At 38.4% G+C, this 72089-nt stretch overlaps 2 protein-coding genes and 1 long non-coding RNA gene across 3 annotated transcripts; 1 reads left to right on the plus strand and 2 right to left on the minus strand.

The window, feature by feature from the left end:
• The first annotated feature begins 17568 nt into the window (after positions 1-17568).
• Positions 17569-21317, plus strand: LOC131953833 (uncharacterized). The gene is made up of 4 exons (XM_059317207.1): positions 17569-17836; positions 18711-18819; positions 20695-20804; positions 21169-21317. Exons 1-4 carry the CDS (start codon positions 17610-17612, stop codon positions 21227-21229), a joined length of 507 nt encoding a protein of 168 aa, XP_059173190.1. The 5' UTR covers positions 17569-17609; the 3' UTR covers positions 21230-21317.
• A 2758-nt stretch (positions 21318-24075) lies between these two features.
• Positions 24076-37806, minus strand: LOC131953850 (high-affinity choline transporter 1-like). Its single transcript, XM_059317251.1, has 10 exons — positions 37760-37806; positions 32494-32710; positions 32185-32292; positions 31604-31759; positions 30268-30416; positions 29370-29495; positions 27960-28113; positions 27121-27228; positions 25893-25999; positions 24076-24974 (listed from the first exon to the last, which is right to left on the minus strand). Exons 2-10 carry the CDS (start codon positions 32678-32680, stop codon positions 24339-24341), a joined length of 1731 nt encoding a protein of 576 aa, XP_059173234.1. The 5' UTR covers positions 32681-32710; positions 37760-37806; the 3' UTR covers positions 24076-24338.
• A 24679-nt stretch (positions 37807-62485) lies between these two features.
• LOC131953848 (uncharacterized) lies at positions 62486-64950 on the minus strand. The gene is made up of 4 exons (XR_009388696.1): positions 64557-64950; positions 63879-63991; positions 63539-63591; positions 62486-63300 (listed from the first exon to the last, which is right to left on the minus strand). It is a non-coding gene; the product is annotated as an uncharacterized LOC131953848 (long non-coding RNA).
• Positions 64951-72089: the final 7139 nt, after the last annotated feature.

The following is a 72089-nucleotide window of genomic DNA, read 5'->3' on the forward strand; positions in this document are numbered from 1 at the left end:
GTGGTAAATTGTCACTTTTGGCTCTTCCGCCTCAAAAGGTTGCCGACCCCTGTCCTAAACGGTTACCCGTATTTAAATTTTTTTTAAGGCGTCCCATTATTTTAGGGATCCAAAATTAAACAGTTAAGGATTGATCAATTCATAAAGTTTTTCGCATGTCATCATTATTGACTAGAAGTATGTTATAATAAAGCTACTGTTTATGCTTTCAAACAACCTACAGTTAAGTAGTCAATTGGTAAAATATATTGTTTCGATAGGCTACACAATTAAAGCAAAAAAAGTTGGGTATAATGATTAGGTAATCAAATTTAAAGAGTTTTAATTGTGTTTTTCAAGCATGTCTTAGTTACATTTGGTTAATTAAGCTATTCTTGTGAAAGTTATTTCCCTTGAATAAATTTTGATCTTTGCATTTTCAAATGGGAGATAATTCGTTGCTTAACTCAACATTCATTTCAAATTCCTCACCTTAGGTTGACCACTTACTTATAAATACAACTTTAAGTTATTATTTGCTTTTGTAAAAATTATATAGGGCAGACGTTCTAAACAAAATAGTTTGGTAGGTGTTTTTAGCATTATCAAGTTGAAAAACAAATACATTAGTAGCCGTTGTAGATTGCAATACTTAATGTTAGTAGACATACAGTATGAGATAGTGCAACAAATGCGTCTAAAATTGTCTTAGTCGCAAATTAATAATCTAATTAATTAAGTGTCTTTTTCATATTTTCACCCTCTTCTAAAAAAAATCATATAAAACAAAGGTAGGCTAGAAGCTATAACATTTGTAAACTTCCATTTTTCAAAAACAAAAAATCATTACATAATCACACAAAATTTAGACATTTTACAATTATAACTGAAGACGTTCAAGCTTAAAACAGGTAAGTTCCAACACGACAAGAACTTTGTTTTTTTTTTCAGTGTTTATTTTTTTCCAGACTTTTTTCTCCCTGGAAAGGGGAAAGTGGGAGGGGGGGGGGGGGACTTTAAATTTTTGGGTGCGGGGGATTGGGGGGGGGGGGGGGCTATGTAGTAAAGTAGACTCTTGGACTTGGCAACAATTTCAATAGAATGTGATTACGCTTCAACACTGGAATTGAAGGAATTAGTACTGTAACGTTAACCTATCTATCAGCCAAATAGAAGGAGAACGTCCCCGGATTCTTTTTTCGGGGTCATATGCAAATGCCTTACGGCCTAAGTGGATGAACACTTAACACAACGACACACTAGGGCTCGAAATTAATGTCTAGGGAAGCTAGTGATACTATTGTAATTAACACTCATCCAATCTACATACGACCTTTTAATCAGCGAACTCAGAAGTGGCAGAACACAAAGATGAACTAGATAAAATATTTAATGTATAGAATATCAAAAACCCAACTTACACAATGTAGGAAAAAACACTATCACAGATTTCTACACTGTCTAAAGAACAGCTACAGGCCACACAACACTACTGTAGCTTCAAGACTTACTTAGCGACAAGTAATATTAAACTAGAAGACTAAATCAACTGAAGAAAGCAAGGCGCACACAGGTCTTAAGTACTCTCACGTTCAAATGGTCAGAGTCTATAGCCGGACAATATGGACGGCTGCCTGATAAAGGTAAAACAGCCTCGTAGACTGCCAGGTCAAGATAAACTGCCTCGTGTTGCGAGTGTGCAGGGCAATTAAAGACTTCTGTGACAGGGGAGGTTATCCTCAACTCATGTCGCCATTGGTTGGGATAATCATCTGATCAGAATCATTCAATCAGATTTTAATGGAAATTTTCTATGTCTCAAACACCTTAATAAGTCAGTGGAAAAACCCCAGGTGTTACACCATCATTCCATATAAGGAATTATACAATGTCAAAATAAAAATGACTCGACCTAAGTAGGTCACATCCCCTCCCTTTTTGGAAGTTGACAGATAGGTTCCACACAAACATACATAGGGAACCAATCTGGCAATGAAATAACAAAAATGTTTTACAAATGTAGGCAATCAAAATCATAATACCAGATGAAAATATCCCTGAACATAAAAGGGAAGTAACTCCAACTTTTACAATTGGTGAAAGGGGAGTAACCCTTCAAAAAGTAATTATACATCAAAATCCCTCAAAAAATGGTATTACAATATTTCCATGAGAATATTAAAAGTGGTAAACCCGCCAGGGTAAGACCTTTATTTCAATGACTAGCTACAATATCAATTGAGTCATATGAGACATATTATTATAAAAGATTACATATAATCAAAAACCACCTTTAATTAAGGTTCACCTGAAAATAAACAAAATTCAACAGGATTGGAATTTTGAAAAAAATTCAAAACTCACCCCACTCATTTTCATATGAGTGACACTCAAACAAAACCTGTTTATGGTCCTAATGAACCACAAAGCATGTCACATGATCAATGTGTGTAACAAGATTTTACATCCTTGACAAACAATCAGCCACAACATTATCACTACCCTTAATGTGTGAAATTTCCAGATTAAAATTTTGGAAATATAAGCACCATCTCAATATTCTTTGATTTGTCTGTCCTAACTTAGAGGTAAATTTCAGGGGATCATGGTCAGAAAACACTCTGACTGGATTGGTTGAAGAAGAGACATAGACTTCAAAATGTTGTAATGATAAAACCAAAGCTAAAGCTTCTTTTTCAATAGTAGAATAATTCTTTTGGTTCTCATTTAACTTCCTGGAAAAAAAGGCAATGGGATGGTCAATTCCCATGTTGTCTTCTTGAAATAGGACTGAGCCAATGGCTAAGTTGCTAGCATCAATGGCAAGTTTAAAGGGCTTGCTAAAATTTGGTGCAGCCATAACATGAGCATTTGATAAAAATGACTTAATGGTTAAAAAAGCTTCTTGACATTTATCTGACCATTCAAACTCAACACCCTTTTTCAATAATGCAGTAAGAGGTTCAGCAATAGCTGAAAAGTTTTGACAGAACCGCCTATAGTAACCAGCCATCCCGAGGAACTTTTTGATCTCTTTACAATTTTTGGGAGGTGGCAACTTTACAATAGCATCTACTTTAGCTTCAATGGGCCGAACTTGGTTCGTTCCCACTTGATAACCCAAATAGGTAATTGAAGCTTTACAGAAATCACTTTTATGTAAGCTTACAGTAAAATTCACTTCAGACAATTTTCTAAAAAGGTTAGTCAATTGAACAATATGTTCTTCAAAAGTATTAGAAAATACAACTATATCATCTATGTAGGCCTCACATTGGTCTATGTCAGCAATGACAGAGTTAATGACCCTCTGGAAAGTTTGACCAGCATTTCGCATACCAAAGGGCATGCGTTTGTATCTATAAAAACCATTAGGGGTTACAAAAGCAGATATTTCTTTTGCATGGTCAGATAATGGGATTTGCCAGTATCCTGAAAGTAAATCAATTTTGGAAATTATCTTAGCTTGACCAACTTTATCAATAACGTCCTCTATCCGAGGTAATGGATAGGAATCAGCTTTGGTGAGCGCATTCACCTTCCTAAAGTCGGTCACAAACCTGAAAGATCCACCGTCTTTCGGGACTAGGAGACATGGGGAACTCCAGTTGCTGAAACTGGGCTCAATGATATCATTCTTGAGCATATAATCAATTTCATCTTTTATCAAAGCAGCTTTTTCCGGGTTAACTCTATAGGGGTGTTGTTTAATGGGTTTTGCGTCACCTACGTCTACATCATGAGGTGGAACTTTCGCTTCTTTGGGGACATTCCCAAAGATAGAGGGAAAGGTCTCGAATAACTGAGACAATCTATGGCTTTCCTCTGTGGACAAATGCATAAGGTGGACATTCAAATTATCTAAAAAGGAAGAGTTTACCAATTTCGGGGGTTTCAATTTATCATGTATCACATCATCAGAAACATTTGAACATACAGGTAAAGTAATTTTAGCTGTGGAATGAAAATTGTTACAATTATCATAATATTTTTTCAGTGAGTTAACATGATACACTGTCTGTTTCTTTCTTCTGTCGGGCGTATTGACAACATAGTTCAAATCACTTAATTTTGAATGCACAGTAAAGGGTCCACAATATCTCAAGGATAACGCATTGTTCAGATTAGGCACTAACACAAGAACTTTGTCGCCTGGATTGAATGTTCGTTTACAAGAACTCTTATCATACAGTCCTTTCATTCTCACTTGGGCCTTTCTTAAGTTCTTGTGAGCCATTTCGCACACGGCTTTCAGTCGAACGTGAAAATCGTCGAAGTTTTCCACAGGATGATTACTGGTACCTGTCCAACGTTCGTGTATCAGCTTCAGGGGACCTCGGACAGAATGTCCAAACACAAGTTGAAAAGGCGAGTAGCCTAAAGAGTCCTGGACACAGTCCCTCGCGGCGAAAATAATCCAAGGAACAGACTCATCCCATTGGGTGTTACTGTTAGCGAATGTCCTTAGCATGGTTTTGAGGGTTTGGTGGAACCTCTCAAGTACGCCTTGAGACTGAGGGTGGTAGGCTGAGCTGGTGATGTGGGTAACGCCTAGCTTGGCTAGCGCTTCCTGAAAATGGTGACTGGTGAAGTTGCTGCCTTGATCTGTTTGCACGATTCTAGGTAATCCAAAGGTAGTGAAGAACCGGGTCATGGCTCTGACTACAGTCTTTGCCTTAATGTTCCGTAAGGGAATCGCCTCGGGAAAACGGGTACTTGAACACATAAAGGTAAGTAGGTACTCGTTGCCCGCCTTGGTTTTAGGCAAGGGACCTACACAGTCCATGACGATTTTTGAAAAGGGTTCTTCTAATACAGGAATCGGACTCAAAGGGGCCTTAGGAATTGTCTGGTTTGGCTTTCCGGCCAACTGACAGTTCGTGCAACTTCTACAGTAACGCGACACATCTTTTCTCATTTTGGGCCAAAAGAACAGTTCTTTGATCTTTGCCGTCGTTTTAGTGACACCTGGGTGCGCTGACATTGGATGGTCATGTGCCAGCTTAAGTATTTCATGCCGATAAGGTGGAGGGACCCACAGCTGGTTTTTACCCAACCATGGTTCGGCTGGTGAGGCAATCACTGGTATAGCGCGACGAAAGAAGAGGCCGTTCTCGGCGAAATATTCTCCATCGTCAGATGAGAGAGATTTTTCGACCGCTGCTTTGAGTTCCGCGTCGACTTGTTGAGCTTTAATGATGTCTTCCTGAGATATCCTCAGGGGTAAGCCCAGACTTGTGTTTTCTGGAAGCATAGACTCCAGTTTGGGAGTCGAATTTCTTGACGATGACGGCGGGTGTGGTTCAGACGTTGTGTCAGCCAATTGTTTGGTCTGGCTTCTTGTCACCGCACATGCAGGATACAGTTCATAATCATTATCTGGAACTGTTGACAAAGGGTCTGAAACCGTACAGGGGTATACTTTGCTTCCCGCAAGGTCATTCCCTAGAAGTAGGTGTACACCTGGGACTGGAATACTATCTATCACACCTAAAATGACCTCACCTTCGACGAGATGATGTTTCAGGGCAAACTTGTGTAGAGGGACGACAGTAGATTTTGTCCCCACTCCCTGGATAATGGAAATCCTTCCGGTGTTCGTCTCAGGTGTAATGTCCATTGAACTTTTCAAAAGGAGTGATTGTGACGCTCCTGTGTCTCTTAGGACGGTGATATTCTTCTGAGACAACGGGTCACCTGGTTTGCTAATGATGGCTTCGGCAATAAAAGATGAAAAGTCAACTTTTCTCGATCCCTCGAGATCGGTAGACTCGGAAGAAACTGGATGGTGGCGAGAACAGTCAAAATGTGACTGCACATAATGTGTGGAGACTTGACTACCTTCTTGCGGACACTTAGGGTTAGAGTCCTTTAGAATTCTAGAGTTCATAGTTGAACTGGCTGCTCGAGGGGATAGAGCATAGTGCGCGGAAGTACGCACCACCTCTCTGTTATATTGACGACGTTTGTAACAGTCCTTGACAAGATGACCAGGCCTTTTGCAGAACTGGCATACTGCTCGACGATTGAGAGTTGATCTTGGTTTCTCTCTGGACTGTGATGCCTTCAAATGTTGGCCAACAGAATGATTGCTGCCAAAAAGGGGAAGCACGGGGTTGAGGCGGTTTCCTGACACTGGTGGTTTCTTATGCACCAACATATATGTGTCAGCCGACTCAGCAGCCTTCTGGATGTCAGTTATCTTGTTATCCAGTATGTGTAGTCGTATCTCTTCAGGCAGGGACGATAGGAATTCTTCCCTTAGGATAAGTGACCTGAGTTTCTCAAACTCAGAAACTTCCTCAGAGTGTAGCCACCTTGAGAATATTTTCTCCTTTTCAAAGAGAAATTCCACATATGATTGTGTGGGTAACTTGCGGAGTGTTCGGAATTTTGTCCGATAGGCCTCGGGCGTCAGTGCGTAGGCCTTTAAAATGGCAGTCTTGACCAAACTATAGTTATTTTGAACGTCGTGAGAGAGTGCCTGGTATGTTTTTGCAGCTTTCCCAGTAAGGACAGAGCTCAATAAAGCAGTAATGGAAGTTTCGGGCCATTCACATGTCTTCGCTAAACTCTCAAACGAGTTAAAGAAAACGACCAAATCTGTTTCATCAAATTTAGGAACTAATTTCCCAAATTTGGCAATCACTTGCCCTACCGACAACTTTTTTGGATCTACCGGAGAAGTGACATCACTAACTTGACCAAACTCTAATTCCAACCTCCTCTTATCTAAAGCAATTTTGGCCTCTCACTCCTGTTTCTCTAGAGCACTTTTAGTTTCAAACTCCTTTTCTTTTAAAGCCTTCTCTAAAGCAACTTTCTCCTTCTCTAAAGCAATTCTAGCTTCTAATTCTACCTTCTCTAGAGTTTTCTCCTCGCGGAGCAACACCCCAGCCAACAAACTTTCATCAAATACTCCTTCATTAATGAAATGAACAACAATTTTATCTCTCAACACCTCTGACTTCTGCGTAACAGAATAATCCAATTTCAATTCCTTAACAAGACTAATCAACACTTTTCTACTCAACTTTTCTACACCTTCAAAAGTAGGATTAGCCAAAAAAGACTCCATAACCCTAACGTGAAAATCACAACAAGCCTAGATCCTTTAAATTAACACACCGTGTTGGGCCGTGTACTTGACCTCTAAATGTAGGACGACACGTCTGCTTATTTGACCTAGATAACTCTAGCCTGAGCGCGCGTTGTAAGACCACGGCGCTACACTGGATATAAAAACAACTAGACCCAACTAAACTTAGGGCTTAACTGATATAACCAACAACTGGAACGACAGATTAAATCCCGGACGAGCCCCCACTTTGTAACGTTAACCTATCTATCAGCCAAATAGAAGGAGAACGTCCCCGGATTCTTTTTTCGGGGTCATATGCAAATGCCTTACGGCCTAAGTGGATGAACACTTAACACAACGACACACTAGGGCTCGAAATTAATGTCTAGGGAAGCTAGTGATACTATTGTAATTAACACTCATCCAATCTACATACGACCTTTTAATCAGCGAACTCAGAAGTGGCAGAACACAAAGATGAACTAGATAAAATATTTAATGTATAGAATATCAAAAACCCAACTTACACAATGTAGGAAAAAACACTATCACAGATTTCTACACTGTCTAAAGAACAGCTACAGGCCACACAACACTACTGTAGCTTCAAGACTTACTTAGCGACAAGTAATATTAAACTAGAAGACTAAATCAACTGAAGAAAGCAAGGCGCACACAGGTCTTAAGTACTCTCACGTTCAAATGGTCAGAGTCTATAGCCGGACAATATGGACGGCTGCCTGATAAAGGTAAAACAGCCTCGTAGACTGCCAGGTCAAGATAAACTGCCTCGTGTTGCGAGTGTGCAGGGCAATTAAAGACTTCTGTGACAGGGGAGGTTATCCTCAACTCATGTCGCCATTGGTTGGGATAATCATCTGATCAGAATCATTCAATCAGATTTTAATGGAAATTTTCTATGTCTCAAACACCTTAATAAGTCAGTGGAAAAACCCCAGGTGTTACACCATCATTCCATATAAGGAATTATACAATGTCAAAATAAAAATGACTCGACCTAAGTAGGTCACATCCCCTCCCTTTTTGGAAGTTGACAGATAGGTTCCACACAAACATACATAGGGAACCAATCTGGCAATGAAATAACAAAAATGTTTTACAAATGTAGGCAATCAAAATCATAATACCAGATGAAAATATCCCTGAACATAAAAGGGAAGTAACTCCAACTTTTACAATTGGTGAAAGGGGAGTAACCCTTCAAAAAGTAATTATACATCAAAATCCCTCAAAAAATGGTATTACAATATTTCCATGAGAATATTAAAAGTGGTAAACCCGCCAGGGTAAGACCTTTATTTCAATGACTAGCTACAATATCAATTGAGTCATATGAGACATATTATTATAAAAGATTACATATAATCAAAAACCACCTTTAATTAAGGTTCACCTGAAAATAAACAAAATTCAACAGGATTGGAATTTTGAAAAAAATTCAAAACTCACCCCACTCATTTTCATATGAGTGACACTCAAACAAAACCTGTTTATGGTCCTAATGAACCACAAAGCATGTCACATGATCAATGTGTGTAACAAGATTTTACATCCTTGACAAACAATCAGCCACAACATTATCACTACCCTTAATGTGTGAAATTTCCAGATTAAAATTTTGGAAATATAAGCACCATCTCAATATTCTTTGATTTGTCTGTCCTAACTTAGAGGTAAATTTCAGGGGATCATGGTCAGAAAACACTCTGACTGGATTGGTTGAAGAAGAGACATAGACTTCAAAATGTTGTAATGATAAAACCAAAGCTAAAGCTTCTTTTTCAATAGTAGAATAATTCTTTTGGTTCTCATTTAACTTCCTGGAAAAAAAGGCAATGGGATGGTCAATTCCCATGTTGTCTTCTTGAAATAGGACTGAGCCAATGGCTAAGTTGCTAGCATCAATGGCAAGTTTAAAGGGCTTGCTAAAATTTGGTGCAGCCATAACATGAGCATTTGATAAAAATGACTTAATGGTTAAAAAAGCTTCTTGACATTTATCTGACCATTCAAACTCAACACCCTTTTTCAATAATGCAGTAAGAGGTTCAGCAATAGCTGAAAAGTTTTGACAGAACCGCCTATAGTAACCAGCCATCCCGAGGAACTTTTTGATCTCTTTACAATTTTTGGGAGGTGGCAACTTTACAATAGCATCTACTTTAGCTTCAATGGGCCGAACTTGGTTCGTTCCCACTTGATAACCCAAATAGGTAATTGAAGCTTTACAGAAATCACTTTTATGTAAGCTTACAGTAAAATTCACTTCAGACAATTTTCTAAAAAGGTTAGTCAATTGAACAATATGTTCTTCAAAAGTATTAGAAAATACAACTATATCATCTATGTAGGCCTCACATTGGTCTATGTCAGCAATGACAGAGTTAATGACCCTCTGGAAAGTTTGACCAGCATTTCGCATACCAAAGGGCATGCGTTTGTATCTATAAAAACCATTAGGGGTTACAAAAGCAGATATTTCTTTTGCATGGTCAGATAATGGGATTTGCCAGTATCCTGAAAGTAAATCAATTTTGGAAATTATCTTAGCTTGACCAACTTTATCAATAACGTCCTCTATCCGAGGTAATGGATAGGAATCAGCTTTGGTGAGCGCATTCACCTTCCTAAAGTCGGTCACAAACCTGAAAGATCCACCGTCTTTCGGGACTAGGAGACATGGGGAACTCCAGTTGCTGAAACTGGGCTCAATGATATCATTCTTGAGCATATAATCAATTTCATCTTTTATCAAAGCAGCTTTTTCCGGGTTAACTCTATAGGGGTGTTGTTTAATGGGTTTTGCGTCACCTACGTCTACATCATGAGGTGGAACTTTCGCTTCTTTGGGGACATTCCCAAAGATAGAGGGAAAGGTCTCGAATAACTGAGACAATCTATGGCTTTCCTCTGTGGACAAATGCATAAGGTGGACATTCAAATTATCTAAAAAGGAAGAGTTTACCAATTTCGGGGGTTTCAATTTATCATGTATCACATCATCAGAAACATTTGAACATACAGGTAAAGTAATTTTAGCTGTGGAATGAAAATTGTTACAATTATCATAATATTTTTTCAGTGAGTTAACATGATACACTGTCTGTTTCTTTCTTCTGTCGGGCGTATTGACAACATAGTTCAAATCACTTAATTTTGAATGCACAGTAAAGGGTCCACAATATCTCAAGGATAACGCATTGTTCAGATTAGGCACTAACACAAGAACTTTGTCGCCTGGATTGAATGTTCGTTTACAAGAACTCTTATCATACAGTCCTTTCATTCTCACTTGGGCCTTTCTTAAGTTCTTGTGAGCCATTTCGCACACGGCTTTCAGTCGAACGTGAAAATCGTCGAAGTTTTCCACAGGATGATTACTGGTACCTGTCCAACGTTCGTGTATCAGCTTCAGGGGACCTCGGACAGAATGTCCAAACACAAGTTGAAAAGGCGAGTAGCCTAAAGAGTCCTGGACACAGTCCCTCGCGGCGAAAATAATCCAAGGAACAGACTCATCCCATTGGGTGTTACTGTTAGCGAATGTCCTTAGCATGGTTTTGAGGGTTTGGTGGAACCTCTCAAGTACGCCTTGAGACTGAGGGTGGTAGGCTGAGCTGGTGATGTGGGTAACGCCTAGCTTGGCTAGCGCTTCCTGAAAATGGTGACTGGTGAAGTTGCTGCCTTGATCTGTTTGCACGATTCTAGGTAATCCAAAGGTAGTGAAGAACCGGGTCATGGCTCTGACTACAGTCTTTGCCTTAATGTTCCGTAAGGGAATCGCCTCGGGAAAACGGGTACTTGAACACATAAAGGTAAGTAGGTACTCGTTGCCCGCCTTGGTTTTAGGCAAGGGACCTACACAGTCCATGACGATTTTTGAAAAGGGTTCTTCTAATACAGGAATCGGACTCAAAGGGGCCTTAGGAATTGTCTGGTTTGGCTTTCCGGCCAACTGACAGTTCGTGCAACTTCTACAGTAACGCGACACATCTTTTCTCATTTTGGGCCAAAAGAACAGTTCTTTGATCTTTGCCGTCGTTTTAGTGACACCTGGGTGCGCTGACATTGGATGGTCATGTGCCAGCTTAAGTATTTCATGCCGATAAGGTGGAGGGACCCACAGCTGGTTTTTACCCAACCATGGTTCGGCTGGTGAGGCAATCACTGGTATAGCGCGACGAAAGAAGAGGCCGTTCTCGGCGAAATATTCTCCATCGTCAGATGATAGAGATTTTTCGACCGCTGCTTTGAGTTCCGCGTCGACTTGTTGAGCTTTAATGATGTCTTCCTGAGATATCCTCAGGGGTAAGCCCAGACTTGTGTTTTCTGGAAGCATAGACTCCAGTTTGGGAGTCGAATTTCTTGACGATGACGGCGGGTGTGGTTCAGACGTTGTGTCAGCCAATTGTTTGGTCTGGCTTCTTGTCACCGCACATGCAGGATACAGTTCATAATCATTATCTGGAACTGTTGACAAAGGGTCTGAAACCGTACAGGGGTATACTTTGCTTCCCGCAAGGTCATTCCCTAGAAGTAGGTGTACACCTGGGACTGGAATACTATCTATCACACCTAAAATGACCTCACCTTCGACGAGATGATGTTTCAGGGCAAACTTGTGTAGAGGGACGACAGTAGATTTTGTCCCCACTCCCTGGATAATGGAAATCCTTCCGGTGTTCGTCTCAGGTGTAATGTCCATTGAACTTTTCAAAAGGAGTGATTGTGACGCTCCTGTGTCTCTTAGGACGGTGATATTCTTCTGAGACAACGGGTCACCTGGTTTGCTAATGATGGCTTCGGCAATAAAAGATGAAAAGTCAACTTTTCTCGATCCCTCGAGATCGGTAGACTCGGAAGAAACTGGATGGTGGCGAGAACAGTCAAAATGTGACTGCACATAATGTGTGGAGACTTGACTACCTTCTTGCGGACACTTAGGGTTAGAGTCCTTTAGAATTCTAGAGTTCATAGTTGAACTGGCTGCTCGAGGGGATAGAGCATAGTGCGCGGAAGTACGCACCACCTCTCTGTTATATTGACGACGTTTGTAACAGTCCTTGACAAGATGACCAGGCCTTTTGCAGAACTGGCATACTGCTCGACGATTGAGAGTTGATCTTGGTTTCTCTCTGGACTGTGATGCCTTCAAATGTTGGCCAACAGAATGATTGCTGCCAAAAAGGGGAAGCACGGGGTTGAGGCGGTTTCCTGACACTGGTGGTTTCTTATGCACCAACATATATGTGTCAGCCGACTCAGCAGCCTTCTGGATGTCAGTTATCTTGTTATCCAGTATGTGTAGTCGTATCTCTTCAGGCAGGGACGATAGGAATTCTTCCCTTAGGATAAGTGACCTGAGTTTCTCAAACTCAGAAACTTCCTCAGAGTGTAGCCACCTTGAGAATATTTTCTCCTTTTCAAAGAGAAATTCCACATATGATTGTGTGGGTAACTTGCGGAGTGTTCGGAATTTTGTCCGATAGGCCTCGGGCGTCAGTGCGTAGGCCTTTAAAATGGCAGTCTTGACCAAACTATAGTTATTTTGAACGTCGTGAGAGAGTGCCTGGTATGTTTTTGCAGCTTTCCCAGTAAGGACAGAGCTCAATAAAGCAGTAATGGAAGTTTCGGGCCATTCACATGTCTTCGCTAAACTCTCAAACGAGTTAAAGAAAACGACCAAATCTGTTTCATCAAATTTAGGAACTAATTTCCCAAATTTGGCAATCACTTGCCCTACCGACAACTTTTTTGGATCTACCGGAGAAGTGACATCACTAACTTGACCAAACTCTAATTCCAACCTCCTCTTATCTAAAGCAATTTTGGCCTCTCACTCCTGTTTCTCTAGAGCACTTTTAGTTTCAAACTCCTTTTCTTTTAAAGCCTTCTCTAAAGCAACTTTCTCCTTCTCTAAAGCAATTCTAGCTTCTAATTCTACCTTCTCTAGAGTTTTCTCCTCGCGGAGCAACACCCCAGCCAACAAACTTTCATCAAATACTCCTTCATTAATGAAATGAACAACAATTTTATCTCTCAACACCTCTGACTTCTGCGTAACAGAATAATCCAATTTCAATTCCTTAACAAGACTAATCAACACTTTTCTACTCAACTTTTCTACACCTTCAAAAGTAGGATTAGCCAAAAAAGACTCCATAACCCTAACGTGAAAATCACAACAAGCCTAGATCCTTTAAATTAACACACCGTGTTGGGCCGTGTACTTGACCTCTAAATGTAGGACGACACGTCTGCTTATTTGACCTAGATAACTCTAGCCTGAGCGCGCGTTGTAAGACCACGGCGCTACACTGGATATAAAAACAACTAGACCCAACTAAACTTAGGGCTTAACTGATATAACCAACAACTGGAACGACAGATTAAATCCCGGACGAGCCCCCACTTTGTAACGTTAACCTATCTATCAGCCAAATAGAAGGAGAACGTCCCCGGATTCTTTTTTCGGGGTCATATGCAAATGCCTTACGGCCTAAGTGGATGAACACTTAACACAACGACACACTAGGGCTCGAAATTAATGTCTAGGGAAGCTAGTGATACTATTGTAATTAACACTCATCCAATCTACATACGACCTTTTAATCAGCGAACTCAGAAGTGGCAGAACACAAAGATGAACTAGATAAAATATTTAATGTATAGAATATCAAAAACCCAACTTACACAATGTAGGAAAAAACACTATCACAGATTTCTACACTGTCTAAAGAACAGCTACAGGCCACACAACACTACTGTAGCTTCAAGACTTACTTAGCGACAAGTAATATTAAACTAGAAGACTAAATCAACTGAAGAAAGCAAGGCGCACACAGGTCTTAAGTACTCTCACGTTCAAATGGTCAGAGTCTATAGCCGGACAATATGGACGGCTGCCTGATAAAGGTAAAACAGCCTCGTAGACTGCCAGGTCAAGATAAACTGCCTCGTGTTGCGAGTGTGCAGGGCAATTAAAGACTTCTGTGACAGGGGAGGTTATCCTCAACTCATGTCGCCATTGGTTGGGATAATCATCTGATCAGAATCATTCAATCAGATTTTAATGGAAATTTTCTATGTCTCAAACACCTTAATAAGTCAGTGGAAAAACCCCAGGTGTTACACCATCATTCCATATAAGGAATTATACAATGTCAAAATAAAAATGACTCGACCTAAGTAGGTCACAGTACAAACAGTTTTACGACTAAAGATGCAAGTAAAAATTTATTTTGATGTCTACATATACCGTATATGCAATTCATAATAAATTAATATGCCATTTTTAATTACTTGTTTTCTTATACATATGTTTTATTAACTAATTTGTATAAAGGTGCGTTTAAATAAGTTTTGCCTAGGGCGCTAAGTAACCAGGCGCCGGCACTGTGGTCAGCCCTATGTCCAGCCGCTTTTACTTTCCCTAACGTGAGTACTCAGGTACCCATCAGAGTTGGGTGGAGTCAGGGACGGTCCACTTAAACCCGGTTTTGTGAATTCAAGACTTTCGGGTTAGCCGGGTGGGGGTGTATAAACAGGCAAAGCTATTGGCAAAGAAAAAGCGCAAATGAAGATTAATAAAACGCGCAAATGTAACAAATAGCATCGGCAGACAGGTATTAGACTTGATTGTAGGTAGACCGCAAACATACTTGCGAAAGATCAGCTGTAAATGAAGCAGACGCAGCCGGAATGTCGTGGGCCAAACTTTGAAGAATCCTCCAACCCCCGAGTACAGTGTATGTGTCTGATAACCGACTCTAATAAATTATACACAGTGTTTCTTTCAGACATTTTTCTCCACTGAGGGTGTGTGTGTGTGTGTGGTGGGGGGGGGGCTGGTTAAAGTAGTCTGTATATTTTCTAGATAAAATATTTTTTAAATCTTTTGTGTTCGGAGGGGGAGAGAGTGGGAGTGGGGGGGGGGTGCCTGAAAGAAACCAATTATAAAACTTCAAAGTCCTAGTACATGAAAACTACACGTAAATCTGTCTACTTAGTAAACCTAGGTACTACAGTAAGTAAAAAAAATGTTTTGATAGTTGAACCCACTGTTCGGATTCCTTTTAGAATTGTCTGATTAGAATTGTAATATATTGTCTATCTGTAACATTAGCTAGGCACGATTTTTGCACACGGCCCTAACGTATGACCACTGGACTTATTTTGCACACGGCAACAGACCGAATTTATTTATTTTTTAACTGTGTCTGTTTGAAAATTAAATGTTATTAAAAGATCCTTATTCGTGATGGTTCTTTGTGGGTTTTTTTTTTGTTAATAGCAATGCTAACTATTTATATACAGGATAATTTAGAGTCTCTGAGCAAAGATCTAAAAATATTTTTCTGTCATTTAGAAATTCTTCCTTGCGTCAAATTGTCTTTGTCAACAAAAGTTGTCTCTGGTGATGGCGTTTACGTCTGGCATGGCTGACAATATATTGCTAACTGTATATTATAGCTATATAATATGGCTAATAGTAGTATACCATGGCTACCAGTATACATGGCCAATAGTATACCTTGGCTAACAGTATATTATAGCTATAATATGGCTAATAGTATAACATGGCTAAGAGTATAATGTGACTAATAGTATAATAAGGCTAATAGCATACCATTGCTAACAGTATATTATAGCTATATAATATGGTAACAGTATACAAGGGTAACAGTATATTATAGTTATATAGTATGGCAAATAGTATACCATGGATAACAGTATATTATAGCTATATAATAAGGCTAAAAGTATACAAGGCTAACAGTATACCTTGGCTAACATGGTATTATGGCTATAAAACATGTGTAATAGTATAATATATAACTAACATTATAACATGACTAACAGTATAATATCACTAGCAACATAATATGACTAATAGTATACCATGGCCTTCAGTAAAATATAGCTAACAGTATAACATGGTTAACAGTATAATATGGCTAAAAGTATAACGTAACTAACAGTATATACCAACAAAAATATAACATCATAGTCACTGACTAGAGCAGCACCACCGACTAATTCAACATCATGGATTAAATCATCACCACTGAATACATCAACGTCACTGACTACATCAATATCACTGACTAAATCAACAACACTGAATAAATCAACACCACTGACTAAATCAACAACACTGAATAAATCAACATCACTGACTACATCAACATCACTGACTACATCAATATCACTGACTAAATCAACAACACTGAATAAATCAACACCACTGACTAAATCAACAACACTGAATAAATCAACATCACTGACTACATCAACATCACTGACTACATCAATATCACTGACTAAATCAACAACACTGAATAAATCAACATCACTGACTACATCAACATCACTGACTACATCAATATCACTGACTAAATCAACATCACTGACTAATTCAATATCACTGACAAAACCAACATCACTGACTACATCAACATCACTGACTACATCAACATCACTGACTAAATGGACATCACTGACGTGGATTAACATCCTAAGACTAAACCTCCAACAGCCGATTCTTATCTCTTCCACCCAGCAGATTTTATTTTGCCGGTTTTCATCAGTTGGCTTATACTTACAGATCAGTGCAACAGACGGCGTTTTGGTATGGGGAAGGGGGGGGGGGGGTGTAAAACAATTGTCATGCTGAACCCCCCTCCCCCCCACACACATACACCCAACAACCTTCCATACGCCACTGACACGGAGAAATCATGCCTTGTGGTGCTAGAGTACACCGGCCTAGGTCAAGGTTACGGAGATAACAAATTCGTCTTTAAATCATAATTTTTTTTAGTAATTTGTTTTGTTCCGGAAATCTCGACCGGCATTTTCTTTTTTTTTTTCCCCAGCTACTTTTACCATATGCAGGTTTTTTTTTATTAGGGACAAGATCTAAACGCTCAGCTGAACTAAATTAGACTTCTGTTAAACTTTTACTTTGTTCTCAAAGTCTGCCTGCCTTTCTCTCTGTCTGCTTGTCTGTCCACTTGTCTGCCTGCCTGCCTGTCTGTCCCTACGTCTGTCTGTCTATACAGTTCTTCTACCATCGATCCAACTTAAATCAACGAATAAACCTGACTACGGAAAGCATTTGGTGTTCAATCTTTAGAATAGGTGAAGATTTGTTACTTGCTTACCCCCTTCCCTTTCGCCCCCTCCCCCCCCCCCTTCCATTTCAACATTTTAAAAAATGAAAGAAAAAGAAGTGCCCAAAACCCAGCCGTCAGTTATCAGAACTTTACATTAGTTCACAAACCGCCAATGAAAATAAAATGCAGTACTCATATAATATGAATTGTTTCAAAACACGACTTGTGTTCTTTGGCAATTTAGCAGGTTTACAATAAAATAAAGTAGATCAAAATTCTAAATAAAGATTTAAAAAGTTAAATTTTTTAAAATGTAAAAAAAAAGTATTTTGGCCTTGATTTTGCTATAAATTGAAGCCACAAAAAAAACTGGCTACTTTGATCGCAAACGTCAGCTTGAGGTAATCAAAATGAACAAGATCATCCTCGTTGCTGCTTCCCTTACGGCTGTTTTGGCTGTTGCCTACGGAGCAGCCTGTCCGGCCAGCAGTGTTACCTTGGCCTGTGGCCTCTTGGCCAAGCACAATGCCGGCATCCTTCATTTGGCCACCAGGCACCCATCTGGCGTGGTCGACTCGGCCTTTGCCTACAACAACATCAAGGACATGTGTGATGGTTTGGCCGCTCACAGATCACAGTAAGTTTTCCCCTATTGCCAGATGGCACGGTACGTTCTTTGTAAATAAAATTTGGCTTGCGAAAAAAAAATATTTGTAAACAAAAATTCGGCTTGCGAAGAAAAATAATTTTAAATAAAATTTGGCTTGCAGGAAAACTTCAAACGCCATGTTGCCAGATTATTTTGGCGTCGGCGACTAAATAAAATCGGTACAGAGAAATTATAAATGTGCTGATGAAAGAATTTTATATTTTTTTCCGTTATGGGTTAATGTGCGGAAACACACACACACACACACACACACACACACGCGCGCGCACACACACACAAATGTTATCTATATGAAGGTTAACCTTTGATACCACCACAAGTTACTAAAATATTAAACCGCTAATTAATGATAAGCACACCTTGACCAAATGGAAAATGTACTTCATAATTAAGTCTTCTGAATTACTAGAACATTTAATTAATATGGTTCTATTTTTTTAAACAGTATATTTATACATCTAACCTGATTATCTATCTACTAGCCCTCAGTACCCTTTACACGTGAATTTTAGGCCTATATATTTTAATGTTATACTTGTTTGAGAAAAATATTCTATAAAAAAGTAATTGGTCAAAACGCAATGTGCTTTACTACACGTTGAACGATATTAGTGACAAAGCAAAGCAATAACTAAATAGCTAAAAAATCCGACAACTCTAAAATAACATAACTACAAATACCTATTAGAAAAATTAAAACCAAATTGTATACATTATTAGTCAACACAACACCTGCCTCATAGACCATCAGGTTTTAAAGGGAACTTTACTTAACTCCTTGTATCCATAAGTATCCACATGTATCCACATGTTCTTAATGCCTTGTATCCACGATCCACAGCTACACCTGCTCTGAGTGCCCGTCCCCAGGCGCTCCAGGAGGCACCGTCTGCCTCACCCACAACCTGCTCAACTACCTGACCCACTTGGTCGCCAGGGGTCAGGTTATTGTAAGTAGCCTTTGGTAGGGATCCAGGGGTCAGTCACTGTAACTTTTGGTAGGGATCCAGGGGTCAGTCATTGTTTGTTTGGGATCCAGGGGTCAGTCACTGTAACTTTGGTAGGGATCCAGGGGTCAGTCATTGTTTGGTTGGGATCCAGGGGTCAGTCATTGTGAGTAACCGTTGGTTTCGATCCAGGGGTCAGTCATTGTTTGGTCGAGATCCAGGGGTCAGTCATTGTTTGGTTGGGATACAGGGGTCAGTCATTGTTTGGTTGGGATCCAGGGGTCAGTCATTGTTTGGTTGGGATCCCGGGGTCAGTCATTGTTTGGTTGGGATCCAGGGGTCAGTCTTTTAAGTAACCTTTGGTAGGGATCCAAGTGTCAGTCATTGTTTGGTTGGGATCCAGGGGTCAGTCATTGTTTGGTTGGGATCCAGGGGTCAGTCATTGTTTGGTTGGGATACAGGGGTCAGTCATTGTTTGGTTGGGATCCAGGGGTCAGTCATTGTAAGTAGCCTTTGGGATCCAGGGGTCAGTCACTGTAACTTTGGTAGGGATCCAGGGGTCAGTCATTGTTTGGTTGGGATCCAGGGGTCAGTCATTGTTTGGTTGGGATACAGGGGTCAGTCATTGTTTGGTTGGGATCCAGGGGTCAGTCATTGTAAGTAGCCTTTGGGATCCAGGGGTCAGTCACTGTAACTTTGGTAGGGATCCAGGGGTCAGTCATTGTTTGGTTGGGATCCAGGGGTCAGTCATTGTTTGGTTGGGATACAGGGGTCAGTCATTGTTTGGTTGGGATCCAGGGGTCAGTCATTGTTTGGTTGGGATCCAGGGGTCAGTCATTGTTTGGTTGGGATCCAGGGGTCAGTCATTTAAGTAACCTTTGGTAGGGATCCAGGGGTCAGTCATTGTTTGGTTGGGATCCAGGGGTCAGTCATTGTAAGTAGCCTTTGGGATCCAGGGGTCAGTCACTGTAACTTTGGTAGGGATCCAGGGGTCAGTCATTGTTTGGTTGGGATCCAGGGGTCAGTCATTGTAAGTAACATTTGGTTGGGATTTAGGGGTCAGTCATTGTTTGGTTGGGATCTAGGGGTCAGTCATTGTTTGGTTGGGATACAAGGGTCAGTCATTGTTTGGTTGGGATCCAGGGGTCAGTCATTGTAAGTAACATTTGGTTGGGATCTAGGGGTCAGTCATTGTTTGGTTGGGATCCAGGGGTCAGTCATTGTTTGGTTGGGATACAGGGGTCAGTCATTGTTTGGTTGGGATCCAGGGGTCAGTCATTGTAAGTAACATTTGGTTGGGATCTAGGGGTCAGTCATTGTTTGGTTGGGATCCAGGGGTCAGTCATTGTAAGTAACATTTGGTTGGGATCTAGGGGTCAGTCATTGTTTGGTTGGGATCCAGGGGTCAGTCATTGTAAGTAACATTTGGTTGGGATCCATATAGTTTGGAGAGCACATCTAACGCCCCCCCCCCCCGTTAACCAGTGTCGAAAGACTCCCCCCCCCCCCCCCCGCCCGATTCACGGACGCAATTAAAAAAAAAAAAACAACTAACCATTCAGTTTATGATATTATGTTCCCACTACCCCATACAACTTACTAGTAAAATACCGACATAGACTTGATGTTTTATGTCCCCACTACCACATACAACTTTCTAGTAAAATACCGACATAGACCTGATGTTTTATGTCCCCACTACCACATACAACTTACTAGTAAAATACCGACATAGACCTGATGTTTTATGTCCCACTACCACATACAACTTACTAGTAAAATACCGACATAGACCCGATGTTTTCTGTCCCCACTACCACATACAACTTACTAGTAAAATACCGACATAGACCTGATATTTTCCACCTTCCTCTTAAGGTCAACGAACTGGCCGGTGCCTGCCACACCTGTGGTTCCAGACATTACAACGGTCAAGCTGTTGACCTCCACAACGACGGCAGAAGTGCCGAGTACCTCAGCACATGCACGTGAGTGAAATCTATCTTTAGATCTTATTTTGCTTTGTCACGTTCACTGCGCTGGGAGAAACGAGCCAGTATTTCGTTCAAAGGGAGGTAATCGAGTTAATACTGTCATCAAAGGGCAATAACTGGTTAATTCGCGGTGTAATTTTTTTTTAAAAAAGGGTAAAAGAATTAAGAATTTTAAAGATGGGAGTGGGAGTAATATATATATATATATATATTTATTTATTTGTTTTACATATATATATATATATATATATATATATATATATATATATATATATATATATATATATATATATATATATATACATACATATAATTGTTTTTCTATTTATACATTTTTTCCTTATTTTTTTTTTGGCAGGTCTATGGGAGGATGGGGACAAAATGAAGGCAACCATATCCACTGTCAGTTCTACGACTAAGATCTGCCTACTGTGTCTTTGTACATACTTAAATGCCTGTCTGATAAATACAACACTGGCCAGGCTAATAGCCGGTCAGTGGGTTGATAGAATGTTATTGTTTTTTCTTTTTCTTAATTGTAATTTGTTTGTATAGGATTATCTTCCTTTAAGCCAAAGTCCTTGGAGTAAGCTATGGGTTATTGGCCTTTACTTGGATAATATTAATAACACAAAAAAATACCCAAAAAAAAAAACAAGCAATTATTTGAGTGTTGAAATAATTATTTATTAAAATACCAGCAATAGAAATATCAGGGTACTTATACTCATTGAGACAGACTCAATAATTTACAAAACACATATAAAACACAAGCCTGTGGGTAGCAGAGTTGAGGCTGATGATGTTTGTTCCAATGCAATGGTTCTCAAATTTTCTAATGCTGGGACCAGAGCCTGGTTCTCTTACCAAGGTTTGTATGTAAGATGTAATAACACGACAACCTTTGTAGACAAGACCTTTTTATGCCTACAGACAAGTCTAGAACCACTGCAGCCACCTCTACAAGACACTTTTCTGACAGGTCTATTCACTGAATTGTTTAAAATACATGTTTTGTTTACAAACAATTTCTTATATAAATACAAAAAAAAAATTTCGATTATTGTACATAACATGTTTTGTTTACAAAAGATTTCTTATATAAATTAAGAAAAAATAATTTTTATTCTCAATGACTGTACACATGTTTAAAAAATAATTTATGCATTATTCCATTAACACAGAATTATTCTAATAAATTAACAAGTAAACTAATAAAAATTAAAAACAAATAAAAGAGTAAATACACATAACACAAAAATGGAATTTCTAAAACATTCCTGATGTAGTGTAGTGATCTGTTCAAGTTTGAGATTCTAATGAAGATGTTCATGTTCTAATACACACATCAGTAACTGAACAAAATCCTTTGCTATAATAAAAAAAAAACATCTGCTGGTCTGGTCAAATAAAAGAAAAATTCTTGTAAAATAAAACTCAAGCTGTATAAAAATATGTTCTAAAATATTATAAATCACACAAAACTGAGAAAAAACCAAAGACATAAAATTAAAATAAGTTAATGTACTAAATTAAGAAAAGATAATAAAATTTCTTTCTAAGGGAGACAACCTTACTATTACTCATCACCCCCTTCCTCTTTTTAAATTCTGCTACAAGTTCAAATAGTAACAGTAAAAGAAAGATAGTTGCTTTTATTAAATCAATTTGCTGTTTGTATTTAAACTGCTTTAGAGCACATTAGATATGGGAGATAATGCTGATTGTTTTATTCTTTATGGAACGTTTCAACAACAAAATGTACCTAAATTAAGGGAGGTAACTTTTGAAAAGTCTTGTATAAAAATTGTTCACAAATCTTAAGTTCTTTTTAGTTTTAACATGAAATATCTTTCTACATAAAACAATTTTCTAACAATAATTTGTATATTACAATACTGACTGTAATAGATAGCATACAAGTAATTATAAAAGGTCAAGGTCTAAAATAATGACCCCTATTGGCAGCGTTGAATAAGTGGACAATGAGCCCTCCCCCATATAACTAGTCCAGCTGGACATATCAAGTCCAGTCATTGTGTTGATAGCTAAGTACAAAAGCAAATTTAACAACAATGTAAACAAATTGATATGTTACTTGATATGCAATCATTACTGCTGTATGTACCATACCAGCGTACAATAATACCACCATAATGGAATCTTCATAAAAAAGGGGTGTTAGGTTGGTAGTAAACATAGCTTGCTAAAGATCAATGCTAACCCTATCCTTAACCCAAACCTAATTCTAATCTGACCATTGCTCTAACCCTAACAGTAAACGTGATATTACTTTACTACACACAACCTAACACACCTATTTTTGGAACAGTCCATTGTCAGACATTGGCAGCAAGAAGACCAAATATAATTTTTTATCACAACAGGGCCCTTAAAAACATGAATTATTAAAAATCTCATTTTATATTACCAAAAACATGATACAATCGAATGCCATTTTAATGTTTTTTGATAACATCCCATTCTAATTTGGCTAACAGATAAATTAAAAATTCATAACAAACTTCTAAGACAAGAATAGGATAATAAATGTGTCAAACGTGAACAAGCTTACAAAAACGGCAACAGCAAAAATATTTTTAAAATTATTTCTACAGTAAGAAATAAAAATGAACATTCTAATTACCGGGCACCAAAAGTTTACAATAACAGCAACATAGTTACTCTCTTTAACTTGAGGTAAGTTTGATGATGGCACTTTATCAATTTACATACACACAATAGTTGCTTAGCAACTCAACTTGCCGGTTTACATTCAACAGTAATGGTATCAAGCAACCTGAACGCACTTTACTTTTCAGGAATTACAACGTTTTTTTTTTTTGCTCTAAAATTTGTTGATTGACTATTTTACCTAAAAAAAATTTATACGGACTCAATGTATCTTAAATTATGAAAAGCTAAAGCTAACTTTAAAAAAAAAATAAGCTTAAACAATTAAATCTTTGTTTCTAGTCTTCACAAAGTTAGGAAATTAAATAGCGATTTTTTAGTGATGCATTAAAACAAATTATCCAAATGATAAGCACCAAAATATATACTGGAAAGGATATAGCACATAAATAATGGTCTTCTCGATTCAAAAGTTTGTATTTCACAACTAATTTAGCCATGAATGTGAAGGATAATAAAAGTGCTTTTAATTAGTAAAAAAAAGAATTAAGCATTAGAGTAAAAAAAAATTATATCAATTTATCTGTTCTTGTAAATTAGATTAAAAGTATTTTGAAATTTTACTATACAAGAATTTTAATGCTTAAATTTACAATAGTTTTTAAAATTATGAAAAATGATGAAAAATATAAGAAAAGTTTGTCTCCTATGTCAACAATATTGCTAAGTCCCTCTATGCTTGATACCATTAAAACTCATTGTTTTGAATTATAAGTTCACACTGAATACATCAATAGGCTCGGAATGTTCGATAGCCAAATGGCACAAATAAAGTAACTGGCGTGAGGTTACCCTGTTTGTTCTAGTTTTCTGAAATGTTACCAGTACCAGTACTTAAATGACCCTGTCGTCCAGTTTCCTGAAATGACCATTAGACATAACATCAGATTTAAAATCAGTTCTTGAACTGGCAGTGAGAGTGTATTCACTGGGGCTTAATGCCTGATGTTTGGACAACTGGTCAGGATAATCCTGATCAACAGCAGTGTTCTCCCTTTCAAGGTGACCACTTGTGTCTTTCATTAGCTGCCCCATTTGTTCCTCGTTGCACAATTCCTGCTCGCACCTTTTAAAAATGTGCTTGAAATATTTTAACCTCGTCACAAAGGTGACGGCAAAAATTGTTACGAAAGATGTGATCATTGCAAAGCTTCTAAACGGGAAAAGTTGGCCTTTTGTTGAATGATAAAATGGAAAAAAAATCCAAACTGGCATGTTGATCACAGATTCGCCAGCACCCACTCTCAAAAGCAGGCCAAAGAAAAATCCAGCGATAGAGCCAACAGTGTTTGTATATTTAGGAAAGTATAAGAGGGCAGTCAGCTGGGGGAAGATGATGACAAAGACGAAGTCCGCGGCCAGGATAAACATTCCATAAATGACGCTGGACGATAATGCGATCAGCATGCACATGCAGCCAAAAAATATTACTGCGCTGATATGCATGATCTTGAGTTCTTTCTTGGAAGCCTGGGAAAAGAAAATGGTTGAGACAGTTTTAACAAAACACTAAAATTAAAATAAAAAACATCATTAAAGCGGACTACACCAATACTTTAATTTATTAACAGCATTCAGCTTTAGGTTAAGGTTTTTTAAGTTATTTTTTTTAATGCTGACTGTTTACTTGCAAAACACAATGAATATGTAAAAAATTAAAAAAACTTTTTAAAAAACCACGTTTTTCTTGAGGACTAAAAAGTAGAAAATAAATTTTCATACATTTGATGACAAAAAACGTGGGTACGTTCACCATCAAATTTCCCGACCCATCTGCCCGACCCACGTATTTTGTCATCAAATGTATGAAAATTTATTTTCTACGTTTTAGTCCACAAGAAAAACGTGGTTTTTTAAAAAGTTTTTTTAAGTATTTTATTTTCTCCTTTTTAGTCCGTTACTACACATGAAAAACGTGGTTTTTAAAAAAGTTTTTTATATAGTTTATTTTCTACTATATCTAATGACTTGATTAAGTATGACTTGACTAAGTGTTTATAAATACACGGACTAAAAATCTTGAGCGACCAGGATTCGAACCTGGGTTGTCGCGGCCACAACGCGAATTACTAACCACTATACGATCACGGCCAGCGCGCTCACATCGATTGGGGCCGAAGTAACTGTGTCAATAGGCCTCCAGTCTTGTCGGTATCTTTAGAAATCATGTCCTCAATTTTATGGTCCTTGGGGCGTAATTAAATTAAGCTAATTACGGTCTCTAATTGCTAGTTTTTATGATTGCATCTGAAATTGTTAGGCGAAAGTAGCCTACATGCCAAATTTCAGATCTATTGAGCAATCAGAAGTGGGCTAATTTTCGATGTCAATTTTAACAACAAACACACGCGAAGCTGAGTTAATAAAAACGTGTTAAAAATGTCTGACCTTAGGCCTAAACATGACTTCATAGATGTTGTGTGTAAACATTGAACTGGTGCCCAATACAGCGCTGTCCATAGATGACATCACAGCGGCAGAGATGGCACCAAGGCCTGGGAAATAACAGAGTAAATATAAATATATAAACATAAAGGTTTTTTTTAACCGAAGCTGGTGGTAATTTAATCAGTTGAAAACAAGCAAACAGACAAAACTAACACAAATACTAACTGACAGAACACTAACACAAACACCACTGACCAGACAGACAACTGATACACCAAAGACAGACACAGATACACCACTGACCAAAAGACAGACACAAATTAGACACTGCTGACCAAAGACAGACACAAATGATACACCACTAATCAAAGACAGACACAACACAAACACCACTGACCAAAGAAAGACACGACACAAACACCACTGACCAAAGACAGAACAACAGATACACCACTGACCAAAGATAGACATAACAGATACACCACTGACCAAAGACAGACACAAATTAGACACTGCTGACTAAAGACAGACAACAGATACACCACTGACCAAAGATAGACATAACAGATACACCACTGACCAAAGACAGACACAACAGATACACCACTGACCAAAGACAGAACAACAGATACACCACTGACCAAAGACAGACAACAGATACACCACTGACCAAAGACAGACAACAGATACACCACTGACCAAAGACAGACAACAGATACACCACTGACCAAAGATAGACATAACAGATACACCACTGACCAAAGACAGACAACAGATACACCACTGACCAAAGACAGACAACAGATACACCACTGACCAAAGACAGACAACAGATACACCACTGACCAAAGACAGACAACAGATACACCACTGACCAAAGACAGACAACAGATACACCACTGACCAAAGACAGACAACAGATACACCACTGACCAAAGACAGAACAACAGATACACCACTGACCAAAGACAGACAACAGATACACCACTGACCAAAGACAGACAACAGATACACCACTGACCAAAGACAGACAACAGATACACCACTGACCAAAGACAGACAACAGAAACACCACTGACCAAAGACAGACAACAGATACACCACTGACCAAAGACAGAACAACAGATACACCACTGACCAAAGACAGACATGACACAAACACCACTGATCAAAGACAGACAACAGATACACCACTGACCAAAGACAGACAAAATGATACACCACTGACCAAAGACAGACACGACTGAAGGTGTGAACTCATTGATCACTAGAGGCAAGATTAGACTGGACTTGTTGGTTCCTATAGGAGATGATCCCAGGGTCGTGTTAGCCCAGTCTGGAGGGAGAAATGGAAAACTTCATTAGGACAAATTTTAAAATCCCACCACCACGTGATTTTTCTGATTTATTTTTTTCATGTTGAAGTAAGGTTTCATAATAAAGGTTGTATATTTTTAAAAAATGTGTGAGAAAAATTATATTATTAATACAGCAGATATATCTATCTAAAAAGACTGGCTTAGAAAACATGTGCTTAGATCATAATCGCAATGAGAAGCAAGTGTAAGGTTAGGGCGTTTAAGTTTAAATTGAAAAAATTGGATTCCTGACAAAAACCCAATTTTTTTAATTTGAGATATAAATTTAGTGATTTCTTTTTATTAGCTGCCACATGTTAATTGTGCATTATTGCAGTACTGAAAAGGAGAAAAATTGTATTAATCACACTATTAATGGTACTCATATATATGAGACTCATTGAACATTTTTGACTAGGAAGGGTAGCCATCCTTTAAGATCATGTAAAACTATTGGGCAGATGAAGTCTGGGGACCAAACTTGAAATAAGAGGTTAGCAGCAACGTTCTCATTAAGGGGATAAAATTAGTGTGAGCAGTGTTCTTAACGTCTAATACAAAGATATATGTATTTTACAAAATGAGGGTGTGGCAGGATCAAAACTACTGCATTGCAACTCAACTGTGCAGCTAAGGGGGAAGATAGATTAGCAGTTGTGTACTTCACCATACCACCTTGCCTTTCACCCAAACCAAAATCTTAACTGACCTGCGCTGGCTCCAGCCATACCGATCATGACTGAGGGAATGACCAGGACGACGGCACCAAAAGCACCAATGAAGGACAAAACCTGGGCTTGTCTGGCACTCCTCACAGACAGCACACGCTGGAAGTACGACTGCCATGGGATGGTGCCTAAAGTCTGGGTAAACAGTGGGGTCAAATGGTTCAGTCTCCTTAGAGAGTAAGTTAGTTCAGTCTCCTTAGAGAGTAAGTTAGTTCAGTCTTCTCAGAGAGTAAGTTAGTTCAGTCTCCTTAGAGAGTAAGTTAGTTCAGTCTCCTTAGAGAGTAAGTTAGTTCAGTCTCCTTAGAGAGTACATTAGTTCAGTCTCCTTAGAGAGTAAGTTAGTTCAGTCTCCTTAGAGAGTAAGTTAGTTCAGTCTCCTTAGAGAGTAAGTTAGTTCAGTCTCCTTAGAGAGTAAGTTAGTTCAGTCTCCTTAGAGAGTAAGTTAGATCAGTCTCCTTAGAGAGTAAGTTAGTTCAGTCTCCTTAGAGAGTAAGTTAGATCAGTCTCCTTAGAGAGTAAGTTAGTTCAGTCTCCTTAGAGAGTAAGTTAGACTGCAGCTTAACCATGTAAACAATGTAACAGCCCTAAGACAAAAATCATAACAAGTGTCCTCCTTACCTGGGCTGCCTACCACTGAGCTAACTTCCACACTAATGAGCTTCTGTTTTCAACTATTGAAAGATTAATCTGTTCACACATCTCAATTTTGTGCATAATCTATTGTAAACTACCACCAGGCCACCAGTGTAATGGAGATAGCATGCCATATAATGGATGCCTCAGTTTATGAGAAGTCGACATATTGTTTTTAGGCAGTTAGAAAGCTTCATCAAATTAAAAAACAGGATACTTTATGTATAGATAATCCTATAACCAGCCACCCTTGCATAGTTACTTTGTTGTTACTGCCTGCTACCACTGATTAGTTTTGCAAAAAATAATTTTAATGAAGAAATAACTTAGGGGGTGGGAAATGTTAAGGGAAACATACATGAAAGTACCTGACAGTAGGGCTGAAATTTGAACCAGCTCGAAGGAGGCCAGGAATGTAAATAACCACATAAGAAACTACTAATTAAAGTTGATCAACATTTTTTATCTTTACCGATGACAAACTAAAAACTTTCAATCTGAGAGTCAAAATCAGAAAAAGCTTACTAGTAGGCAGCCCAGCAAATAGTAAACCTTACCTTACAATAAGCAGGTCCCCTACACCACAACATATGAGGAATGTAATACCAATACTATAACAAACAATAAATCATACCAAGTCTCCCCACACCATAACATAGGAGGAATACAACAACAATACTATAACAAACAGCCTCCCCCCCCCCCCCCCAAACACACCCCACACTATAATATGGGAGGAATGTAACAGTAAACCTTACCATAGCAACAAGCAGATCTCCCCATACACCCCACATATCCGTGTCAACCTGACCTAGCCAGACATCTTTACTGTCCATTAAGTCACCAATGCTGTCATTGGTAAAAATAAATGGGAGACTTAGCACCTGCAAATAGAAATAAATGGAAGACTTAGCACCTGCAAATAGAAATAAATGGGAGACTTAGCACCTGTAAATAGAAATAAATGGGAGACTTAGCACCTGCAAATAGAAATAAATGGGAGACTTAGCACCTGCAAATAGAAATAAATGGGAGACTTAGCACCTGCAAATAGAAATAAATGGGAGACTTAGCACCTGTAAATAGAAATAAATGGGAGACTTAGCACCTGCAAATAGAAATAAATGGGAGACTTAGCACCTGCAAATAGAAATAAATGGGAGACTTAGCACCTGCAAATAGAAATAAATGGGAGACTTAGCACCTGCAAATAGAAATAAATGGGAGACTTAGCACATGCAAATAGAAATAAATGGGAGACTTAGCACATGCAAATAGAAATAAATGGGAGACTTAGCACCTGCAAATAGAAATAAAAATGTTAAATACACACACAAACTGAAAGCATAAAATTGTTTTGAATTTGACTTGAAAATAAATCACTTAACTTTTGATTTTAGTTATTTATCAACAAACTAGTAAAAACAAAATAAAAAAATTTGTTTAAAAAGTAGGTATTAAAAAACTGAGTTAATATTACCAATACTACATTAAAACAACAGAACCAAATCTTACCAGTCCTAGATTAAAACAACAAAAACAAACCTTACCAGTCCTAGATTAAAAAAGCAAAAACAAATCTAACAAGTGCTATATTAAAAACAACAGAAGCCAATCTTACCACTCCTACAATAAAACAACAGAAGCCAATCTTACCAGTCCTACAACAATTAAAACCAGCTGAGCCACATCTGTGTAGGCCACAGATATCATGCTGCCAATGGTGGTGTAGATGATGGTCACTGAGCCCGACATTATCACAGCCGTGGACAGCTCAAAGCCAGCGATGACACTCAGTGTTGTACCTGCAGTCACAGAGACAATATGTTAATAGTCATAAAGATTAACCAACAATACTATTTTTTACTAACCATGGTAAAACACAGCAACAGCAAGTGGTAACCATGGTAAACCACAGCAAAAGCAAGTGGTAACCATGGTAAATGGTAAATAACATCAAGTGGTAATCATGGTGAAACACAGCAACAGCAAAAAGTAACCATGATAAAACAATGAACAACATCTAAAACTGAATTATGGGTCCATCTAATTTTTATAAAGCTAAATAATCTAATAATAGGCATACATGTTCCATTAAGTTAAGAAAATATTTTTTTTTGCAATTTAAGCCTTTTTCCGATTAACATCTGCAGTAGTACCATACATGTGATTCAAATTTTATCAAGAAAAGAGAAAGTTAATATTTTAAAATGTGTACTACTTGAATACAAAGGACTAAGAGAAACACATTGCTTGCTGACTTCCTTTAAACTCTTCTGATTTCCCTACCCTTACTCAGAACATGCAACAATAACCTCTATTACATAATTCCTCAGCTAAGGAAATGTAACAATGACCTCCATTACATAAGACCTGCCTGAAGAAATGTAACAATGACCTCCATTGCATAAGACCTGACCTAAAGAAATGTAACAATGACCTCCATTGCATAAGACCTGACCTGAAGAAATGTAACAATGACCTCCATTACATATGACCTGACCTAAAGAAATGTAACAATAACCTCCATTACATAAGACCTGACCTAAAGAAATGTAACAATGACCTCCATTACATAAGACCTGACCTGAAGAAATGTAACAATGACCTCCATTACAGTCCTGACCTGAAGAAATGTAACAATGACCTCCATTACATATGACCTGACCTAAAGAAATGTAACAATGACCTCCATTACATAAGACCTGACCTGAAGAAATGTAACAATGACCTCCATTACATAAGACCTGACCTGAAGAAATGTAACAATGACCTCCATTGCATAAGACCTGACCTGAAGAAATGTAACAATGACCTCCATTACATAAGACCTGACCTGAAGAAATGTTACAATGACCTCCATTACATAAGATCTGACCTGAAGAAATGTAACAATGACCTCCATTGCATAAGACCTGACCTGAAGAAATGTTACAATGACCTCCATTACATAAGACCTGACCTGAAGAAATGTAACAGCATAGGACCTCACCTAATGCATTAAGTATAGAGGCACTCCACAGCAGGTCACCCATTAGGCTGGCAAAGTAAACAAGAATGGTGACCACATTCCCATAATGCTTTTGGAAGGGGTCCAGCATGGTCAAGTATTCCTGCTCTCTCATCCTCTTAGCAAACAGTGCTCCACCTCAATAATCAGGAAATAAAATTCATGAGAAGTCTCACAAGTAAAACAAAAACTGGTGATTAAAAGCTTCAATTCTTTACAACATAGTGCAACTACACATGATGTTTGAAAAATTTATTTTGACTATTTACCATAACTAGACTAATAAAATCTATTGTTACTTAAGTGTAACCTATATAATATAGTGATTTTAAAAAAGTGTGCCCAATTTGTACTCTTTTACCATATTGGATTTCAGCTTGTAACTCATTAGTAATAATGAGCTTACACATATTAACCAATTAAAACACATATTGTAATTGTTAGCTAACTTATATTAACCAATTAAAGCACATACTATATGCTCACCTATGGTAACAAATTAAAACATGTATTGTAATCGTTAGCCTTTTTATATTAATCAATTAAAGCATACATTAGCCTACCCATATTAAGTCCAATAAAAATGCCCAAGGGTGCCAGTGTCCAAATGATTCCATCTCGTGCTATGGACTCAGCTGTTCCGTTAATATAACCCCCTCCCACTGTTGTAGCTGAAAGTAAAGAAAGAGGTGCACGTTGAACAAGAGTAGACTGAGATTTCTGGTCTACAGCTACTATACTTGTGGCTGAGTTCGGTTAGAAATGTTTCTAATTTATATTTCTTAAAATCTGACTTATGATACACTTTTACACCTATCATGTAAAGTTCAGGCTAAAAATAAACTCAAAGAATGGGTAACAAATGTGCTGACCTATCATTGTAAATATTCCTACAATGGTCTTTAAGTCTCGACCAGCAACCAATGAAGTCTCCAGGCCACCAGTCACGCCAGTTTCTTTGCTTTTGACCTTCACCTTCCATGCCGCCACCACGCCCACAACCAATATGGCCAGGTAGAAAATGACAAGGACAATTATAGCAACTACGTTGACTGCCATTATTGCATGCTGCCTCCTTCAATGGGATCTCTGTTTAAAAAAAAGGTTTTTTTATTGTTAGAACATCCCTGAGTCCACCCAACATATTGCAGAAAGTAACCCTGCTGGGCATAGTGATAACTATAGCTACAATATCCCTCCATATGCAGAGGTCAAGAAACAAACCCAACTTCATCTAGGCCTAATAATAATTATTAATAGGCCTAATACCTAGGCCTATTTACTAGTATTTCTCGCTAACTTTGAGGCGTGGTCGGTTGCTAACAACAATATGGCGTCCGGACCGGACGCATGACTTCCGGCGATTTTTTGGCCAAATTTCAGAGACCTTCTACTAATTAAATTTTAAATGTTTACCACGCGCAAAATGGCGGGATTTCCGTGTCATAACAACAAACAATAGGTGGCAGGGTTAGATATGCCAGAAAAGCATTTTAAAATTTGGTTTGGAGAACGGAGGCTAAATTCAAAAGTTGGTTTCATTAAAATTAATAGAATTTGAAAAATATCAACTATATAAGTACAAAAATGATCATATAAGTAAAGCATTATTAAGTCTATCAGTCTATGTAAAAAGAAAGCAAATATTGTCGGCACTTTTTTTATAAGATCGGCTCTCATATCACAACCAATTTATTTTTATTTTTTTAAAAACCACGTGACCGCTATTTGAGATCACTAGTGAGGAACTCTGGGTGCATGGCCACTTAAAAAGTCTAACCTGATTTGTGGTTTTCTTTACGTTCAAGCTTAAGAAGAGTTGTCATGGAGAGGTGTGTTGGCCATGGCAGTGAGTAGCTAGTCTCATAACGCGAGTTGAATTACCTCCCCTGACCCGCTTTTTTATGGCCACTTTCTAGTTTGTTTTTTTCGATCGCGTCTCGGCACTGTTGCTAAAAATAGCATTCGCGCAATACCATACGGATAAATCTGTTTGGCGTCTGCTACACGTGATAGATCGTTGAATGGCCGACAAGCTGATATAAAAATTATTGCGACCGGATGCGATTTTCGTGGAAATTGAGCTAGATTTAGCAAAAGACAGCTATATTTGTGTAAAATTTTATTATTTATACTTCTACTTACACAGATATTTTGATAACTGCAGTTCAGCCGTCCATTTTTCTTTTAAAATGTATCTTTAGAATTTCTGTACCTTTTGGCAATCGGTCAGGAGCATTTGCGCACTAAACCCACCCCCCTACGGCAGATCCGATTTTTTTCCCAGTGAACTCGTACTGACCTCCCACATAGCTAAGATAGTACATTGATACTGATGGGAAAGCCTCTAAATCTGTATTCCTACTAGAGATCTAGAAATAAATCTAGATCGTGGAGTTTTTATAATGACTTTTAAATTGAATGTCTCCAGTTTAAGATTTTTTTTTTTCAAAACATAGCTACTTTTAGTACTATATTCAAGTATTTCAAACCCTTTTGGTAGTTTTTTCTTAAACTTAGACCTAGATCTAGTGATTAGATATCTATATTTTGTACTTATAACTTGCAGGCCTATTAAAATAATAATAAAACAACTTGCTTGATAACTTCATCAGGTCATTTCATAAACACAAATGTTATAAACATATAAAAATCACAAAACCATAGGTAATATCTGAATTATGTAGCCTACCTTACATTTAGGCTAATACTGAATTAAAAAGAAATTACATTAAGGTTTGAAATTAATACAACTTGTAATTAAGAAAGAAAGCTTCAATTCTAAATACTACAAGATATAATAACAAACAATGAAACAAATTCAAAGCTTTTTTCAACCCATTTAGTCGAAAAGATTTTTATTTTTTCCGATATTGACCAAAATAAGTTTTTAAAGCTTAGGCCTACTGTTTTTACAAACATAACTCAATTCTATTAGGCCCCTGTAAACATTAATTAAGACAAAGCAATCTATTTGGCAGATGAAGTAGAGTTCATGTTTCTTGACCTCGGCATATGAAGTGATTGTCCGTGTGGTCAGCGATATTCACAGCCGCCTTCACTTTTTACCTTTAATTTCCCCAATGTATATCAGGTACCCATCAGAAATGGGTGGACTCTAATTGAATTTTATTAAACAAACATTTTGATATAGGCCTAGATCTATAATCTATAACATTCCAAACAACATCTGTTCTGTAGAATTTACCTTTCTGCTTCCAAATGCGGTATTTTCCAATTGAAAATTCATCACAAAACATACAATAAATTATATAAATGGCATTTTATAAATTTATATAAACTATTTACTTTCACCTTGGTGTAACAAAATGTAGGTATAAGCAAACTGATTTCAATAGTAAGAAAGAATCATGTCTTTTCTTGCTTACTAGCTTTAAAACAAGTGAATTTGACTTTTTACCTGCGTTTTTGGTCGCGTTTCTATATATTTTATTTGCGACACTAAAAAAATTATATTTAATCAACCGATTATGCTAAATTAATAAAATTGGTACTGTTGGATTGCATTTTTAAAGCTCTACAATTATATGCTATTCTTTTTATAATTTGAAGAAAATTGAATTTTTATGAGACTAACTACAGTGAGTGTCAATAAATATTAAATTAAGTAATTTAGTTTAAAATGAACTAAAAACTTCAAAATTAGTGCCTAATGGATTAAATATGGATGTCTATTATTCAGTGGTCATGTTTATATTGAAAATTGCGTAAATTTTAGATTTAGTAAGAAAAACTACTATTTACATATTTTATAACATTATAAAAAATAGGTATATAAATTATAAATAATAGTAAAATAAATAGAATAGTTACAGTAACATAACATACATGAGTCACTGTGACTGTTTATTGTTTAGCTAACTTTAAGAGTATGAAAGTTTTTAGTGAAGTGCTACTGCACAAACATGATTAATGTCTAATGATTACAAGTGCGACTGCAACTAACTTACTATAATATAAATAAATGAGCTAGCATTGTAGATCTAGAATTATTTCAATATATTTTTATTTTTAAGGACTACTCAGTTCCTCAGTATTACTCAGACTCAGCAGTAACTCGCTTCTCAAAAGTTAATGACAATGCAATGGTGATGATTTCAATGATTGAAGACTGAAAACTGAAGAGTCAAACAAAACAAAATAATTTTAAAAAATAGACTAGATCTAGAAATCTAGTTATTAAGAAGAACTTATTTAAATCAAATATATGTCATAGACTAGTAGATCTAGATCTATATAGAATATAGACAAATAGATCCTAGATCTAACTAACTAATCAAGAGATCTAATCTAGATCTAACTCATTTTTAAAAAGTCACGTTTTGTTTTTATCACGATACTACGACAGCTAGCTGCCATATGAACTGCCAGGTTTTATAGCTGTAAAATTTGCCAAATTTCTAATTATTTTAAAGGGTGGAGGCTGGAGGGGTGAAGTGCGACATCACACAATTATTATTTTTTTGTTTAACACCATTTTTTAAAAACTTGCCTAAGCATTATGAATTAAAGGATCGTAATTATTATTAATCGGTAGAAAAAGCTGGTAGATATAAATTTGAGGACAATAAAATTTTGTTCGTATAAGTCTTAGGATTACCGAAATTAAACTATGTATCATTGCAAAAAGGCACAATTCTTATTGAATGTATCCTAAGCTTTTGTAATATTTAATAATATAATGTCTACAACATGTAATAGTTTGTCGTGGGTTTCAAAACTGAGTTGCATCATGTCAAAATCTCTTTGACCAATATGGCAACTCTGTTTGTTTACTTTCGCTTTTTATTAACATGTAAAATTTGAATTAAATAAAAGCAAAACAAAAGAGAGATATACCAAGTCAATATTAATATTAAGGGGAACCAAAAAAAAAAAAAAAAAAATCAGGAGAGAAAATTAAATATTAACCGGGGGGGGGGGGGAATTAAGCTTTTGCTTCTGTTAATGATGCCACCTTTTTGTTGATAGCCAAGGCGCGATTGCTGGTATTGTAAGGTCTGAGGGCACTTGATTTAAAAAATAAAAATAATGTCAGGGCCTACCCCTAACAAGTGCCCCTTACGGGAGGGGGGGAGGGGAAGAGTAGAACGCAGGGCTTGGTGAGTTAGGCTAGAACATAAGAGGGTGTTAGAATGCAGGGGTGGCGGTATTAGAACGCATGTATTGAGTGTTCAAACTCATGGGTTGTTATAAAGCAGAGGGGGGACGGGACGGCAAGAACGTAGGGAGCCCAATGGTATTACCCATCCCACACCCTTACCACACCCCCCCCCCCCCACCCCAAATAAACAAGTAAATGAGGGGCATGAGTAGGGAATCGATATCTCAGTTTTGTGAGATGAACAATGTGAATTTTCTTTAAGCATTCTGTAAAGAACGATGAAAGAAAGAGAGAGTTGAAATACGATGTGTTCGATTCCGGTGGTGATCTAAAAGGAAAAAAGCGCAACTGAAAATGCGCAACCGAAAATTGCGCAAACAGAAAAATGCAGAAGTCCAAACTTATTATACAGTATGCTTTCGTGGAATTTTTATTATACCATATTTTACACGTGGTACTTGTAATTTTTAAAAATATTGTGATGAGAATTCACGTGCGCAATAAGCCGTTGCGAATTTTCCTGTTGCGCTTTTCTCCCTAAACTGATTCCGGAAAAGAACTATATTTCTTTAGAAATGTTGAATATCTTATGTTTTGGTAAAATTTCTTTATAAATAAACAACTAAAGTACAATTTCTTTTACTTTTTAAGACGTCAGTAAGTTTTTTTTCGCGATCCTCAGACTGATTTTCCCATTAGCCATGCATATTCTTACGTCGATTGTTGCATCAGCAGTAACGATTCTAGAACTGTGTAGTAATCCTAGACATTATACGAAATTCAAAACATTTTCAATAAACGCCAATGTTTAAAAAAAAACACACTGCTATAAATAAATTAACACTTTAATATAGATCTAAATTTGATATGTCAAATGAGAAAAAGAGAAAAACACTTAAGTCCAATCATTGGTCTAATCTAGTTTATATTAAAAAAACAAAACTAGGCCTAGCACACCATACAGTTGACCAATTACGTTTTAATAAGGCTAAAACTAATTAGACAACACTGACCTGTTAACTGGTTACAGGCAATTAAGATTGACACTACGTGTCCAGGCAATCATTAGCAGCCACCAGCGCCCCAAGTTCCGGGCTCTGCAATACAATAGTGTGGCCTAACGTCACTGTTGTCTTACTGGCTCTGCTGTATACAACCATAGGCCCGAGGGCCGAATCCGGCACTTAATCATACTCAATGCGACATTAGCCTACTTGAAAAGAAACTAAAATAGGCTTACTAGATCCAGTGTACATTTATTGTTTTTAAATTATATATAGATACACACACCTATTATATATATATATATATATATATATATATATATATATATATATATATATATATATATATATATATATATATATATATATATACATATATATATATATATATATATGTATATATGTATATATATATATATATATATATATATATATATATATATATATATATATATATATATATATATATATATATATATATATACACCATCCCCCCTCCTCTACATCGACATGACCAATTCCTGTCTGCTTTACTGATTATCTACAATCTACATTTTCAAGTAAAATTTCTTTAGTGAACTCAACACCCTTTATCTATTTATTTAAGTAAATATTGTTATAATTGCTATAGTTAAATTAATGTAAGTGCTCAGCTCGTTAAAGGCAAATAGTTAAAAAGATTTTACTTTCAAAGCAAACCATAAGCCTGTGTGGTGAGACATAGTTTTACTCTACTTACGAGGCTGTGTTGTGTTTTTCTTTTTAAAGGAACATTCCCCATCCCACTCACAATCTCTACAAACTGATGACCTCTCCCCCCCCCCCCCCCCCCCCCTCACTTACAGAACTCACTTTGATCAGGATAAAAACTATAATGTGATTTCGTTATACAAGCATCCCAAGTTACCGTTCTTGTTTTACATGTTTTGTAAAATAACGAAAACATTGCCCATTGCATACAAATGCTACTTTACATCTTGTATTGTATGCGTTAACCATTTCTTGTTTATTATCAGGGCTTTGCACTATAAGAAAACGTGAAGACCGGCTTTGAAGGTTCGCGTGATGGTGTTGGGTTGGTGGGATGGGGGGGGGGGGGGGGGGGAATACGATAAGAATCGCTGCAGCACATGTTTTGATTTAAATTAACTCACTTTGTATTAATTGTACAGCAACCCTAAGGCTACTCCATATTCTTGGCTACACCATTTCTTATCACAGACCCAATGCGGTGCTAATTAACTCAATTAATGTAATTGCCACAGTCTCAGTTAATGTGTTTCAGTTAAAGGATATTAAAGGATAAGGATTTATTTATTTTATGTGTCCTTTATTTATTTTATGTGTCCTTTATTTAGTGTATGTGTCTTTTATTTATTTTATGTGTCCTTTTTAAAAATGTATGTGTCCTTTATTTACTTTATGTGTCTCCTTATCTGCTTTATGTATTTTCTTTGATTGTCATAGTCCTAACAGTTACAATGGTTCTTTTTATGTTAACATGTCTTCCTGTTTCAACACATTTATGTTGATAGATCCACATGTTTCAACACCTGTATGTTAATAGATCTATCTGTTTAAACACCTGTATGTTGATATTTCTACCTGTTTGAACACCTGTATTTTGATAGATCTACATGTCGCAACGCTTATTTATTAATAGATTTATCTGTTTCAACACCTGTATGTTGATAAATCTACCTGTGTCATACCTGTGTCAACACCTGTATGTTGATAGATCTACCTGTTTCATCACCTGTTTCAACATCTGGATGTTGATCTGCCTGTTTCAACATACACATGTTTGTTGATAACCAGGGACCTAACTGTAAAAAAAAATAATCTGAAATTTGTTGTATTTAAAATGTAAGAGTAATTAGTAAATCTAGATGAATTAAAAGTATATTTACAATAAGATAACCTGTGTTTATTACAAAAAACATCAAGTGCTATAACATAAAAAACAACAGTAAAAATATTATTACAAATTATAGAATAATAATATCATAAATCATATATCAAAAATGTTTTAATTATACTTGTAACAATAACACTTAGATGCGTATACAATATTGTTATTTGAGCTAAATGAGTTTAAATAAAACCCACAGGACTTCGAAAAAGTGTGAGCTTCAACCCAGACAGACAAAACAACCCGGTCGTTGAGTGACGTGAGAGGGTCAATATTGATCGACTGCTGTCAGAGTGACGTTCTGGAATTTTGTTTTGTTCGCGGTAATTAGAGAGTTAACTTGCACTTTAGTGCGGCTTGGCCTAGAATAAGGGCGACAACTCTACAACGGTGTTTAAAAAATTTAACTTAAAAGTTAAAAAAATTAAAATCAATTAAAAAAAAACCCCACTAATAACATTAAAATGAAATTATACTGGAGAGGTAATAAAGATTTAAAGATAATAATTTTAAAAAAGCTTACACAAAAAATCTTTACAAATTATCAATTATTTTGTCCTGTTTCATCATCTCCTTCATTGTTTTATATATTTGTTCAACGACCTGAACAAGTGACTATTCTTGGTGCTGTTGTTGTTGCTGTTACTGTTGTTGCTGTTGTTGCTGTTGTTGTTGCTGTTAATGTTAATGTTGTTGTTGCTGTTGTTGCTGTTGCTGTTGTTGTTGCTGTTGTTGCTGTTGTTGCTGTTGTTGCTGATTTTATTCCATGAATCAAACAATTAGAAGGCTGATACAAATTATATAAAGTCAACCTTTGGTCCTCGTAAGTTTCGAACATTTCTAGATTGGAATCATTTGAAAGGACGGTAAAAGTATCAGATCCATCTTGGTGGGTGTGGGTGGTTGCGCTATAAGGGTCAATGAAATAATTAAGTAGTAGGTAGGAAAGGGGGGGGGGGGGCGTCGTTTCACAATGGGTGGGGACCAGAGATGGTGTGGGATGGGTAGGGGGATCAATGATCTATAAATAGGTGATACGCTCGGATAGGTTTGATTTAAAATTAGAGTTAAAAAGTAGTAGGAATGTATATCTCCGCCCCAGGTCTGTCTTGGGCACCCTCTCTTTCGTTTACCCACGGGGGTTCCCCTCAAGAACCGAAGACAGCAGGGATGTCTTGGGAGGATGCCAAATCAACAGTTGGGACAAAATGGGAGATTATGGTTGAGGCCTTATGCTCCATATAGTTAAGAGGGTTCAATAAGGTAAGTAAATCAAAGAATGTAAATCATAAGTAAATCTTTTAATAAACCAAAAGAGAGCCAAGCCACAGCTTAATCATGGGTGAAGTAGAGCCCCCTTGTTCCCTTGAATATTTCAGGTGTTTGATCAATGCCATCTAGGTTTTCCATGTGTTTGAAGGAGTGGGGGCGGTTGTAAGTTCCTAGCCTTTCAAAGGTGAGTATAGGGGACACTACTCACTACTGGTACATACCCACTGTTGTTATCATTGTTACTTCCCTTGGAAAAGTAACCCCCAAACTGATTTGTGTACTATGTTAAATGATGGGGCCATATGATCAACTGTTTTTGCTAATACACATTTAGAGAGACACACTTGGAGACCGAACAACTTTAACGTTAAGATATAAATTCAATCAGTTTATGCAGACGTTTTCCTCAATCATTAATTAGCAAGGTCTTCAAATGTCATACTATTTTAAGCAATTTTTTAACACCGCGTTCCATAACGTCACAGAAAATCACCGCCCCTTCCTAAAATAATTAAATACATTTCCGTGCACAACCCCTTAAGTTCTAATGTTATTTTGAAGTTATTATCCTTTTTTTTTCATTAATTTTGTTCTTTACATACATTATTCATTAGATTTCTTGAACCCCCCCCCCTCCCCACCTCATCCCCCTTTGTTAAGAATTAAGTATGCTGGTCTTCCTTTTGATGGTAAAGTATGGTGATACATAGGCGAGGGGGGGGGGGGGGGGTAGAGGGGGGAGGAGGGGGGATGCGATAGGGGAGTTAACTAAAAATGAAGGACGTCAGTTATCTACCCCTTATATACACACGCATTAGTATTTTTTATGAAAAGGTATTCAGCACAAAAGTATTTATTTTAATACTTGACTAGTCCGTATATTTATTTTTTTTTCTATTAAATCTTTATTTTAATGACGATTCAATTTACGAAACATTTTACCACTTTATCATTCTCTTTGAAATTTTATAGGTCAACAGAATTTTTTTTCGTTATACAAAGTTTTCAATGTGGTTCTTTTGTTAGTGGGTATGGCTAAACCAACAGTTAAAATTCAAGTTCCCTTTTCGAACCTGACTGCCCATGGGGCAAATGAAGTAGAGTTTACCTGTTTCTGTGTCCTTGGCATATGAAGGGATAGTGTGGGTCAGTGGCGTAGGCAGGGGGGGGGGGGGTTAGGGGGGGTCATAACCCCCCCCCCCCCCATGGACCCCTCGGTATATAGAAAAAGTATGAGGGGGGGTGCAAATCGAAAGTTTGAGGGGGGGTGCAAATTGAAAGTTTGAGGGGGGGGGGGGTGCAAATCGAAAGTTTGAGGGGATGGGGGGGAACAAATCGAAAGTTTGAGGGGGGTGCAAATCGAAAGTTTGTCCCCGGGTAAAAATTGGAACCCCCCCCCCCCCCCCCTTGAGACGATCCTGGCTACGCCACTGGTGTGGGTGCGGTCAGGGGCGTTCTACAGACTTGAACCCGACTTTTGGGTTAGCAGTCTGGCACTCTATCGCTAGGCCACGTCGTTCCATTATTAACGAACCTGAATATTTTCGGTAACACCGTAATTTTTCCACCTCACATCTCGTGAAGGGAGACAACGCTCAACAGAGAGAATTTATCCCGGCATTCCAAGAGAAACCAACAGTACCCACTATCAAAATTTCAGTTTTACATCTAAAACGGCAATTTAAATTTCTACCACAAAATTGTTTTCAGCCTAATTTGGTTCAAACGGTCAAATCAGCCAGCGTTCGTTAATTTTCAGATCCCTAAAATAGATTCGTTTCGTTTATCCACTAAGCTGCCTAGTTACTTTTTTTTAGCAACTCATGTATAGAAAAAAACAATTATTTGTTAAACAACTTCTCTAAATGGATGCAAATTGTTATTTTAGTGATACCCGGAAAAAAATACATATCCGGAAAAAAAATAGCTCACAAAAGACCTTACAAGTTCACCAATTGAATTAATCGGCAAGGGAGATAATTACCAAAGCTTGTTTTCTAAAATAAATATTGAACAAGGACTCTCAAAAGAAATCCTTTATGATCTCAAGTTTATTGAAATACTTGTCTAGATTTACACTTGATAAGGTCCTAAGCTATCTTCTATAATGGGCCCCTTTTCTTATATTATATGTCAGTGTCAAAATGCCCATCACTATTTACTAAAGTACTATTGCGGGGCCCCTAAGTCATACTTTTCTAAGGTTTTTAAGTCTTATTTAAGGATTATTTATGTAAGTTCTATTCGGCATCTCTTTCCAGAAAAAAAACACTTACATTTGCCTAAAAAATCCCAACTCAAATCACAATCTGACTCGCATTTTCGTTGAACTGACACCCTAACCTTATCCCAAAGTTTAGGCTTAACACAAGTAGATATATACTCGAGATCAGAGGCGTTGCGAGGGGGGGGGGGGGGGGTGCGGAGCACCGGGTGACCGCACCCGACCTCGCTAAGCCATTTCTCGAGATCATGATATAGATATGGTACTGTATAACAGAAAAGTGACTGTCAACTTTCTTGTTTGAAATTGCTGTTCGAGCATACCTTGAGAACCCTTGTAAAGAGATATTTGGCGGATAAGCCAACATCTGAGATCTATTTTTAAACCCGCCTGAGTCCATCATTAGCAGAGGGGGTCAATGACCTCCCATCAGTACAAGCCAACTCGAATTAAACTGTTTGCGCTCCCTAATTAAACTCAGCGTAATTAAACCATCGACGTCATCGCACACTTTTCTAGAAATTTCCTTCGCGCCTAGTACACGCGAACAATGCCCCCCCCCCTCCCCTGCCCCGCCCGATGAAGTTTTTACCGACTTCAGAAAATGAGAGCGCGTCATGTAACCATGGCAACACATTGAAAACTCCCCATCCGTCGTGTTGAGAGATCCTGTTCGCGGATTATTTGAATTATTGGCTTGATCAGTTAGGACGGCGTGAATGGCAGCCTGGAGAGGTTATTAAAGTAATTAGGCGGAATATATATATATATATATATATATATATATATATAAATGTGACCTAGGCTAGTTGCATCTATCCTGTTCGCAACGCCCAATGTGACCTTCCCCGAGTCTATCCTGCCCGACAACGCCAATTGTAACGAGTTGAACCACTCATGCTACACAACATCGACTACAGTAGAAAGACTCGAAGATGCAGGTTCGCTATTGATCCTTTTATTACATGAATCAAGAAATGTTTCAATATAACACAATGAATCAACAGAGATGTTTCACAATAATAGTCTGAATCAACTGACCCCTAACAGTCCTCACTAGGCTTCATATAACTGAATCCACATGTCTATTGTCCTTCTTAACACAATATAACCAACTTGGGTATGTCACCCAGACTGACTGATCTAAAGCAAGCGACGACGACGGAAGAGAGAGCGCTGAAACGGGAAGAGAGAGAACGAGTCCTGCCGTGCCCTCCTATTTATGCCTTGTATCCGTACTCGTCCCCGTACTTGTATTCCTCCGTAATCGATACTTGTACTCGATCTCCGACCACCAGTTGCGTAGTTCAAACGTACAGACCGTAAAATAACATCTGCGTCCTATCCATCAAAGTTGACAGGCCGTCTGAATACCGTTTCCCAAAATAGCACGCGCCGGCTTTGAGGTTGTTATCAGCCCGACCCAATAAGCCACCTGTTATCGGTTGCATCAGACCAACACTGTGTCTCGGCTTCTCGTTCGTTATCATTTGTAACTGGTAGTTAGGCCTACCCCAGTTACATCCACCCCTGCTTTTTTTGTGTGTTTTCAACCACAAACAACGCCTGGCAGGTGCACTCCTCCAAAGTCAATCGCACAGTCGTAAAAAAAAAAAAAATCTATTGTTCCACTCACTGTCCACGACGTTCCATTCGTATACGATTGACAGTTCTACCTATTTCACATATCAACTGTGTCTACATCATCTTTCTGAGACACAAAACAGTTCTAGAATTCACATCCACCCTTTCCATTTGGTGCCTTCACCAGTTCACTTCTATAGCTCTTTGAACAGTCTGTTTTCATACCAGCGCGACCATGAAAGAATTGATGGTTGCTGACAAAAAATTTCGTATTCCTTCTGTTCCTTAAACTTCTCCGCGGACCACTTATCTGATGGTCTACTGTCTCTCTGCTTCTGGAGGGACCGGGATCCTCATTGTTGCCGGTATCCTCCCCTTGCGTATCGCTGTTGTTCTGTTGATGGTGATATGGTTCCGGAATGGGTATGTGAATTTCCGTTATAACTTCCGGTTCCCTAATTGTCTTGGGTTTCTCTGTGTGTAACTGCTCTTCTTGCCTATTCCAATATTTCTTTAATTGAGCAATATTCGCCCACCGATCCGGTTTGGCGTGATCGATGGGTCTTATCTTAAAGGGGCCACCTGCTGCTTTAGGCATCTCCACGACTTGCCATATCTCCTGTCCCCAGAGATCGTGGATTTTGTTTCTGCCTAACGGGTGGCTACGCAGTAATACCCTGTCATTCAGTTTGAGTGGCGGGTCCTTCGTCTGTATCGGCGGTTCCCTTCGCCGAGATTCATGTTCTAGTCTTTCCTGTACTACCCTGTACATTTCTCTAATTCTTCTCATATGTTCATTCACATATTCCAGTGCGGTGTATGAGCCAGTCATACTCTCCCTTTTTCCTAGGAACAAATCAAGAGGAAGTCGAGCCTCTCGTCCGAACAGCAACATGTATGGCGAAAAGCCGGTTGTGGCATGTGGTGTGCAGTTGTATAGATATACCAACTCTGGGAGAAAATCAGGCCAACGTTTTTTCTGTTCAGGTTCTAGCGTACGCAGCAAATCATGCATGCTGCGGTTGAACCGTTCGCACTGTCCGTTTCCTTTCGGATTAAATGTGGTTGTTCTAGATTTGTTGATCCCGTAGTGGCTGCACAGTTGGTTAATTACTTCTGACTCGAAAGCCCTTCCTTGGTCAGAGTGTAATTGTCTTGGTATGCCATATTTGATGAACCAATGTTGTAATAAGACCTTTGCCACTGTTTTGGCAGTCTGATCTCGTGTGGGCACCGCCACAGTCCATTTGGTGAATACATCAGTCATTACCAACACATGTTCCGTCCCATCCGATGATTGCTCCAACGACGTAAAGTCCATAGCCACAATCTCTAGTGGTTTTGTCGCTAGTAGGTGTCCTGATGGCTGTCTCATTTTGACAACTGGCATTTTCGCATGCTGACACCTCACACAAGCCTCACAATGGCGTTTGACCTCCATTTCCATATTGGGCCAGTAACACCTCCGTCGTAATATTTTGTGGGTTCTGTCCTGACCCTGGTGTCCTGCCCTGTCATGTGCCAACCTTAGCACTTCTCCTCGTAATTGTCCCGGCACCACCACCTGGTGTATTGTGCCATCAATTTGGTCATGAATTCTCCGCATGAGAACACCATCCTTTATACTGAGACGGTTCCACTGACTCAGTATTTTCTTTGTTTCTCGACCAAATTGTTCTCTTTCCCTTCTTCCTGGGAATTTTTGTTCCTGGACGTGTTTCAATAGCGGTTGTAAGCCACTATCCGTTCTCTGGGCATCTCTTATCTTTTTGTGATTAAGGCAATTAAAATCACTACTGTCCATATGTTCGGGTTCCGTGGATATGTGCTCCACCCCGGTCTGCCCGTTTTGCATCACTTGTACCCCATGAGGGATATCTGTTGACGCTCTGACCTCACATATTCCTGTCAGTGTTTCTTCCTCATCACCCGGTCTCTCGTAAGGATTCCTTGATAAGGCGTCCGCATTGCCATTGGACCGCCCCGGGCGATACTTTATCTCTAGGTCAAAGAGTGCCAATTCTGCTGCCCATCGCTGTTCGATGGATCCCAACTTTGCTGTCTTTAGGTGACTCAAGGGGTTATTGTCAGTGTATACCACACATTTAGCACCTAATAAATAGTCCCTGAATTTTTCCGTCACAGCCCATTTTAATGTCAAAAGTTCTAGTTTCATGGCGCTGTAATTTGTCATGTTCTTCTCTGATTCCTTCAGAGCTCGACTGGCATACGCAATAACCCTGAAACCTTTCTTTTGTTGTTGTGATAGCACAGCTCCCAGGCCTTTAGAGCTGGCGTCAATTTCTAACCGAAATGGTTTGTCAAAGTCCGCGTATCCCAATATCGGTGCCTCTGTCAAGGCCTTTTTCAAGAGTTTAAACGAGTTCAGGCATTCATCAGTCCATAATTCACCTATCAGTTGTGTTTTACCTTTCTTTTTCTCCTTACTGTGTTTCTTTGTCATTTTGTTTACCAAGTCATGCAATGGTGCGGCAATTTTTGCAAAACCCGGCACAAATTTTCTATAATAGGAAGCAAAGCCCAAGAATGACCTGACCTCTACCGTAGTTGTTGGTTGTTTCCATTCTTTAACAGCTGCAATTTTATCTGGGTCAGTGGCGATGCCATCCGACGAAATCACGTAACCCAAAAAATGTACCGATTTCAAACCAAAGCAGCATTTGTCTGGGTTCAGCTTTACTCCTATCTCCCTAAGACGGAGAAACACTTGTTCTAATCTTTTTAGATGGTCCTCCCAAGTTTTTGAGTAAACTAGAATATCATCCAAATACACCAACATTATTTGAAATAGAAAGTCACTCATAGCACTCTGCATTACTCGCTGGAATGTAGCAGGTGCATTAGTTAGACCAAACGGCATACGGGTCCACTCGTACAGTCCCAGTGGAGAAGTAAATGCAGTTTTATGTTGATCGTTGGGGTGCATGGCCACTTGGTGGTAGCCACTGGCCAAATCCAAGGTAGAAAAAAATCTTGCTCCCCCCAACGCATCAAGACATTCATCAATACGAGGCAAGGGGAATGCATCCCTTCTTGTGATATTGTTCAATTTCCGGTAATCACAACACAGTCTTATCTCCCCTGACTTCTTTTTTACCACTACAATCGGTGCCGCATATGGGCTCGTACTGGTTGTAATAATTCCCTTTTTTAGTAGATCGTTCAGGTGTGCTTTCACCGCAGAGTAGTGACTTGGTGGCAATCTTCGATAAGGTTGCGCCACCGGCTTGTCTTGTAGTAAGGGTATCTGGTGTTTTATTACTTCCGTGTACCCCAAATCACCCTCATACGAGGCAAATATATCACTGTATTTCTTCAGCAATTCATTTAGTTTTGGGTCCTCAGTTTCCGGGAATGTATATGATCGGCCATCTTCTTTCTTCACCTCGGCCGTCACATTGACCGACCTAATTGTTACTTCATTACTACTGGTATTGATCAGTTCGATGCACTGTGCCGACCGTTGTACCTCGACGTTCTGTGGTACTCCTACCAGAGTGTTAGGCGGTATAAAAATTTCTTCATCCAAAACATTTGCTACCAACCCTTGAACTAGTCCGTTTTCCGCTGATGTGTATGTCCGCAGTAACACGACGCCTGCCCTCAGTGCGGCGCCACATGGTTCTATCATCACATCACCATTCACGCTTCTATCACCAATTTGTAATGTGATTGCCTTGACCGTGTTTGCCGGGACTGATATCCTTCCTCTGGTCTTGGCAAACCTGGCCAACTTGGATCCCCGACCTGGTGTGGTCGATCCGACAATATTTGTAAGAAATTCTGGCAACTGGCCAAGAATATTCATGCCCAACAGGCAAGGTATATTTGACACATTTGTCTCTAGGTTGTGTTTCGTAACGAACACCCCAACCTGCTTCAACTTATGTCCCGCCACCACGACATCCGCCAGAAAATAACCACAGTATGGAATGGTTAGTCCATTAGCTGCCGTCAGGCGCATGCCTGTGTCAGACCTCAACCTATGGTCTTTTCCTTTCATCCATTTGGTGTAAAAATTTTCCGTGATTGTCGTCACCTGGGAGCCTGTATCCACAATTGCCTTCACCGCGATGTCCCCAATCGTAATCACCATTTCGGGACAGACTCCCATCATTTTGTTTCTTGGGCCATAACCTCGCCCCTCTGTAGCTTGGCCCTGCCTTACAGAGGACGACCGTTTCCCTGGCAGTACCGTGCCATATGTCCGGGTTGTGAACAAGACAAACAAATTGGTCGACCGTCTGCCGTCCATTGGAGTGATGGCTTGGCAGGACGCGGCCGTCCAACCCGTCCCTGTTTTGTCCCGTTCTTTTCCTGATTCTCAGCTGTTGACCTGCTTTCCAACCACTTCAAGCGTTGGTCAACCTTCTCTAGGTGGGCCAACAGTTGAGCCATCATGGTCTCCATCGTGTCGGCCCCTGTGGGTGGGGATTGTCTCTGTTCAGGCACAGAGACTTTGTCCACCGAACAGTTCGATTGGTCCTCATCCTCGGACCTGCGGATCGCTGAGTTCCTGACCTGAAGGAAGGTCAACTGCTGGTCTCTGTGGACCTCCTCTTTCAACTCTCTCCTTAAGATCGGGGTTGCTAGCCCCTCGATGAAATGGTCCCTCAGTAGGCGTACATCAATGTCCGGTGATTTGCCCTTTACCAAATCAAAGGCCCTGTTCATCCTGTGTGAGTACTCCATCACACTCTCCGCCATTCTCTGCTTTAAGCCCACGAATCCCGATAGCAGTTGCACTCCCGACCGTCTCTCCCCAAAGGTCTCCATAATCAGATCCAGCACCTTATCTGGATCTGATTGGACGGTCCTATCGTGGCACTTAACCTCTGCCCTAACCGTTTCACCTATACTGCCCATCAGCAGTCTTAATCTTTCCTCTGGTGACATATGTCTCGAGGCCCAGGCCGCTTTGACCTCTTCACTGAACCTGTTGGTTAAAGTTGGGTCTCCGTCCCCGTAAAATTTGTTAATATGGGACTCTCTGGGTAGGACCACTATATGGGTCTGCTTCTCGTCCAGAGTAGACATTTTCTTCCTTAAGTACTAAAAAAAAGAGTTCTTTCTTACCGTGTGTGTATGAAAAATTTTTCCTCGTTCCTCAATTTTCACAGTTCCTGAATGTCCGAATTCACACACACACTAAACACAGTTATGCACAAGGTTGACTATAGGTGCCTTAAACGGCAAGTCTAGTTGAATTCATCCTGATCGCAGCGCCAATTGTGACGAGCGAACATTTATCCTGCCGACAACGCCAATTGTAACGAGCCAACAGTTACCATGCTCGCAACGCCACATGTAATGAGACCTAATTGCCTGTAGTGCCACGTGTTAACGAGTTTAACCACTCATTCTAGACAACATTGACCACAGTATAGATACTCAAGATGCAGGTTCGCTATTGATCCTTTATTACATGAATCAAGAAATGCTTCATAATAACACAATAAATCAACAGGAATGCTTCTCAATAATAGTCTGAATCAACTGACCCCTAACAGTCCTTCACGAGGCTTTATATAACTGAATCCACATGTCTATAATCCTTCTTAACACAATACGGCTAACCCGTTCTATAACCGACTTGACATAGTCACACAGACTGACTGATCTAAGCGAGCGATGAAGATGGAAGAGAGCTCGCTGAAACGGGAAGAGAGAGAACGAGTCCTGCCGTGCCCTCCTATTTATGCCTTGTATCCGTACTCGTCCCCGTACTTGTATTCCTCCGTAATCGATACTTGTACTCGATCTCCGACCACCAGTTGCGTAGTTCAAACGTACAGACCGTAAAATAACATCTGCGTCCTATCCATCAAAGTTGACAGGCCGTCTGAATACCGTTTCCCAAAATAGCACGCGCCGGCTTTGAGGTTGTTATCAGCCCGACCCAATAAGCCACCTGTTATCGGTTGCATCAGACCAACACTGTGTCTCGGCTTCTCGTTCGTTATCATTTGTAACTGGTAGTTAGGCCTACCCCAGTTACATATATATATATATATATATATATATATATATATATATTTAATAGCTTATAAATATAGTATATATATGTATATATAGGCCTATATATATATATATATATATATATATATATATATATATATATATATATATATATATATATATATATATATATATATGCGTATGTACGTATTTACATATGCTCCTTTTGGGCATTTTGTTTAAACAGCCTAGACATTCAAGTATTTGCTGGATATTAAAATGACAATTACATTTGAACTTTGAATTGTATGTAGGTCTAGATTCCCAAAATAGCATTGTTTGAAAGCAAAGTTTTCGGAAAACAAAGGAGAAGGATGATAGGGCTTAAGAATAATCAAGATTTTAAAATGTATTAGTTTTTTTTTAAAGCAGGATCGGCAATAGTGCAGATGAAGTAGGCCTACAGCTCGTATGTTTCATTTAGCTCAATATATATGGGGATAGTGGGGTTAGTGCTATACTTCACCGGCTAATTTTTTTCCGACTCGCGTTTAGTACCCATTAGAGCTAAGTAAACTCAGGGTTGATTATTGGATGGACTCAAACTCCAAAACTTCTGATTATCAATCGTGTGTCTTAGCACCATAATCAATGGCAATGTGGTAACTTGGTATTGTAAATGGTAACTTGGTATTGTAATGGTAACTTGGTATTGTAAATGGTAAATTGGTATTGTAAATGGTAACTTTGTATTGTAAATGGTAACTTAAAGTTTGTATTGTAAATGGTAACTTGGTATTGTAATGGTAACTTGGTATTGTAAATGGTAACTTTGTATTGTAAATGGTAACTTAAAGTTTGTATTGTAAATGGTAACTTGGTATTGTAATGGTAACTTGGTATTGTAAATGGTAACTTTGTATTGTAAATGGTAACTTAAAGTTTGTATTGTAAATGGTAACTTGGCATTGTAAATGGTAACTTGGCATTGTAAATGGTAACTTGGTATTGTAAATGGTAACTTTGTATTGTAAATGGTAACTTAAAGTTTGTATTGTAAATGGTAACTTGGTATTGTATATGGTAACTTTGTATTGTAAATGTCAATCAATTTGAATTAAATCTATTCTATGTAAAATAATTAGGTTTGTCTAGATGAATATAAGTTTATATATATATATATATATATATATATATATATATATATATATATATATATATATATATATATATATATATATATATATATATATATATATATACATATATATGAGAAGATTTCTTGACGGAAGTTTTTATTTTTTAGCAAAAACTATTTGTGCAATAACGCTTGTCGTCATAACGGTTTATATATCTATTTCACAGTACAAATTAATTCTACAAATTATAAATCTTGGCAAGCTATCTAATCTGTTTGTAAATTTTGCCCAAATATGTGTCCTTTTGTTTACACATATGTATTCTCTGTACCAAGCGAAGTTCTCCAGTGTTCTAATCCGATAATTACTGAAAGTTCCATCATTTTTATCGGTGGTAATTAATGCTGACAATAAAATCAACGAATCATGTTTTCCATCGCGTCGTTATTCTTCCAATAACAAAGTGGTACGTATGGAATGTTAATTTATGTTTTTAAAAATTCAAGGGCGATAACTGCGGTATTATCAATGTACTAGTTCTACTGCCCGTCTTTGTTCAGGCTTTAGATCACAAGTACAAAAATGTTACGGTAAATCACACGTTAGCAACGGGAAGTAACTGTGAATAACTTGATAAGGTAATGTATACATGTATACATTAAGAAGATAAACGCCTCATGGTTTAATAACAGCATTTAGTGAGTGAAGAAGTGAGCGTTAAAGGGTGGGGTGGGGAGGGGGGTGCTGCGCAGAAAATAGGCGAAGATAAAAAAAAATGGACATATAGAAAATAAATTTCCCCCAAAATTTAATGTTAACGACCAAGTCGATAAACGAGCTGCTAAAGAGCAGAAAGTGTAGCATAAAGAGGAGATGAGTGACGTCGATGACAGGTATGTAGGTTAAAATCATGCCGTTAATTAATTAAAACAACCCATCAGGCCAGGTGAGAAACAGTGCACAGACATGTGCACGGGAGGGAAGAATGTTGAGGGTAATTTTAGCCGTGTTGACAGTTTGTTCAAAGCAGAGGCGTAGCAACCCTTCCCGGCGCCCGGGGACAAACTTTTCGATTTGCACCCCCCCCTCGAGATTTCGATTTGCACCCCCCCCCTTAAACTTTCGATTTGCACCCCCCTCAACCTTTCAATTTATTTTTCCAACCTATTTTGCCCCCCCCCCCCCCCCTCGCTACGCTACTGGTTCAAAGTGTCCAGTGGGGTGGGTTGGCGGAGGGGTGTCTATTTTAAACTATCTGTTGGTGCCAGTCTGAAAGTGAAATAGGAAGAATATTTGCTTGTTGGAGTCGGAAATGGGAAATAATTTTGGGCCGTTAAACTCAGGGAGGAAGGGGGGCACCAGCAGCTCAACGGCGCCCCCCCCCCCACTCCCATTCTGACTAGTCTTCCACACATGCGGAAGGTAAAATGAATTAGATAGCGCAGTAGATTGTATTAATTATCTTTTTAAAATGTCTCACATAGCTGAACCCACTTTAGTGACCCCTTCACTGTTCCTTGAACTCACCAGCGGTAACCACCCCCCCCCACTCCCTTATGAACATTAATTAAATAACGTGTCCTAGAAATGTAATAAATTATAAAGCTAATTTCTCTTATTTTATACTAATTAGTCATTTTTGTATTGCACAGATGTGCGTCGCGCCTTGATCACTAGTGCAGGCATGGATCGTAGTAAAAGCAATAAATTATTTTATTCGTATAATCTCTGTTCAACATTTTCAGTGATTGTAAATGTAAGTTACTCTGGTGAACTCTGCTAACTATACAAACATTTGGTGACATAAAACCAATACGGGCTTCCATACTTTTTCTCCCGATGAACTACGCGGACGTGCCAGCCACTCTCCGTGTGACGCCCTACACGACTCAGATAACAGCATCACCGCGGGGTGCCATGGAGACGAAACCGTGCCATTAGCAACAGTAAACCGATTCCACGTTTCCTCTTCCACCACACAACGCCTCACCAGAACTCTAGATTTCCTGGACATTATTTTTTTCTCCATTCGGATTTTTAAAATATTTTTTTTAAAGGAGTTTCTGTGTGTTTATTTGTCAATATTGTCGTTTCGGTATTTAAACCTCTCGTGCGTCAATCTGACGAATGGGAGACAACCGGTTGTCTGTTTGACGGATATTGTGACAGCCGACCGCGGCAAAACATGGGCTTCAACAGGCGGCATTCATTAACGGCTGGCGAATTCACGTCCCGCATTCATCGGAGGCTTCTGTTTTAGTGCCGCTGAACTTGGTGGGTTCTAGATCTAGTCGGTGTCTGTGTGTAGTTGGTCACTGTGTTCGGACTTAGGATCAATTCAGTCAGGATTGAATGGACTCAATGTACACGCAGAAATAAAAACACAGCAGGTGAGTTTCGCTCACTTAGTCATTATTTACATTTAAATTAATAATTGTTTCGTAGGTCGCAAAAAATGTAAACAATTTTTTTTAGATTTAAAAAAAAGGATTTCGATTTGAAAATCTTCCTAAATATAGATTCTAGAGGTCGTATGTTTCTGGATCATGGCTTATGAAGGGATCGTGTGATCAGCTCTATTCATAGTTAGCTTTACTTTCCCAAACGTGAGTCAGGTACCCATTATAGATCTAGCTGGGTGGACTCAGGTACGTCCTGTAGAATAGACCGAGATCCGAACTGGCGACATTCTAGTTAGCAGCCGAATGCTCAATCACTCGACCACGCCGTCCCTATGTTTTTGTTAACCTCTTAATAATATCTAATGTATTGTAACCGATTTAACAATTTATAAAATAATAATAATAACAATAATTATTAAGATATAAAAAAAAATAATTTAATGGGTAAAGTTAAATCAAAATAAAGTTAAATATTAAAATGAGGAAATTATTGAATCAGCGACTTAGAATCCACCTTTTAATATTTCCTCTATAAACCTACATGCCTACATGTTATGGTAGCCACACTCTCAAGTTTTGTTTTACTCCTAAAGACTGACAAACAACCACAGGACGTGGAGAACGAGAATTTCTCGTTTCCGTGTCACCAAGTACCATAGCTCTTTTGTTTTCAACTGACCCCCCTATTGGTGTGTGTGTCTGTGTGCGTGTGTGTACGCGTGCGTGTGTGTGTGCGTGTGTGTATGCGTGTGTGTGTGTGCGTGCGCCACAATGGGGGAGGGGGTGCAGGTTTTTTAGGGACCCTTAGCCTAGCCGATGGTCCCCACTCCAAGTACTGAACTCGCGAAATCGACCCTAACCTATAACCCCCCCCTCCCCCCCCCCCCCCCCCCACACACACAAATAAATCATTCCATGTATTCATCTAGCTAGATTAATCCTTTAAGTGTTTATATCCAACTATCCATTTATCAAACCCACCTACTTATGCACCGCCCTCTTTAAACTTTTTTTTTCCAAGGTCGAACATAAAATCGACTCTGTGTTCGCCATTCTGTGTTATTTACCCCCCCCCCCCCCCACCCCCGAAATAATTATCTCTGCGGATAAACAAAAAATGCATTACCTCCCTTTTTATTTACAAACTAAAACGAATTTATTTCGAAGATAAAAGCATTTCTAACAAATCCCCATGGGGGAAGGGAGAGGGGGGGGAGGCGCCTGAGAGTATTTTCTTTTTATTGGTTGGATTAGAATTTCCATACAGAAAGACCCGGTTTTGTTGTTAGAACTGGACGCTATGACCCAACTATTTTTTACTTCTTGTGTATCGCCGGTAAAAAAACATTCGCATTGGCGATAAAAAACCAATTAGTAGATAGCGAATGCGCGAATCTTAAGCCTTCATAAAACATTTCCTTTTAATTTTAATGGAAACGTGTTTTTAAAAAAAAAATGTTATTTCATGTTGGCGTAGATTTGTTCAAGGTTAGGTTTGAGCTGTTGTAGGATTGGTGAAGATTAAAACATGGTTAGTTAGGGTTAATGTCAAGTTAGTGTTGGGTTAGTGCAGGAATGTGTAGGATTATAGTAATTTTAGTAAGGGTTAGTGTTGGGTTAGTGATCTTTACAGCACTTGCCCATCGAACCTGACGGTCCATGGGGCAAGTGAAGTAGAGTTCATCTGTTTCTGTGACCTCGGCATATGAAGGGATAGTGTGGTCAACACTATGCCCAGGCACCTTTACTTTCTCTAACGTGAGTTAGGTACCCATCAGAGTTGGGTGGACTCGGGGAGGTTCTGCTGACCTGAACCCGGATTCGAACTCGAGTGATGGTTAGTGTGGGGTCAGTTGTGGTTAGTGTGGGTTTAGTGTGGGATTAGTTGTGGTTAGTGTGGGGTTAGTTGTTGGTTAGTGTGGGATTAGTTGTGGTTAGTGTGAGGTTAGTGTGGTGTTAGTTGTATTAGTGTGGGGTTAGTTGTTGGTTAGTGTGGGGTTAGTTGTGTTAGTGTGGGGTTAGTTGTGGTTAGTGTGGGGTTAGTGTGGGGTTAGTTGTGGTTAGTGTGGGGTTAGTGTGGGGTTAGTTGGGGTTAGTGTGGGGTTAGTTGTGGTTAGTGTGGGGTTAGTTGTGATTAGTGTGGGGTTAGTGATGGTTAGTGTGGGGTTAGTTGTGGTTAGTGTGGGGTTAGTTGTGATTAGTGTGGGGTTAGTGATGGTTAGTGTGGGGTTAGTGTGGGGTTAGTTATGGTTAGTGTGGGGTTAGTGTGGGGTTAGTTGTGGCTAGTGTGGGGTTAGTGATGGTTTGTGTGGGGTTAGTTGTGGTTAGTGTGGGGTTAGTTGGGGTTAGTTGTGGTTAGTGTGTGGTTAGTTGTGGTTAGTGTGGGGTTAGTGATGGTTAGTGTGGGGTTAGTTGTGGTTAGTGTGGGGTTAGTTGGGGTTAGTTGTGGTTAGTGTGTGGTTAGTTGTGGTTAGTGTGGGGTTAGTGATGGTTAGTGTGGGGTTAGTTATGGTTTGTGTGGGGTTTGGGGTTAGTTGTTAGTTTTGGCTTGAGAGTGTACCAGCCAAAACAAGTCTAACGTTAACTGTACTAGCAAACAGACCGGAGGTAAGAAAAAAGCAACGGGCAGGGCTACTCGTATCTCTGGTGTTAGATTAGGGGAGGAAAAAACAACTTGTCCCGTACGCTGGAGCAATCTAACACGTGCCGCGTGGCATCCAAGTAAACAAGTGCAATAACTCTGCACGCCATGTGGAAATGTCTTATTTCATAAAAAACATGGCTGCTGTTTTCTTTGAGTCAATTCTCAAGTTTTGTGACCCCATCCCTTTCCACTATGCACAATATAAGATTAATTTTTGTAAAGGAGGAGTTCATATTTTGTCGCCATTTTTAAACGGGTTTCTTATAATGTTGAATACGTCACCCGGGGCTAAATACCCCCCTCTTTTACGCCAACCACCCCCTTCCACCCATCCCTAGTTACCCCACTTGTTTATTGGTGCCGACTTGTAATTTGAACTAATTTATTTTCTTAGAATACTTTGTTTTATTTGATGGTTCATAATATTATATTGACGTTAAACTGCAATATATATATATATATATATATATATATATATATATATATATATATATATATATATATATATATATATATATATATATATATATATATATATATATATATATAGCAACGTTATTTTAGTAGACCAAGAAAAGCCGGGTAAAGTAATATTTTCGCCTACAGAAATAGCTCTTTAGAAATTATAAAGAGCTATTCCTGTAGGCAAAAATCTATGTGTAAGAAGGTTTTATTGTTAGCTAAAGAAAATATTTTTCATCTCCACCACATATATCCGTCTATTCTTGGAGTCGTATTAAAAAAACAAACTCTGACGGATTAAAGATCGATTGTGTGTGCGGGCAAGTATTAGGGGGAGAGCAGCCGATCAAACACTATTTTCTATGAAAGACTCAATGAAATTATCAATGACAGAGTCAATGATAACTACCGCTCTCCTGTATTTTTCTCTTAAGAAACTCAATGATAAAGCGTTAGTAGTTATAAAGAGAGAGAGTTTATCAAAGCGGAAATAATTCAACTCGTTTAATTAATAAAGCGTTAAACGTAATTATTAATTCTTAATTTCTCAGCGATTAAAACAATTGTTTAGGGACAGTTAAACTATTTTTTTAAAAATATAGATCCTCGATCTTCATTTATAATTTATTAATTAAAATAAGATTTTTAAAAAATAATTAAAACAGGTCTTTGTACTATATTATTAAAAAAACAACTAATGAATATAATAAATAATTTTGACTATTTCTAATTCTAAACCTATCGAATATCTTTTTTTTAAATGCAAGGTAATCTTTTATAGAACCTACATGATTAACTTTTCTTCTAATAATAAAAAAAAAAACTCTAAATAAAAACTATTATTCCTACAAATATTAGAGTAGTCTCCCTTGACAGTTTCTATTCGAATGTATTTTGTGTTAATTTTCGTTATGAAATACAGTTGACTTTTTTAATTAATTATATAAGAAAACAATCTATCTCTGTGTATATTTATTTTAAAAAATATAATAACAATAATTAGAATAGGTATTTCTGGTTAAATAGCAATTATTCTCATTCTAAATCTTTGGCTATCGAGTTTCATGGGTTTTTAAATTTAAGATTATGAACACATTGGCTTGACGAAAATGACTATATACACTTAAATACATACTAAAATTTACAATTTGTTAATAAACCTACACTATTTTATGCACACATACAAAAAAGAATATTTTAGCGGCAGTTACAACGTCAAAAAAAAAAGGAAACTCCTTTATACTGAATAGTTCTACGTAACAACAAAAATGTAAAAATACATAGTCCTGGAGCACACTAACACATACATATATACATACGAAGATATGTGTGTGTGTAAGTAGGATGTGAGGTGGGTAGACAGGTGGGTGGAAGGAAAGCAGTTTGGCAGGAATAACGGTAGGTAGGAAAGTAGGTAGGCAGGCAGCAGCGCAGGCAGGTTAGTAGATAGGTAGGTACGTAGGCAGGGAGTTAGGTATGTAGGTAGGTGGGCCTAGGTAGGAAGGCGCCTCACTCGGTATAGTGAGCGATTATAGTAGCCCATCATATTCATAGCGTTTCGCAATTATTAAAACGAACAAAGGTACCATAATACTAACGGGAAAACCCGGGGAGCTAAATGGAACCCTGCCAGGGCGCCACCAAATTGATTTTTTTTTCGCAGAAACTACCACAGGGGTATTAGCATTAACTTCTCAAATTTGAATGACAAACGAATGAAATATTTGGTAATGCTTAAACAAACAAACCCACATATTCGTTTTTGGGGCGCGGGTTTGTCCACACTGCCGCCTAGACGCATCAAGGCTCACTGTATGAAAGCCTTGAGTGTACGTTAATCAACCTCTGTAATAGTGAGGTAGAACACACATTGCGACCGCCCATGTGTTAGAGACGCGTCCCTTGGCGCTCCAGGGAGCCACTGGTTATACTCCCGCAGGGGCGCCCCTAATTCGGTTTAATTATAAAATATCGTGTGCCACCGTGTCCCTATTGTAGGGTGCTCTTTAAAGAGGCACTCTCTGTAGAGCCCGGGGCGCTCGCTGTCGCCAACTGCCAGGGCGCCGGCGGGCGCTCATTATTCTACTTAGTGAACATTTATAGTAGCCCATCTAAACCGTAGTGTCGCCCGAGGTGGGTCTTGGCCGCTCTGGGCCACTCAACCGCCGGGGAGCTGGCGAATGAACCTGGTGTAGTTTTATCACTGAATCTCAGAGGCGTAGCACCATTCCTGGCGCCTGGGAACAAATTTTCAATTTGGCGCCCCCCCCTCCCGCCGGAGACAAACTTTCAATTTGGCGTCCCCCCCCCCGTATTTTTTAAATATTTATAATGCAAAACTGTAGCTAAAATGAGCTTTAAATTTTTCCCACCCATTTTGGCGCCCCTAGGGTTGGCGCCCGGGTACATATGTACCCCCCACCCCCCTCTACGCCTCTGCTGAATCTAGTATTACCTAAGACCGCAATTGATGAGATAGCCCCTCTGGATTCCCCTCTGGATTCTGAGCTCATAATAATATAATGAGAAAAATCGAATCCTCCCAGGGTGCCACACTTTTTTCTTTCTCGAAACCCTTTTCACCAACTCCCCAAAATTTTATGACTTTCGTACGAACAGTGTCAAATTGCATCTGGCTTTTATTTTTATGGAGAAAAATTGCATTGCTTCCTGTCAGAGACCGCAGATCGAATGGGGCGCCAAAAGGGGTAGACAATTTTTTAAAAATCCTCATTCTTCAGTAAAATTTAAGAAAACAGATTTATACATGACTGATATCCTCAATTATTTTATATAGGGGAGTGTAGGTAGGGATGGGCGCCTTTTTGCAAGCGTTCGAATAGGGTTGGCACAACATTGATAGTTCGCCCCGGGCGCCGGAATAGGTTGCTACACCTCTGCTTCCTGCTAGGGCGCCGCCCTGGCGAAATCTTACCGGGGGGGGGGCGTGCGGACACTGTTAAAAGTATATATTTTTTCTATATAAATTCCGTTTCGTTCGGGGGTGGGGGGTCGATAGACTTTCTTCGGGGGGTGCGGGGGCTCTGCCTCTCCCCCCCCCCCCCCCCTCCGAATAGATTCCTGGAAAAAACTCTGTTCACAAAGTTTTATGGCGATCCGATGAAAAAGGTAGTAATTCATATAGGACAAACAGATAAACATACTTTCATTTCTATAAATATAAATAGATATATAGGGCCTACTTTAACTAGTGTCCGCATACCTGCACCCGAAAACTTAGTCACAATTTTCTTTGTTACATTTGAACCCTTTAGGTTAATCAATATTAACAAAATTGAACAAGATGCAACAAATACAGTTAACCAAGAAATTGAACAAGTAAAATTCCCGTTATCTTTTTATTGTTTTTAGATATAGAGTAGTAACAGACTACCTACAGGTCCTAACTCGCGACGAGGTACACATTTGTATTAAAACACACATCTAAGACATTTACCATTTAGGTGGGTTTTGCAGTACAGTGGTTTCTTAAGTCGTGGACAAGTGATTGCGCTTATCTCTATTGAGTAGCTCTGTATTCTGTCCTATATTAGACACATTTGTAAATATCTGTCACAATATGGGCATAGAGATGATATAACGATAGCTTATCTTTGCGGACGACGCTAAACTTTGGCATCGACACCACCGCCTACAACTTCAAATTCGGTCCTTCAGAAATGTTTGAAGTCTCTAGATTAAAACTACTTTTCTCTTTTATGTGCCTACTGACCACATCACATGCATTTGTTCTGAAAGTCTAAAAACAGAGGCACAAATATATCGTCTAGACTTGTGAGGTCTACAGATTAGGTATTTTGTGATTGTATATATACCATATCATATATAGGCCTATATATATATGTATATATATATATATATATATATATATATATATATATGGGGGGGGGCCTAAAAAATTTTTTGCGGGGTGGCCCCTTTTTTCTAGTTCCGCCACTGACGTTTTCAGATGCCTAAAAATGTTTAACCACTAATTAATCAGAATAATGGGTCAAGATTTCAATTCTTGGTTTTGGGACACGTTAGTTGCCGGGGTTGAGCTAATGTCGATAGCATAAGGACTGTACCTTGATGCGGGCGTTTTATTTGTTGCCCATCGTAATAATTGAATGGTTGATGGGGCTTCTTCAAGGGTTAGATTTGCCGTAATGTTATTGATATCATGCATGTAAGGCTTTTCTAAGAAGAAAATGCGTTAAAACACTTTTTAGTTATGCTTTTTTTAAATAGGCCTATAGACAACTTAATCGTAATGAACAATAATATGAATTTAAACAACTTTAGAATACATCTGTTTCGGCTAACATGAATGTTATTCTTCAAACTAGTAATGTTAAACGTGTCTTTTTCGCATTTTCGACTTATAAGCAATACAGTAAATTCCGATAACGTCCATATGCGTACAAGCAATGGCGTAGGCGAGGAGGGGTTTAATATTGATTTAATAATGATACTTTCTTAACCCTCTACTGGACAACATGTTTGGTACCTTGCCCCCGGCAACAGGGTGGATTTGGATTACACCCAAGTTTTACTTCATAGTAAATGGCTTCAGTTTTAATTATTGGAGTTGGTAGCAACATTGACACAGTTGAAGGTATTCAGAACAAGGTGGCCAGGAGAAATCACATTAATTAGTATAAAATTTACTATTATTAACAATAGGCCCTACTTAATTGTTTAATGTTGCTGGATATTAAGCCTGGTAGGTATTTATGTTTATTAATTTGTACAGAAACAAAAAAAAAGATTCCCAAACAAAGTTTTATTTTTCAGAAATAAAGAAAATAATACAAATCAATAAAGAACAGTTTTCAAAAGAATTTGTATAAAAGTAATTATTATAAAATAGGAATATAGCATTGCATAGATAAAAATAAAATCCTTGACACAAACAATATGAGGAATATTTTTTATCAGAGAAGAGAAAAATATATGATGTAGTTTGAAAATAATAATGTACAGAATGTAGCTTTTGCAGATTATAATGAAAATTCTCATGCCTGTATAATTTATTGAGTAAATGAAGCAAGGCCCAAAACACTAGGCTAAATAATATGCATGGGACAGGCATTGAAAACTACAAATTGCATATAGTGAAGGTTACCCTATTTATTGGCTATATCCACAGTAAAGATTTATGGCTTTATTACCTGCTTGTAAAATTGTTAAGGAAAAAGTGAAGTATTGTTAACGGCACATGTTGTCATTTGTTGTGTTCTCGGCACATGTTGCCATTTTGTGTGTTCTGGGAACATGTTGCCATTTTGTGTGTTCTGGGTACATAATGACATTTTGTGTGTTCTGGGAACATGTTGCCATTTTGTGAGTTCATGGAACATGTTGACATTATTTGGCTGTGTTCTGGGAATATGATGCCATTATTTGGCTGTGTTCTGGGAACATGTTGCCATTTTGTGTGTTCTGGGAACATGTTGCCATTTTGTGTGTTCTGGGAACATGTTGAAATTATGTGGCTGTGTTCTGGGAACATGTTGACATTATGTGGCTGTGTTCTGGGAACATGTTGACATTATGTGGCTGTGTTCTGGGAATATGTTGACATTATGTGGCTGTGTTCTGGGAACATGTTTGTTTCATTTTCAAATATTATAATAAAACATTTTTAGAAATTCTATATTAGGAATTGTGTATATATATATAAATTTATATATTTAATAAGACAATTGGATGAATTATAATAAACAGCAAAAATGATTCAAATAAGTTTAGAAGTATTTGGCTTGATGTCCCAACAGTGAACTGTATTCCGAGCTTGTTTCCCTAGTGATAACCCATCTTTTTTGTGCCACCCTTTCAATCAAATATCCAGCTTTTTCTTGGCCTGTATCATAATGCTGGTCATAGACTTGCTTGATTTGTGTATCACAATATGATTTTGAATGTTCTTCTGTAAATGAAATAAAGACAAAATATTTTGAAATATTCTTTTGTGGAACTAGCAAGAGAAATACATTACAAATTTATATTACTATCTCTACTTATTCTTTACTATAACTAATTACTTTGAAAAGATAAAGCACTGAACATGATGAATAACAAGAAACAAACATTATCAGCAAAGATTATAGATTTAAAATTGTGTTCATTCATATTGAAGATTAATGAAGTAGACTATCAATATTTACCCTCTTGATAGCTGATACTTTGATGTCTTTACTTTAAGCTAACACATCAGTCTCTGTGTGGTAAAATATGAAATAATATGCTTCAATAAAACTGTTTCAGTATATTAATTATATTAGATAAGTACATAGTTTTGAGCTCTATAACAATATGTGTTTCAATTATCATTCAAATATAATACCCTCTATGTTGTACAACTCACTGATTTATTAGAATTTAAGAAAAGACAATAATTAATAAAATATTTTGGATTAAAATCCATCATATTTATTATAACATATAATGCTATCTCTTGCTATAATAATTACTTTAAAAAATGGGTTATGCCTATAGTACAGTTACCTGAGGATGAAACTAGGCACAGTGTATAGTCCACGGAGACTGATTAATATCCCTTGTAATTGAACATCAGTTGTAGTTATGAAATCTGGATGGCCAAACACACACTCATAGTCCTGAAAAGCAATTTACACATAGATTAGCAAGAATATCTCACAAATTATTAAATTAAAGCTAACCCCTATTTAGTGCAGTCCATCAAAGTAGTAGCATTTTTGTTAAGTTGTAGACACAATACAAAGTAATGTTTGTTCTGTGATTTACATACTTTTATAAAATAGCAATATATATATATATATATATATATATATATATATATATATATATATATATATATATATATATATATATATTCATTGTAAATTTTAGTTGTGTCTTGCTATTAAATTTATTTACTCGACTGATCTAAACTCACTCTATTTAAACATAATATAGTGGATAAGTATAGTGATTATATTATTCAGCAATTAATAGCAGGCCTAAAAAAATTTAAATAGTAACTTTTGCGAATGAACACATTAAATTCTATGTATTTCCATTTCTATGTATTTCCCAACTTGATGCATATTACTAACCAAGCATTAAACTTTAGTCCTAAACCTGACTCTAATTACCATTTATTGGACAACCTGAACCTTTGCGATACCATGTTATAATATATTATTTTAAAAATGAGATTACCACTAATTACTAAAATCAATTGTTTTTAGTATTAACTGAGCCGCATACTATTTGCTCCTATTGTCATCACCAGAAATCCAGTATGTTGGCAAGGTTTAGTCTCTAAGTTCCCTACAACCTCTTTCCTCTCGAGTGCGGAAAACACTGAAATCATTAATCATTATTTCATTATGCCTAATAGTTTAAAGGTAGTATTAAAGTAGTACTAAATAGTACGAGTCTTAGTTACTATAAGTCTAATGATAATTATTATTGTGTATGCTTACATGCTTTAAGTTTTATGCACAATATTGGTATATAATATATAGTCTATAGTATAGGCCTATAGCCGAAGCTATAGAATATATAGGCCTATAAGCCTAAATATAACAGCAGCTTGAATAATGCTCATTAGCATTTATTCACTATAAACTATAAAGATAAACAAATGTTTCAATTTAATTTAATTATAACTAATAATAGTAAATAGGCTTTTTTCTTGTGGTAACAAATTTAAAGTATGGCAGTACAGTTATAGTATAGGCCTACTAAATTCTATATTTAAGTATGTGGGCTTTTCATTCCAATGCACCACAATAGATGCCACACATGATCAAGCTGGACCTCTGATCTAAAGATTTAATAATTGGGCCTAACAAACAGTGAAACTACAATAAAAATCATGTAAATTACTAATTTAACTTTAACCTTCTTACCTCCGCTTCTCTAGAGTAGATCTAGATGGGTTTTTTATGCAGCCGTATGATTAGATTCTAGAATCTAGACTATATCCTAATAAACATGAAATAACTACTAACCAGAACACTAGATCTAAATTTCTATATTCTATGCAATATGTATTAAACCTATAGGCCTAATATTTATTTTAAATTCTATGCGATGTGTCGTGAACTGTAGGTTTCATGTTATTTTTGTAATGGCGGAAATCAGTTTTAAAATTTCGTTTCCTTCCTTTTGTTATTCTATTTATAGATTCAAACTGCTTAGAGACGGAGCAATTATCATTGAGTTAGTCGGCCGATCCACACAGGAAGTGCGGGTATATCTATGACTTACTCAGTGATCTGATCATTGACAGACACAGAGATAGCCATTCGCATGGGGTGGGGAGAGGTATAGAGAGAGAGAGAGAGAGAGAGAGAGGATAGAGAGAGAAAGAGAGAAGTGGGTGAAATATACTAGAGATTGGTTGTATGTGCGTGTTTGTGTATGGACGAAAGAAGAGAGAGAGAGAGAGAGATACAAACTCAACTGTTTATTTGCATGTCAGTGTATGTGATTGGGGGGGGGGGGGGGGTGGAGGATAAGGAGAAAGAGCAATGGGGGGGGGGGGGGAGAGGAAAGAAATAAAAAACAGATTAGTCTTTAATGCCCGGCGGGGTTGACATTGAGCAGACCGGACAAAAACAACAGCCAAGACAAGACAAGAATAATTAATTAATTAATTAATTAATTAATTCCTGTTTTTATTTCGTTCTAACGTCAGCATTTGAGACAGTGGGGGGACGCTGTGTTTAGAAAAAAAAAGTCCTCATTAATGTTTAACAAGGTCTCTTCAATGATGAAACAAAAAAAGGGGGGGGGGGGTGTGAGGGGGGGGAGGGGGCTTGACCTAGTGACCCGCTGACAAAAGTCCATCGTCCGTCCTTGTCGGCTGCCGTAATGCCGGGGTGAGCACTCACTCGCGTGTCGGTCTGCTGCTCGCGCACTTGAGTAATTAACACGGCAGTGACACAAGTGTTTAGTCTACAACCCCCCCCCCCCCCCCCCCCCCCCCCACACACACACCAGTTTCCTTTCTTACACCCCACTCAGCCCACCCCACCACCTACTGTCTGTTCTGTTTGTGAGTTTAACCGTTTTTATTAGCTTATGACCCGCTGTAAACGAATCTTGCCATTAATGACGTCACGCAATATCCCCCCCCCCCACACACACAACTCCTACATCACACGACCTTACACCCCCGATAATATCATGGAATCCCCCCTCCCTCACGAAAATATAGATCGAAAAAAAAAATTTCCTTTTTTTTTAAAAATCTTATTTCTCAATTCCCATGAACCCTCACAACCCAACCCTTTCTACAGGTTTAGCGTTAGGGTGATGCCTTATAACTAGACTGACACACGTTAGGGATAGGGTTTCAGGTTAGGTTTAACTTAGTAGAAAGGACCAAAGTGATTGCCAGACTCGTGTAGACGCTGCTAATGTAATAGGTTTAACCTGTCCGGTTAGGGGTTAAAGTTTAAAGTTATGGTGAAGTATGCCGTGCTAATATGACCGGTTAGGTTTCCGTGTTAGAAGTAAAAGTCATGGCCGTTTGCCTTGCTTGTATAACGGATTAGGCTTAAGTGTCGTAGGTTTAAGTTACAGTTAAGTTTTCCGTGTAGTGGCTGTTAATGTAACGAGAGATGAGTACTTGACCTTTGTTGTGAGTGGTTGTCTGTCAAGGTCAGCGTGTAGGCGAGTAGACGTGTAGCAAGCGTGTATACACGCACACACACAACTATACACGCACATGTACAATCATACACGCACTCAAATACTCACCACGCACACATTCACACAAACATACGCAGAGCTGAGTTACACACATATTTATGCAACACACTCACAACCATACAAACACTTACATACATACATACACTAACATAACGCTCTTACATACATACATACGCGTACTTAAAATACACATCTAAGCAGACACACTTATTTACACACATAGACATATATACATACATACTTGTAGGCACCTAAATACATACATACACACAGACATATAAAACGCACGCATATTTATTTGAAATCCGATCGTGTAACTTAATTTACATCGCTGCAAACAGTCGGTGTACACTCTACATTAATGTCACACGCTTTAAGTTCCGACCCCCTCCTATTGTCAACTTATCCTTGCCCCTCCCCCCTCCCCCCCACTCTGAAATTTTTCTCTTGTCACTTCTACCTGGCAATATTGTCCTAATCACGGTCATCATATGTAAACATCTGCCACTCGTCTTCTTACCATCCCCATACAAGGATCTTACTCTCTCCCTACACCCCCCCCCCCTCCCGGCTCTCCGTCATGGTAGAACGATTTTAGTTTTTTTCCGACCAAATTACTGTATAACGGTTAATATTAAGAAATTTTATCGATGCATGTGTGTGTTTGTGTGAGTATGTGTGCGGGCTCGTGTGTAAGTGTGTGTGTGTGCGTGTTGGTGTTAAAGCTGTGTGGCCAGGTACCCACAACAACCGGGAGGAAAGGTGAAGGCCAACAAAAAAACTTTGATATCACGTTAGAAACGATCTTACCCCTCTCATAGGCCTGACGTGTCTTCCCAGCAAGACGTGTGTGTGTGTGAGAGAGAGAGAGAGAGTGTGTGTGTGTGCGTGCGTGCGTACGTGCGTGTGTGTGTGTGAGTAGGGGGTGCAGAGCTTCTCAATGTGCTCCCTAAGGGTCAGCTGGACATTTTACCCCCCTCCCCCCCCCCCATCTCTGATATAATTTTCAAAACCCGCCAACTACAATTTAAAATAATGACACCTCGAATTTTAAAAACAATTAAAGTAAAAAAAAAATCGGCACGGAGTTTAATGATGGTTTAAATTGATCTGGACATTAATTGATCACTCGTTAAGTTTTAATTCAATTTAAAAAAATATTTTGAAGTGTTATTGTGCATGTCAAAATGACAGCCCCCCCCTCCCCCACTACCCATTTAAGATTGTTGACGTCACGTTCCGCTTGTGACGCCAACCTTTTTTTTAGGTGCGACCCGGGGCTGTGGTGGTGATGGTGGGGGGGGGGGGGTGCTCGAGTTTAGTAGACCTGGATGAGACCCCCGCTCACCTCCCTCTGATTGTTTTACATAAGGAAATACTAATGATGATAATAACCAAATATCATAATTAAAAACAAAACAAACATAATAATTATCGGGGGGGGGGGGGCGGCCAGGGTTTTTATGTCTGGGGGAATGGAGGGAGGGGAGAGGGTTATGTCCAGGAAGTCAATGACCGGAACCCCCTATCGCAGTCTTCAACGTGCATATCAAACCCCTCCACAGTAACTATCGACCCTCCACCCCACATATCAGCCCTTTCCACCCAATCAACCCCTCCACCCCACCATCGAACCCTCCACCTCACCTATAAACCCCCTCCACCCTTTTTATTCGAACCCTCCACCCCACCATCGAACCCTCAACCTATCCTATCGAACCCTGCACCCTACCTATAAACCCCTCAACCCCCACCTCTCGACACCTAAACTCCCATTATCCCCATCTTCACCCCCCCCCCCCCCCCGCACCCCACCCAGACTTTAAAAAAAACCCGACCCTCCAGCTTCCATCGTAGCTGTCCCCTCTGCATACAAATCGGCTCATTAACACTAATTACCTACCCCAGCTTAATGGACACGAGCGAGAAAAGTCTCAAAGGTATTTGAGAGGTGCATAAATTAATTTAAAAATCTTGCACGGCGTTAGTTACAATTAATATGGTTATAAAATCCTGTCTTTCTGGTTATTTTTGGACTTTACTAAAGATTGGACGTATTTGATGTTTTTAATATTTTCGGTAACTAAATAAAATTAAAAAAAAAAAGCAAAAACAATTTGGTTTTCACGTGTAATGGCGACATAAACAATGGCATCCTGCTATTGGATAGGCCCGCCATTGATTTTATTGTACACATTGTAAGCTAAAAATAGAAAACTAGGTCATGGGGTTTTAAATTTGCATTGTAATTTAAAAACTTGATCTGCAAAGTTTTGTAAACAAATAGTTATCGATCACTAAGTTACTGTACAGCCAATCAATATTTGTCTTACGAAAGTGAAACATCCGGTTATAACTTAGGCTTGATAAAAATAAATAGAAATGTAGCCTTAAACTCAACAAATTATTTTCAAGTTCTCTGGATTTGCAACTTTTATAGCATTTATTCTAAAAATATAAAATTTCTAAATTAATTTTAGGCTTAAGTTTTTATTTTTTATTTTTTTTTACGGTCTAAATCTAAAAAGCACGTTTTTACTCCATGTCAACAACATTATAGAAGGAATCTCGTCAACTCGCTCGCCTCCATTACCATTTGACGACTAGACAACCAAGAACGGAGCGCCAGAAAAATTGACACACAAAAATTATTCATTTTATTTAAATTCAAGCTAACTCGTTAACCCAAAAAAAAAATAATTAAAGATCCTTTTTTAGTCGAGAGTATTTACTAGTTGCTAGGCAACGCAGCGGCGTTTTCCCCCTCTCCTTTTAAAGTTTACAAAAACATACTGTTTACTAGTTCATGCATGGGCAGATTTTTGGTTTGAATGGTAACCGATTATTAAACGCGAGAAGCGATTACTGCTATGTGTTATGAACGGGCTGTCAAGGAATCGATTTTTTTTTGTTATGGTATTAAATCTATTTCTGAATGTGGGTCAGACTTAAAAATTTTTTTTTTTTAAATTGAACTCGTGGTTTTGAGAGATTTGAAAATGTCGTTATAAAGTGTTATAAAATGGCAGGTATCGACTGCTATTGTAAGGTGCAAGGTATCGGTGTGCTATATTTTAGGTGCAAGGGATCGTGTGTATATGTGAGGTAGCGCTGACCAGCTGACCAGCTGCTATAGAGGGTGTAGCGCTGATCAGTTGTTCTGATCAGTTGTTCTGAATCATGGAATTAAGATCATGTGTCAAAGAAAATGGCCGTAGTCGAATCATTTGATGTGTGGTTGTGATGTGGCGTGGTGTGGTTGAGGTGAGGTTGTGGTGATACTTATGAGTCAAAATACAATTTGACCTGGTACTCAAGTCACTTGGCAATGACCAACTCCTATAAACTACTCTACATGTATCAACAGTAGTCTTCGACGATTATTTAACTTAAGTAAAATATCTTAAAACACAGACAGCATATAATTTTGGTCCAACTTATTACGTGTAAACTAACAGCTCATCACAGCTAAACTTTAACAAAAAAAGATTTTTTATATAACAGATCTTCTTTTGTCTTTTTCCTGATTTTTCAGGTTATTTTTCTTACAATAGTTACAGGTCATCTTTAGAGTAAAGTGTTATAAATTACTTTAAAGGAAGTAAGTTAATCTTGAAGTATAAAGACGTTATATTACAAAATTCTTAAATGTCAAATGTCACTCATCCCTAAAAACTAATTAACTCTTAAATGTCAAATGTCACTCACGACTTAAACCAATTGAACACAAAAGGCTGTCTTGGGTCAAGCTGACCTTGTACGATATCCCCAACACGGAACCATACCGCGCCGTGGGATGACGCAATCAAATCATGCGTACTTCCTTCCCCTATTATGCAAATAACCTCGCTCTGGCCCCCACTAGTCACCGGCTTTTATCAGAGCATTAAGCCTCGTTTTGGTTCTACTGTCAGGGGCGTGGTCGCTCAATATGTGGGGGGGGGGGGTGTATTGGGGACCGGATATGACGTGATTCTTGTCACATGGTGTGGTTTACCGAAGTTCCCTAGTAATTTTAGATTGTGTTACGGGGTATCTTGTGGAATATTTAGACTTAATTTTCATTGGCGTCAATAGGTCGGGTGAAACCCAATAAAAGAGGCGTCATCCCACCCCCTCTAACACTTTCTCATTCCCGGTTTAATGTTTCTCTCTCTCTCTCCCTACCTCCCTCCCTCTCTCTCTCTCTTCCTACAATTATATTATTTTGACTGGATAAAAGTCGGTTATGAGATTACATTTTTCGATGTGGTATCACCTCCTTAATGGTGGCATCCGGTTACGGCCGCACATGGTACTGTGGAGGCATTTATGGATGCCCCCTTTAAAAATCTAAGGAGCTTCTGTAAGGCAAAGTCCGAGTAGGCAAGTCAAGGTCAGAGATCGACAAGGTCAGGGGTCGGTCATGGGTGTCAAGTACAACGTGTGTTATTGACTAAAACTTGCTAGGTTACGTTTTTGGATTAGTTTATAATTTTAGTTACGTTTACCGACTCATCAACGAATGTCTCCGCCTCATAATAAACATCAGGTGGCCTGAGAAAATTAATGATATTGAACACAGTGTTTTCTTCCAGACTTTTCTTCAGGGTGCAATTGAAATTTTCGGGGGGGGGGGGGGGGGCTAACAACAATTTCCGGGTGTGTGTGTGTGGGGGGGGGGGGGCGGACACTGTCAAAAGTATTAATTTTCTATATAAATTCCATTTCGTTCGGAGGGGCGGTAGACTTTCTTCAGGGGGGGGGGGGGGTAACTCTCATCGGACAGTGGAGAAAAACTGAACAATAACATATAGGCAAAGAAATACAAAAAGTGGGAAAGGGCTGGATAAGACACGTGAACAAACCATCAACATCACTAGACAGGCTTTAGAATCCCTAAGGAAAGTGAGAACTAGTTAGGCCAAAAACAAACGTGGATAAAGTCAGCTGTCAGTGAAGCAGAAGCAGCCGGAATGTCGTGGGCCCAACTTGGAGGTACCAAACCCCACCAGTTTGACATGCGCTTTTACCGAACCCATCTTAACA

This window comes from Physella acuta, unplaced genomic scaffold (assembly GCF_028476545.2).
Source record: "Physella acuta isolate Inbredline_101_S28 unplaced genomic scaffold, ASM2847654v3 ptg000958l, whole genome shotgun sequence".
NCBI classification, from domain to species: Eukaryota; Metazoa; Mollusca; class Gastropoda; family Physidae; genus Physella; species Physella acuta.

Excerpts from the sequence above, each read along its gene's own strand:
- LOC131953833 (XM_059317207.1), top strand. The coding sequence starts at position 17,610 with ATGAACAAGATCATCCTCGTTGCTGCTTCCCTTACGGCTGTTTTGGCT. Across the intron at positions 17,837-18,710 it reads TTGGCCGCTCACAGATCACA|CTACACCTGCTCTGAGTGCC; the intron begins GTAAGTTTTCCC and ends CACGATCCACAG. Across the intron at positions 20,805-21,168 it reads GAGTACCTCAGCACATGCAC|GTCTATGGGAGGATGGGGAC; the intron begins GTGAGTGAAATC and ends TTTTTTTGGCAG.
- LOC131953850 (XM_059317251.1), bottom strand. The coding sequence starts at position 32,680 with ATGGCAGTCAACGTAGTTGCTATAATTGTCCTTGTCATTTTCTACCTG. Across the intron at positions 32,293-32,493 it reads AGGAATATTTACAATGATAG|CTACAACAGTGGGAGGGGGT; the intron begins GTCAGCACATTT and ends CTTTACTTTCAG. Across the intron at positions 24,975-25,892 it reads AAGTCATGTTTAGGCCTAAG|GCTTCCAAGAAAGAACTCAA; the intron begins GTCAGACATTTT and ends TTCTTTTCCCAG.